The sequence below is a fragment of the Ctenopharyngodon idella genome, chromosome 19, assembly GCF_019924925.1.
Source record: "Ctenopharyngodon idella isolate HZGC_01 chromosome 19, HZGC01, whole genome shotgun sequence".
NCBI lineage: Eukaryota > Metazoa > Chordata > Actinopteri > Cypriniformes > Xenocyprididae > Ctenopharyngodon > Ctenopharyngodon idella.
The window spans coordinates 24,074,631-24,126,234 of record NC_067238.1 but is presented as its reverse complement, the minus strand read 5'-3'; the positions used below and the strand labels follow the sequence as shown (position 1 = coordinate 24,126,234).

The 51,604-nt window shown below is 37.2% G+C and overlaps 4 protein-coding genes across 8 annotated transcripts in view; 3 read left to right on the top strand and 1 right to left on the bottom strand.

Moving 5' to 3' along the window:
• The first annotated feature begins 1,211 nt into the window (after nt 1-1,211).
• zgc:91944 (uncharacterized protein LOC436941 homolog) lies at nt 1,212-13,564 on the top strand. 2 transcript variants are annotated; one of them, XM_051872583.1, is made up of 11 exons: nt 1,212-1,714; nt 2,214-2,325; nt 4,665-5,076; nt 5,452-5,537; nt 6,918-7,028; nt 7,862-7,987; nt 9,521-9,671; nt 10,252-10,334; nt 10,467-10,562; nt 12,046-12,167; nt 12,250-13,564. In XM_051872583.1, the coding sequence occupies exons 2-11, from the start codon at nt 2,247-2,249 to the stop codon at nt 12,391-12,393; spliced, it is 1,410 nt and encodes a 469-aa protein (XP_051728543.1). In that variant the 5' UTR covers nt 1,212-1,714; nt 2,214-2,246; the 3' UTR covers nt 12,394-13,564. The 2 variants fall into 2 exon arrangements, with proteins under 2 accessions (XP_051728543.1, XP_051728544.1); XM_051872584.1 differs by lacking the exon at nt 7,862-7,987.
• A 10,612-nt stretch (nt 13,565-24,176) lies between these two features.
• On the bottom strand, nt 24,177-30,780 carry heyl (hes related family bHLH transcription factor with YRPW motif like). Its single transcript, XM_051872819.1, has 5 exons — nt 30,213-30,780; nt 28,359-28,425; nt 27,950-28,033; nt 27,712-27,793; nt 24,177-25,459 (listed from the first exon to the last, which is right to left on the bottom strand). Exons 1-5 carry the CDS (start codon nt 30,290-30,292, stop codon nt 24,840-24,842), a joined length of 933 nt encoding a protein of 310 aa, XP_051728779.1. The 5' UTR covers nt 30,293-30,780; the 3' UTR covers nt 24,177-24,839.
• A 15,582-nt stretch (nt 30,781-46,362) lies between these two features.
• Nucleotides 46,363-50,843, top strand: zbtb8b (zinc finger and BTB domain containing 8B). 2 transcript variants are annotated; one of them, XM_051872595.1, is made up of 4 exons: nt 46,363-46,712; nt 48,043-49,094; nt 49,175-49,332; nt 50,192-50,843. In XM_051872595.1, the coding sequence occupies exons 2-4, from the start codon at nt 48,071-48,073 to the stop codon at nt 50,504-50,506; spliced, it is 1,497 nt and encodes a 498-aa protein (XP_051728555.1). In that variant the 5' UTR covers nt 46,363-46,712; nt 48,043-48,070; the 3' UTR covers nt 50,507-50,843. The 2 variants fall into 2 exon arrangements, with proteins under 2 accessions (XP_051728555.1, XP_051728556.1); XM_051872596.1 differs by lacking the exon at nt 46,363-46,712 and adding an exon at nt 47,410-47,911.
• A 499-nt stretch (nt 50,844-51,342) lies between these two features.
• LOC127500951 (tissue alpha-L-fucosidase-like) overlaps nt 51,343-51,604 on the top strand; it is a 9,929-nt gene continuing 9,667 nt past the window's right edge. Inside the window, exon 1 of one of the 3 annotated variants that reach the window (XM_051872598.1) lies at nt 51,343-51,604. This exon is cut by the window's right edge and continues 336 nt beyond it. In XM_051872598.1, coding sequence (XP_051728558.1) covers nt 51,588-51,604 — 17 coding nt within the window. In that variant the 5' untranslated portion in view covers nt 51,343-51,587. The other 2 variants (XM_051872600.1, XM_051872599.1) reach the window with 2 other exon arrangements.

The window sequence follows — 51,604 nt, the reverse complement described above, 5'->3', positions numbered from 1 at the left end:
ACGACAATGCAGATTGCATTCATACTACACACATGCATGCTTGATACTGCTTTATTTATACTATACACATGTATACTTTTTTTAACAGTCACAAAGTTCTCAAATGTAGAACCTACTCAGTATGATTTCAGATGCAGAAAAAGGCTACAGGAAAGGACAGCCGAAGGCCCCCAAAAAGCAAAAGGTGCAAACTCTGGCAAAAAGTTATGCTTAGAAAGGTACAAACTTATTTGAAAAGTTCTGTCTCTGTCTGCAAAGATCATTTTCACATGTTCTGTGAGAAATCTGCACTGTAAAAAATTATTGTCGGTTTAACTTTAAAAAAGTAAGTTACCTGGTTGCCTTAAAATTTTGAGTTCATTGAAATGAAAAATTTGAGTTAATACAATGGAAACTCAAAATATTATGTTATCTGAACCACATTCATTATCTAAGTTGATTTGACAAAAGAAAAAAGTTGTGATCAATCATGAAAATATTTTTTTACAGTGTGGGGAGTGAAGGCTCAGACTAGAATATACTTTACAGATCTAAATTAGTTTGTTTAGAAAAAAAAAATGCATTTTAAAAAGAATAAATGTATCTTTTATGATGCACATATATATATAAAGGAAAGTGGACAAATAAACAGGTTTGATATATTAAAACAGTTGTGTATCAATTGTTTTAATTATTTAATTAATAGGACATCTTTTTTTTTTACGAAAACCATTAATTCCAATATGGGTCATTTTGACCCTCCTTTATGCATTTGAGTAGGTTTTTTGGTTCATGCATTCTAGGGTTTAAAAAAGTATTTCAGTAAAAGAGTACTTTCAAAAAATGTTATGTTCGAGAATAGGCGGTTAGTCATTATAATGCATATTGTTTATTGTTCATGTTGGCTATTGCTTTAATTTTAACAAATGTGATTTTTTAAAATTCATTTTTTCCCCTATAGACTATAATAAAATATGACATTGTACATTAAAATATACGGTGTATAAATTATTGTGATGATAATTAAATATTTAGTAATTGTGTGGATTTTTTTTATTTAGGCTGGTTTTATTGTTTAGTCTGTCATGATTAATGTTTTTGTTTTTCAGTCCTCTTGTAGAAGCCTCAAATTGGTTGAGCTGGATGAAAGGACTAGTGACTCGTCGTGCATTAACTAAATGATATAGGATTAATATAGATAAAAACAATGGTTTATTTTGTGGTCAGCATTATGAACCTCACGTTGGCAGTGCAAGCAGCTCATTCCTAGTGAATTGTAAACTTTCACATTGCTGTGTGCGAAAAAGGATCCATACAGAATAGCAGTCCTGCGAAATCTGACAAACGTAAACAAACTTGACAAAAAGTAGGCACACACTTTATATTTCACATCTACTCCCAAATATTTGCTCATAAGGACTTGCAAAATCTTTTTACACGTCATTAAAGATAGTAAACATATGGAAGTCTCTTCTGGCATCCACTTCCTGCATCCACATGGGACTGTCGCTGCGGGTGAGAGGTCAATTGTTGACTTCCATATATCCAGTAATATTATGCTGCGGCATCCCAGGACAATGTGACCCTCCTCGGATCACCTTCATTAGCTAGTTGAAGCGCCTCGGAGTGCAAGTGAGCGCACGGGAGGGCCAGGATTACACCCAGGGTGTGCACCGACCGCTCTCCAGCCGCACCATCTCCAACTCCGGCGGCAGTTTGACGGTAGCGCGGGGAGGTAAGGCGGATAACTGCGTGTAGGGCATATAGCTATTCATGCTAGCGGCAATACAGTTACTTTAGCGCTCTGTGCATCAAAGCTGTGCTACTATGAAGGCATCTCACACCCGCAGTCATAACAAGTGATATTGCGAGACGCGAATCTGTTACAAAAACTAAAGCAGCGACTTTTTTTTGTTGTAGTGCATGACTTTTACGCGTTGTCTGCTAGAAGTAAAAGCCGTGCCCAAGTCATTGGGTTCAGCTGCAAGTGTGAAAACAAAGGCGAAGATAATTCATTCTTGTATGCAGTTGCACAGCAGCGCGTGCCCGCTGGGGCTAGCCAGTTAGCGCGAGCCTGACACAAAATAAAGTCATGATTATTACAGACGTGCATTAGCTGTTATTGAAGGTCGTTATTAAAGCAAACCGTACCCGAGTTGTTTGTATCGTTACTCTAGCATGAATAACGGACACATGCTGACTGGCTGTTAGCAGTTATTTTGATGTTTTGACAGCCCCCCTTGTCCCCTGCGGGTGACTCCTCGACCATGCGACAGTGGTGCCTTCCTGCTGTGGCTCCACGCGCCGAACCGCTCCCAACGGGCCGATTATCACCTCAAATCTCAGGTAGGACAACAAATAAGATGTGAAACATTTTTTTTATGAAGTTACTCTAGCTAGATTTGGATTCCCTGAAGGAATGTCAGTGTTTGCAAGGTAGCAAAATAATTGAATTGTAAAGTACAAGGATAGATAGAAAAGAAAAAGATCGGCAGTAATGTGAAATATAAAAGAATAACTAGATGTGTCCAGTGTAGACTGTATGACTATTTATTCTGTGGAACATAAATGGTAATTTAAAAAAAAAAAAAAAAAAAGAATCCTGCTCACTCTTTTCCATATAATGGGGCTGTTTATGTACCATAAAAGTATAATTAAAGTGGTCTGTATGATATATTCCAAGTCTTATGGAATAGCTTTGTGTAATTCAGTTCAATTCAAATTTATTTTATTTTTACAATGCGTATAGTTTCAAAGTGTAAGAAACATACTTAAACTTTAAGTAAAAAATTCCATATTTTTATGCTCTTTTTCTTGTTTTTTCTGTGCAAAAATGACCACAAGCCTCTTCTCCATTCATAATGCGCTCTGTTTGTTTGAGTGTTCCAACCAGCATGGCATGAGTTTAGGGGTGGGACATCTGTTTTGCTGACCAATAGCAGATTTTTGCTATTCTATTAGTGTCCACTCACATTTCAGCGGCTTTGGTTCCGAAAGTATTTTTCTTATTTATTTTTTTCCCATAGGGATTTTAAAACATAGTCTTCGTTTAAGACGTACACCTTCCTATCCTTAAGCCATTGTGTTGTTGTTTTGGTGGTATGTTTAGGATCATTGTCGTGTTGGAAGGTGAATGAATGTTTGTCGAAAAGCAAACACAGCACACCACCCGAAAGCTGTGGTGAGGCGTGGTGGTGGCAGCAGTATGTTGTGGGGGTGTTTCTCTTCAGCGGAGACTGGGTGATTGGTCAGGATTGAAGGGAAAATGGACGCTGCCAAGTACATCCAAATTCTTGAGGAAAACCTGCGTCCCTCTGCTAGGTGGCTGAAGATGGGAAGGTCATTCACCTTCCAACACGACAGTGATCCTAAACATACTGCCAAAAGAACAATGCAATGCCTTAAGGATAGGAAGGTGAATGTCCTTGAGCGGCCAAGCCAGAGTCCTGACTTAATGGATTAGTTCACTTCAGAATTAAAATTTGCTGATAATTTGCTCACCCCCATGTCATTCAAGATGTTTGTCTTTCTTTCTTCAGTCGAAATGAAATTATTGTTTTTGTGGAAAACATTCCAGGATTTTTCCATATACTGGACTTTACTGGTGTACAACGAGTTGAAGGTCCAAATTGCAGTTTAAATGCAGCTTCAAAGGGCTCTACACAATCCCAGCCGAGGAATAAGGGTCTTATCTAGTGAAACGATTGGTCATTTTCTTAAAAAAAAAAAAAAAAACAATTTAGACTTTTTAACCACAAATGCTCATTGTTCTGCAATGCGCAACGCATTACGTAATCACGTTGGAAAGGTCACGCGTGAAGTAGGCGGAAGTACAGATCCAGTGTTTACAAAGCGAATGTGCAAAGACTAAGCCAAACGCCCTTTACAAAAAAAAAAGAAAAAAAAGTAAAACAACGCTGTCGGACGATTTTGAAGTTGGAGGAGAAAATAAGATTGTGGTACTTTCGCCTACGTCACGCGTGACCTTTCCAATGTGATTACATAATGCGTAGCACATCGCAGAGCTAGTGCTAGACAAGCATTTGTGGTTAAAAAGTATATAAATTTTATTATGACTGATAGAAAATGACTGATCGTTTCACTAGATAAGACCCTTATTCCTCGGCTGGTATCGTGTAAACGAAATTTGCCTGAACTTGAGCAAAGAAGGATGGGCAAATATTCCCCAATCTAGGTGTGCAAAGCTAGTACAGCCATATCCAAAAAGATTAATGGCTGTAATTAAAGCAAAAGGTGGATCTACGAAGTATTAAATCAGGGGACTGAGGACTTTTCCAATCCTATTATTCTGGTTTTTCAGGTTTTTATTAATTTTCAGAACTTTTGCCTTTTTATTTTATTTTTTCTTGTTGTCAAAATTTGTAAATAAAGCTGGAAAAGTTTTTTTATTTATTATTATTTTTTTTTCCTCTCTCCTCTTTGGAATGGGGTTTGATTTCAGGCTGTACGACAAAGTAACTATTTCAAAGGGGTATGATGATTTTCTATAGGCACTGTAGTTTTTCACAGTACTTTTTACCAGAACTGTTGCTGTTTTTTGTGGTGCAGAAACTACACACTTCTCATTTAAAGAAGAATGAATAAACTTCACTAATTTCTACAGGTTAGTATAAATATCAACACAATGTAATTTGCTTTATTTTTTGCCTTTTCTTCTCCATCAGATGCCAGGATGGAGTGTTGTGATGTGGAGCCACGCTATACGATTGAACAGATCGACCTGCTCCAGCGTTTAAGGCTGTCAGGGATGACCAAACCTCAGATCATTCAAGCCCTCGAGTCTTTAGAGAGGCTTGATCCAGACCATCGTACCCCATGCTGCAACAATCACTCGGCCCCACCCAGTGCCCCTACCTCCGCAGCCCCTGCTGCCCCCTCGTCCTCCTCCTCTTCCTCCTCCTCTCTTACCTCAGCCACCACACAGACCCCCGTCATGGATGCTGCATTATCACCTAGCAACAGCTACGATGCCTCGCCTCCACCCCTGTACCCACCCAGCGGAGTTCAGAGGTCGTTTAGTTACGACTTGGCAGAAGAGGACTGGGATCTGGAGGAGAAGGTGGAGGAATACATGAGGTAACTGTTATGAGTGCACTATATCAGCTGCTTCTGTGGGATTCTCTTCTCAGGTCTACTGAGAGGTAGAGATTAATATAACAGCTGATAATGACAGTGAACGTCCCCGAGCAACAGTGTAATTTTCAGAGAACAAAAGCCCTTTCTGAATCAGGTCAGGTGGACAGTTGGTTTAGATGGTTACTTTTTGTAGCTTTCCTTTGGATCTGCCACAGAATATGTTCCCCATTTAAACATATATTATGCAAAACCCCAATTTTACACACATTTTATGAAATCGTTTAAAGCTGCTAATGTTTTTAATGCTTAATGAAATTTAAAATGTAATGTTTTGACTCTTTCTCAAAGTAATGCTTGTCTTTGTTTGGACTGTAGGAGGGACAGTAACCTTGTGAAAGAAGAGATAAAAGCTTTTCTCAATAACAGAAGAATCTCACAGGCAATTGTTGGACAAGTCACAGGTACTCTGAATGCTTTCAGTCTTGCAATGGAAAAAAAAAGTGTATGGAACAAAGTATTTTGCATACTAAAACCGTTTAACCTATATTCATTTACTGTACATTCACAAGGTATTAATTATTTCCTGTGCTGAACAGGAGAAATATATTAGTAATATTTTTATTTACTAGCACATCAAGAATGTCAGACAGAGAAAATCTAGGCCAACAACAGCTTCGATAACCAAAACGTTGACATGGTGGAAAAAAATCAGCAAGCATGTGAAACTGATAATATCTTGCTGGAAAGAGGTCACAGCTGATGAGACAAGTGCATAGAGAAATTCAAATGGATATCGAACATGACTGCACAACAAACTCGCTCAAGTCTGTGGAAGCAACTGATAGCGAGTCCAGTTTGCATGTTCATTCCTTAGTTAATAAATTTCCTATTACATTACACAGACTATTATTACACAGATTATACTATACAGTGAATGATCTACACTGCATCTCATAAAATACACAGAGTACAAAATCAAAATCAGTTTATTTTATAATAGTTAATAGTGTGTCAGAAGTTTGTTTGAAATTAAAGTTTGTTGATCACATGCAGAACTTTTATTTAACAATTTTATTTAAACAATATTTTAAAAATGGAGCCTGTATATTAATATAAAATCACACCAGTTGAATATATATTAGTTATAGTATTATGTGCTTTTGTCTTTTTTTTGTAACGTTACAATAAGATTCCATTTGTTCATTTAGTTAACTACATTAGTTAACATGAACAATTAAAAAATATTCTATTAAAGTGTTTTAATTAATGTTAATTTAATGATAAAAATTTACTAATACATTATTAAAATCAAAGTTGTATTTGTTAATATTATGTAATGGACCTGAGCAACACAATGAACAATTTTAACTAACATTAAAATATATGAATAAATACTGTAATGAATAAATTGCTCATAGTTAATGTATTAACTAACATTAACTAATGGGACCTTACATTAAAGTGTTACCTTTCTTTAAATATTACAATTTAGTAAATATTAGTATTAGTAAATATTACTATTTAGTATAATTTTTTTTTTTTTTTTTTTTAAAGTTTTAGTTCAGTTTTATTCTTTATTTATTTCCAGCTAGTAATTTTAGTGATTCAACTTAAACCTATTTCAGTTAGTTGCCAAAGCAACATAAGTTTTTCATCTGATATTTATATTTTATTTTATTTCAGCTTTATTTACAAAAATGTTTTTAATAGTTTTAGTTAACACTGGCATGAAGTTAGTGTCACTGATCACTTTTCATATTTGGTTTTATTCTGGTGTGTTATACTTTTCCTGTCATTTCTCTCACTGATTTCCTTTTTTATGACTGTGTGATATTCTGCAGGTATCAGTCAGAGCTACATCTCCCAGTGGCTTCTGCAGCAGGGGCTGGAGATGAGCGACTCCAAACGCAGGGCGTTCTATCGCTGGTACCTGCTGGAGCGCAACAGCCCAGGTGAGTTGTGGTTCCTCAGCAGGGAGATGACTTGCCAAAAACAAGGGCGTGGCCTGAATTTTAGGCTCGAGGCTGCCTAATGTTTTTATTTATTTATTTTTTTGGTCTTCACTTGCCATTCTGCCATATCTTCCCTATATAGATTGCATGGTCCTTGAGGGCTTTACATTGAAAATTCAGTGTTTGATAAAGACAATATATTGGAAGGACATGCCATGTCACTGCACCGAATTGAAATTCAATCAACTGGTGTCATTTCCCATCAGTTATGTGCTTAGGGTAATGCTGTTCTTGGCACATTTAAGAAGTGTAGGTTGTTGCAGTCAGAAATGAGCTTTAAAGCCTCTTAGGCTGTAACACCGCCAACACTCGCATCATCTCGCATTTATAATATAGAGAATGTGTTGATGCTTGAAGGAGCTAATTAAGTAATGTGGAGCCCTCCAGGACCATTTCTGCTCCCCATCTCCCAGGTTAGACCCTCTTCTGTAGCTCTCAGTCCTGATCCTGGGTTTGTCAAGTGCTGGTTTTCATGTCCTCTTTGCACTGAAGTGCAGTTAACACCCGACCCTACTAACAGAGCCCTGAGCATGACGCTTTTACATTCTCTACAGCGCTAGAGAATTGAGCATGGCTCCAAGAACCTAATCACTTTGAATGTCTATTAACGCTGCTATCTTCAATTAATTTTTACTTACTTTAACAATCTACAAGAATTTTCATTGAGCACTATGTTAATATTTGTTAACGGTCGTCACCATTAATTGCAAGTTTTCGGCCTCTCGAAGGGACCCTAGTTAACACAGTTTTCTGATTGCCCAAATGGGTTAAAGGAATCAGATGGAGTGAAAACCAGCATGCTCAGGTCCCCAGGAGCAGGACTGACACTCCCTGGAATAGGCAGAGAGAACTGCTGATGCACCTCCTCCCCTGGTACTCTGCTCACCAAGCCCAGTCAGGTAATGTCCATGCAGCAGGGAAACACAGCTTGAAGGGATAGTTCACCCAAAAATGAAAACTCTGTCATTACTCAGCCTAATGTTGTTCCAAACCTGTATGAATTTCTTTCTTCGGTTGAACACAAAAGAAGATATTTTGTCCGTCAACTGTCTGGTTACCAACATCTTCAAAATATCTTGTTTTGTGTTCAACCGAAGAATGAAATTCATACAGGTTTGGAACAACATTAGGGTGAGTAAATGATGACAGAATGTTCATTTTTTGGGTGATCTATCCCTTTAAGTTGACCAATACAAATGATTTAGGAAATTAATATTTGTTCTCTTTGAGTCTTAAATCACCTTTAACAAACAATACACAGAAGTCATTCATTTCCAATGAAGAGCAGTACAGGAGCTGTGTAGAGTTCCGATCATATGCGTATGTGCAATTTTTGGATCCAATTTGAACTTTTGAACTTTTGTAGATCTGTCCAGATGTGATGTATTTTAATTAAAACTTTTTTGAGTGCGAGGTGAGAGTTACAATACCACTACCAATATTTTTGCACTAAAATGTTATTCTTTAATAACTACATAAATAATTATGTCTGAAATAATTATTATATAATGATTATTATTTAGTTGATTCACCCTAGAAACCCTACTATGCTTCAGTGTTATTTTAGTATCATTAAGATACTATTATAGTTATTAAAATTTTGAATTATTAGTTTTTATTTTATATTTTCCGGGTTCATTTTAATTTTAGTTAATGTTTTAGTAATTCTGTTGACATTTTTATTATTATTATTTTTTAAATGTTTATATCGTTTTTATTCAATTTTATTTCAGTTGTAGCTACTATTTAGTATCTATTTTAGTAAACTAAATTAAAATAAGAAATCTTGCCTTGGCAACTAGCTGAAATAAAAGTTTTTGTTTATTTTATTTTATTTCAGTTTTTTTATGGTTTTGGTTTTAGTTTACAATAATAACCCTGCTATTTTTTTTTTTCAGACATATTGACAGTCAGTTGCTTTGTGTGGAAATAATCATATACTTTTATTCTTCATGACCAAGTTTTGTGCAAATGGCACTAAATACAACAATTGTTTGCGAATGTTGGAAATGGTGGAAAGGCGGCTTTAGAATCTTTTAGAAATGCTCTTTAGACTTAAAGGGATAGTTCATCAAAAATAACACCCTCGTGTCATTCTAAACCTTTATGATTTTCTTTCTTGCGTGGAACACAAACTGAGAAATTTAAAAGAAGATTTAACACAATGAAAATGAATGGGGACCAGGGACAGCTATGGCCATGATTCACTTTCATTGTATGGAAAGAGCAGCATGGACATCCTTCTCTAAGTATCTCATTTTGTGTTCTATGAAAGAAAAACAGTCATGCTGTTTTGGAACAACTTTAGGGTGAGTGAGTAACAGAATTTGTATTTTTTGGTGAACCATCCTTTTAATTTTTATTTAGCTACATGTGCAGTGAATTCATATTTCACTCTTATTTTGGTTTGTGTGCAATAATGTTCACAACAGGTGCCACATTGTCCATGCGTTCACTGGTTAAAGAGGAGCCCGACTGGAGGTTGGCTGGAAGTCCCGCAGACAGGGCAGCAGTTGGGCCTTTTAGACTGCGTAGAGGTAGTCGCTTCACTTGGAGAAAGGAGTGCCAGTCGATTATGGAGAGGTAAATGACAGAGCTTTACTCTCTTTGGCACTAGGTTCAGACAGTAATTGTTTCTCAGGGTGACATCTGTAAAAGAACATATATATATATATATATATATATATATATATATATATGGGTCCTTAGAGATAAAACTCACAAAGACACATACATGATGCAGTTAAATACGGTCCTCGCTCTTCTTAATCACGTCTTTTACACATAAGAGACTATTTACTGGAGTGATAACTGCATAGTACAATGAGTTCACTCTGAGTTTTGACATATTATCAATTAATATAAAAAAACAAAAACAATAATCATCCATCCAAACAGGGTTTTTGATTTACCATAGGAATTCTGAATTTCGTGATGGCACAATGTTGTCATTTTAATTTAATAGTGAGGTATGGTGACAGTGTACCTATAAAAGTGGAACATTTTCTCCATTCACAAGCATTTTTCCACTTAATGTCATTGTTGTGAAGAAAATAGCCTATTTTATTAGTCAGTGTTCTAAAGCCATTACTGTTTTCTATTGGTTGAACAATGATCATGATATCCCAAGTCTTGTTCTGATTCACTTTGCTTGTTCTCATAGTTTCTTTATAGAGAATCAGTATCCTGATGAGGCCAAAAGAGAAGAAATTGCCAATGCCTGTAATGCTGTCATTCAAAAACCTGGTAAGTGATTGCAATCAGTATCTAAGCCGCCTCAGAACCAGTCATAGGCATGCCATCTTTGTTGCAAATGTACCCCTGCCTCACTCAATGCACTGAATGCCAATTGAATTTCTTGTATACATGTTGTTTCAGGATGCAAACTGTCAGAGTTTGAAAGAGTCACTGCGCTCAAAGTGTACAACTGGTTTGCCAATCGGAGGAAGGAGATGAAAAGACGTGCCAACATAGGTGAGGCTGTAAGAATGATAGTCTGACACTCTCTGATTTAAGTGACACACCAGCAGAAGTTTATCTAGGATGCCTAAAGTTTTAGTTTTTCCCTCCAGTACTCCATGTAGAATATTCCTCACATTAAGCCTCCAAAAACAAAATCACATAGTGCCTGTCTGTGGGCTATCTATATTTGTGTGATTATGAAGTACCATTCAAATGTTTTCATTTAAATTTTTTTTTAAAGAGTTCATGAACTGCATTGTTTTATTGTTTTATAATGTTTCCGGGGGTGCACTTATAATGTTAGTATGCTTTTTATATCAAAAATTGTAGAAATAAAGGGCATTTTTCCTACCCTGATTTTAGCGCTTTTATTTGAACGCTCTGTTTTAAGGGCCATGTCTGCTGTGAGACTTCAGTGTAAACGCCCACTGCTGTGATTGGCTAACATCTTTCCATTTGAAATAGCCAAGTATTACTCTCTCTTTTAGCACGTTGTGAAAAGTGCTGCATTACATTTAGATCTATGGCATTATATTTAGATCGTGGCATGTAAGGTTGCAGTAATGAACAGCTGAGCAGTGATCTCGTCATTGCAACTCAATTTCTGCACCCTAACGAATGCTTTCATTATAACTAATAGTGCAACTAAGAGATTCGTTGAATAAAACGTGAGTTTTGGCGTGTGTCACTGATAAACTATCACTAAAAAAAATATCAGACCAGGCATTGGAACAGTAGAAGTAACTCAAGTTACTTACACGTTGTTGCATTATTGTCGAGTCCATATCGTAAAAGACTTACCGAAGAATCCACAGACCCCTTTAATGTTTCTGAATAACCAAGGCTGCATTTATTTGATCAAAATGCATAACAATCAAGCAATACAGTAAAAACAGTCAAACATTGTTACAATTTTAAAATAGCTTTTCTATTTGAATAGTTATTCCAGTGATGACAAACTGAATTTTCAGCATCAATACTCCAGTCTTCAGTGTCATATGATGTTTCAGAAATCATTCTAATATGCTGATTTGTTGTTCAAGAAACATTTCCTATCAGTTGTGCTGCTTAATATTTTTGTGGAAACCATGATGCATTTCTTCAGGATTCTTTGATGAATAGAAAGTTCAAAAGAACAGCATTTATTTGAAGTAGAAATCTTTTATAACATTATAAATATTTTTACCAATTGAATGCATCCTTGCTGAATAAAAGTATTCATTTCTTTAAAAAAAAAAAACCTGATCCCAAATATTTGAACGTTAGTGTATAATCACGTGACTTGTGGACAGGTAATTAGATGTTGTTGTTGTTGTTGTTGTTGTTGTTGTTGTTTTTATTTATTTTTATTGGAAGCATTCATTTTAATTTCAGACAGACATTATTTTTCTTGACAGGAAAGCCTTTGCGGGAGTCTGGATGCTACATATTAACTTTTAAACTGTCACAGTTATATCTCTTTATACTAAACACACTTTCTCTCTGTTTCACTCAGAGGCTGCCATACTAGAGAGCCATGGGATAGAGGTGCCGAGCCCCAGCTGCCACTCCAACAGCGAAGAGGTCGAGACTCAGGAGTTTGGAGATCAAGTCATGAGTCAGCGGTTCTCTGAGCAGGTTAGAGGTTGTTGTAAATGCACTACTTGGACTGCTTTGATAGTCAGGATTGTTTGCTTAAATGTGATGGGTTTGTTTCCAGGAGGATCTCTCCCAGAGAAAAGACATTGAGCCAGAAGGTGTCATGCTACCTCCTGTGGAAGTGGTGTCTCTTCCAAGCCCGGCCTCTCAACTCATGGAGCGGAAGCTGGATGAATCGAAAAGAGAGGCTAATGATGACGATTAACCAATGAGCCGAGTCATACTTTTGTTCCAAAGTGGCTTGACATGGTTGTTTTCAGCCAAGCCTGACACTCTAAATTCTCTGGTGCCTCTAGTGTTAGGGAGGCCACTCTATGTATCTACAGTAATCACGCTTGTAGTAACGGCAATATTTACTCTATATAGTATATTGTGCATTCCAAGACCGTCTTAACGCTTCCCGTGAGAGGGAAAGATGCATAAGGTGCAAACTAGTAACTTTCTCATCACGCCAAAACTGTTTTCTTTCATTTCTCATATACAACAGTTTCACTTGGTATTATCTCGAGCGAGCAGTCTAGAGAAAACCTGCAGGACAGGTGTTAGATTAGACAGAAGGGGCGCACTGAACACAGTTTGGAGTCTGTGTGAATTTTAGGAGCTTAACAGTCTCTTAATTGTCATATGCAATAGTTAAAGGACAAGATGGGACATATACACCCCTGATAGACACAAACTCAGGTAGATCCAAACTTGGCAGTTGAACGAGATCACAGTTTTCACCATCATGGAAATCAGTGTTTCTCACAATAATGGTTAATTGTGTAGAAATGTGACTTATCATGCATACCAAACTGTATATATTGTTTTTCACTTTTTTTTCAGGTGTAATCTGAAAGTAATATTCAGATTATCATGGCTCTGTTTTTGTATACACAACGATTGTAAGCTCTTTGTATCCAGCTACTTAAGCTATACTGACCCTGACTAGTGTGAGGGGTCTAAAATGCTTCAAAAGTTTCCCCCCTAAGGTATTATTTGCTATAAGCGTTATTTACTTACCTCTTTAATAAGGTAATGCAGTATGTAAAACTACAAGTATAATATCAGCATCTAATGCAACAAGCTGCTTTTCAATGGATTGATTGATTTACACAGTTTGATTTTCTGTGTCGTAACGAAAGCCAAAGCTCGGCCAAGTTGTAAAACAATGCATTTTACATGAACCAAGTCAAATGGATTAAACGATTGCTTACGGCACATCAACGTGCCTCGGTGAGAAATGCTTTGAGCGCGTAAAGGCTTTAAGCTGCACAGTATGATTATTCTGGCCTATCAGCTCTGTACACAAAGAGGAAACAATGCTGCACGCTGTCAAGGCCCCCTACTCTGTGCTTTTTTTCCTAATGATAAAATAAAATGAATAGACAAATGTAGTGTTGAGTTTGAGTTCAATTTGTGTTTGGGAAGGTATGCTCATTTTTACAACTTTTTTTTAAGGTAAAACTTACATTACATATGTAGCGCATAAAGAAGTTGCATTTATTTGACCTTAAAAACAGTAATATTGTGGAATATTATTACAATTTAAAAGAACTGTTTTCTATTTTAATATTTTAAAATGTAATTTATTCTTGTGATGGCAAAGCTGAATGTTCAGCAGCCATTACTCCAGTTGAAATAGAAAGTTTTTTTTAAACATACTGTCACTTTTCATCGATTTAAAGCATCCTTACTAAATAAAAGTATTAAAAAAAAATGAAATTATTTGTTAAAAAAACAAAAAAACAATCCAAGGTATGAATACTCTATCTCCTACTGACTTTTCCACTTTCTTCAAAATGTAATCAAAAGTAAAAATGTGTGATGTATTCTTTGCTGACCTACATAATCCTGTCAAATAAATTGCGCTTAGTCTGTTTTAAATGTTTTTTTTATCATGACTGCAGCCTTTTACAGTGATATTTACTGTTTACCTTGTTTTAAAGGTATATTTGATTTTGCTTTTCAGTTTAGGCTCAAATGTGATTGGCTTTTGAGAATCTTATATAGCAGTAATACAGCTTGTTTCTGTGTGTGTGTGTGTGTGTGTGTGTGTGTGTGTGTGTGTGTGGTTGACGACAAATCCAGCTCTGCAGTGGGATGATGATTGTGTTACTTACTTTTTTGATGGTTTTCATACCAGACGCCTTTACTAAAGGCACTATTTCATGCGGAGTACCACTTCTTTCTCTTCAGACTTATTTTCCAAACAATACGCTAGATGGGTGGTCGGTGGTGGTTCAGCTATGTTATAAACTGTGTTTTATACCGTTAAAAGCTACATCCTGTTGATCCAAGACTGCGGGTTCACTGGTTAATGCTAGTTTCACTGTCATCTTGCTTCACTCAGCAGCACCATCCTGTTTTCCCTTCACATTTCTTCTCAGCTAACAGGGAACGTTGCCACAAGTTTTGTCAAGGTTATGTAAATGTTAAGTTAAAGCGTTCTTTAAATAATAATACTATTCTTTAAATATAATAATACTTGAATTTGATTGGTCGTGTTGCTGCTGTCCATGGTGCTGCAGGTGCACGCGCGTCGGAACAACACCGTATAATAGACACTGTCTTTCATACACTTGAAGGGAGTTATAAATCCTGTCAAATATTCCAGGAACTTGATCTCGAAAAATGAACAGAAAACTGTCTAACAGAATCTCTAAAAATATAATCATTCTGAATGGTTGTTTGTCGCAGGGAAGATGGATTGTGGAAAATTACACAACTTCACAATCAAGGCGTTAGGGCTGTTTACACTAGAACGGCTAAATTGCCTTGGCAAGCGTTATTGTGGCGGATCCATCATCGCAAACAAGTGGCAAGTAGTCTCTGCAGCTCACTGTCTCTCCCTGTAAATACACTCACAAATATAAATATCTAAAAATTAAAGTATTTTGCTAGCTAGTCAACGTGGTCATCATCATTTTCACATTATTGTATACATAATAAAAATGAACAAAGACATTTCCAGCACTGTATGTCTCCGCTTCTACATGATAAATAGGTTACTGTCACTTTAAGTAATATTCTGTTATTTTCAACCTAATGTACTGCATATGTGGAATGCTTATGCGTGTCGGTAGTCAACTATAATAATTATTATTAACATTTACAAAAATGAATTGTTGTAAATGTTTACTACTTGTACTTTTTTTCTAATGTGTCTGTAAGGTCTGGGTGTCTCTAGAGAGCAGCATCTGCTGATGGTCACAGTTGCTTCATTTTCTTGTTATTCTGGACTGGCAGGGTGATTCTAGAGGTCTACTTGTGTGTGAGGCTGATAACACTTGGTATCCGCTAGGGATCACTAGCTGGGGATTGGGCTGAGAAGAACCTTTACAGGCACATTTCTCAGTATCTTGACTGGATTAAGAGCTCCATGGCCAGTGGTGAGTGTATTAATCAGCAGTATTATATTCTTGGACATTAAAAGCTATTAAGGTATTAAATTAACTTTTTTATTGATCAGACTTAATATTATCCTAATTTGTCATGACAAAAAACCTCAAGTCTCAGTTTTTGAGTTAAAGTGATTTTTGTGAACAGCCATTGTTTGCCATTGTAATATCTGATAAATCTCTTACTAAAGGTAAAATTATAATTCAAGTTCCACTTCGATCTTAATTAGCCATTTATGTAGTCCATGGGTGATTTTAGCAACAAATACATTTTAACTACTGAAACATGAAATGACTTGGATTATACTAAAAAACATCAGTAGGCCTATAAAGCAGTATGTCTCAGCTGATTTATTTGTACAGCAGTTTGGTCAGCAGTTGTTGTTTTTAAATGTGCTTTATAAATAATGATTTATATAAAGACTGCATGATTTCACTCTTGATTTGTTTTTGTTTTTTTTTAAATATAGATTAGAGTTATATTATAACTATAGAATATTATAGTATATTAATAATAATTTATTCATTTAAATAGGCCTACCTTTAAGTCATCCTGCGGGCCCCTTGGAAGTTAGCTGAGGCCCCTGGTTGAGAACCACTGGTATTTATGAGATGATTTTCTCAGAACATGACCAGTAGAGGGCAATGACGTTTATAATGTATCTGTTGATAGCCAATTCAGAGAGTATGAGACACTCCCTGCGTTCCATTCGGAAGGGCTCATCCCTATGCCCTAATCCCTTCAAAGGGTTCACCCTCCAGAGTGAGAGCTTCGAAAGGATGAAGGGAGTAGGGTTTTTTTTTTTTGGAACGCACTTCTGCGTTATCAAGAGAATCAAGGAGGCGCCTTTGTCTTTTCCCCCCTGGTGTGCTCTTTGTATTAATACGCATTCATTTGCTGTAGTAACAATTATAAGCTACTGCCGGTCTTTTTTTACGTTAAATATAATGTATATTGTGTACTATGTATTTGAAACATTTGAATGGACTGATAAAGGTAGCTGTAAAGTATTTTTGTTGAAGTACAATGTCATTTTGACCATAATAATGTACCAAATCTAATTCATATAAATATTACAGTAGTAGGCTATAGAAAAATACTATACAGGTAAAATCGAACTTTTTTTTTTATTGCAAGAAAAGAAACAGCACTGCATTAAATACATTAATATAAATGAAAGAAGAAAAAAAGAGCATACAGACAAATAACAATGGCACCTCAACCAGTAAGAAAAATATGGTCATAGTTCTTAAGAAACTTGTTGTTCTTGTTGTTATCAATGAGTTTAAGAGATTTAACAACAAGGGAAATCTCAGCAATGTAGACGTCAAATCTAGGCAAAGTCTTGAGAAAGTTGTTTTTGTGAATAAAAAATTTACAATGCAACACAAAGAAATTAACAAGATAAATAGCATAGTCACTCCTAGAAAAATAAAGGAATATATCCTTCAAAAATAAAATTTAAATCACATTTGATAAAAGGAGAAAGATAACAACTTAAGTTCTCCCAAAGAGATTTAACATGATTGCAATGGTAGAATAAGTGAAGCAAAGTTTCTTCCTCAACTTTGCAAAATACACACAAGTCAGAGAGATCAACAAAAGAGGCAATTTGGGAGTTGGTTGGGTAAACATTATGTAAAATTTTGAAGTGTACCTCTCTTATTTTATTGGACATACAATATTTTTTCAATATTGCTCTCTTCCAGTGAATACTGTCAAAAAAAATTGTTCCAGAAAAATTTACATCTAGGGGATGTATTAACTTTGTAATGTAACAATTGCTTTATATGTTTACTGTTACATTTTTTATCAAGAAGGGAAACTCCATTCAATAAAAGTTTAGGCATAATTGTTTTTCTCTCATTAAAGAAAAGGTGTGTTTTAAATAAGTGCACATAGCTTGGAGATAAAGCTTTGATGACAGAATTGAAAGTTCTAGCAGGCAAAGGGAAATTATACAAAGACATAAATTCTTCATATTCCAGTATACTGCCATCATTATTAAATAAATCCAAAACAAAAACAATACCTCTATCATACCACTTGTCCATAAAAAAGGATTTGTTTCAGATTAAAATATTCAAGTTATTCCACAGAATTTCTTTGTGGGGAGAAAAGTTGTGCACGTAACACAATTTCCAAGCAAGTAAAACTTGTTGGTGAAATTTAGAGAGAGAAACTGGTAATTTAGAAGGGGTAAAATTACACTTTAAAAGAAATTCTAAGCCACCTAATTTATGAAATATGGCGTTGGGGATACAGTACCAAATTGAGTCAGTACTACAAAGACATTTTTTTAACCAACTAATTCTAAAAGAGCTGACAAGATCCTTAAAATGTAAAACTTCTAGTCCACCCTCAGAATGTCTATTAGACAGAACAGATTTCCTAACTTTGTGAGATCTGTTCTTCCAAATAAAATTCAATAACATTTTGTCAATATCATCACAAATTTTGTCGCTAACAAATAAAGATAAAGAGGGATAAACACAACGAGACAAACCCTATGCTTTGATAAGAACTCTGCCATAGATTGACAAGTCTCATGGTAACCAACAATTAAAGATTGTTCTAGTTTTCGTTATTTTAGGTGAAAAATTATGTTGTTGGCGGAGCAATCTATCTTTATTAAGGAAAATCCCCAGGTACTTGATACAGTCTTTTACGGGTATATGGTGTATCAATGGTTGTTGAGTGTCATAAAGACAAAATAGTTCACACTTTAATAAATTTAAACATAAGCCTGAGGCTTCAGGAAAAGTATTTAATAATATTGATACTCAGTGGAATTTGACTTTGGTCTTTAAGAAATACAGTAGTATCATCAGCTAGTTGAGATATTTTAAATTCTTAACCAAATATAGAGATACCTTTTAAAATAGGATTTTGTAAAATATCAATTGATAACAATTCAACAGCTAGAAGAAAAAGAAATGGGGAAATGGGGCAACCTTGACGGACTTCTCTATCACAATTAAAGCGTTTAGTAGTTTGAAAGCCAACCAAAACTGAGGAGTTAATGTCATTATAAAGCATTTTCACCATGTTAATGAAAGTACATCCAAAACCAAAAACGCTAAGAGATTTAAACAAAAATTGGTGTTCTAAAGAGTCAAACGCTTTATAAAAATCCAAAAACATTATAATAGCATCTGAATCAATATTCTTTGAATAATCAATGAGATCGAGAACTAATCTTATGTTGGAACTAATATGTCTATTTTTCATAAATCCATTTTGTGTTTCGGCAATTATACAGTTAAGGCCAGATTTTAAACAAACTGCCAAAATTAAAGCAAATAATTTATAATCAACATTTAACAGTGATATTGGTCTCCAGTTCTCAATTAAAAGCAGTTTTAGGGATCAGAGAAATAAGATCCTGCTTCATTGTGGGAGTCATCTCTCCTTTTTTAATACAGTCTTTAAACAAATTATGTAAAGGTTGTTTTAAGACGTCCCAAAAATGTAAATAAAATTCAACAGACAAGCCATCAGTACCTGGAGATTTTCCCCTCTTCATAGAATTCAGTGCAGGTAAAATCGAACTCCGAGCCTCCTGTACCTATTCTATGACGTCAAACAACTTCCCTGTGCAAAGGATCATGGGGGCCCGAAGTGTCCATCAGTTGTACCCTTCGAAATCCTTCATTCCGAAGGGACCTTTGAAGTGGCCAGTTTTGAGCACTTTGGTTTGGAACGACCCTTCAATATGGCGGCCACGATTGTTTTCAGTCTGAAGTGAGAAGTGGAGAGCGATATATCCCGTTTGGAACGCACCGACTATCATCAGTGTATCATGTAGGCTACAGTAGGGCAGTTTGATAGACATATTTTTCTATACATAACATTTTAGTGCATATCACTCAGGCCGTCTTCACTAATTGTAAGTCATCATCAATGCTGCATTAACTGATTATATGTAATCTGGATTACGTAACCAGTTTCCAAAAAATATACATACTTGTAATTAGATCATTCACATTTTAAAATACTCATAATCAGACTACAGTTACGTTTTTGTTGATTACATAGTTACTTAATATTCATAATTTAATGATTCTCATTTATTCTTTTTTTACCTTTCAAGTTGTCCTTTCTAAAACAGACGATTGCTCATGTGTTCAGAAAATCTTCTTAGATTATATTACTAAATACAGTTTTCATCATGTAATTTAAAAAAAGTAATCTACCCAACAGTTATGTAATCAGATTACTTTTTTCAAGTAACAAGTAATGCATTACTTTTCAATTTACAAAAAAATATCTCACTTACTTAATGTAAAGTAATGTAAAATTATTTTATTTTTTACATTTATTGAGTGACGCCTCTCCTGTCCCCATGTTGAAACATGAGTAATGGGTGGAGGAGTTGTGTGTGCTGTATAAACATGATATACAAATAAGCAGCAATGACTTTGGATAAACATATTTGTGTTTCATTTTTTTTTCGCCCTCTACTGTACAGGTGTGAATTTGCATTTTCTTTAGCCTACGGCTTATTCATTTCTCTTTTGGTGTGAAAGGGACTTTAAATTTGCCAAAAATAGAAGTTTTTGTTTTTGTTGTTATTAAAAAACAAAGAAACATGCCTAGCCCAGTTGAGAAAAAGTAACACAAAAGTAATAACACATTACTTTCCATAAAAAGTAACTAAGCAAAGCAATTACTTTTTTTAGGGAGTAACTCAATATTGTAACACATTACTTTTAAAAGTAGCTTTCCCCAAAACTGCTCCCCAACTCTGGTCATTATAATGATTAACTTTGCAGTGAAAATACTGATACTATTCTACTGTAATGGAGGCCAGCTAGTGAGAGCTGTGCAGGTAAAACTCACTCCCCTGATCTCAAGAGGCACACTAGCGACTGACGCTAGGCTGCAGTCTTTAGTGTCCTTGTTAGCGTGCCTGCCTCCCATGCTGGAAACGCTGGTTAGAGTCCTGCTCGGAGTGGGGCGAGTAGGATCGGAGGGGTTATGCTAGACTAGCTTTCCTAGTTTGCAAGTTTGTTACACATCAAAAAAAATAGTTAAATTAGCCACAGTCCGTGTAGTATAGTGTAAAATGGGGTGAGATGAAAGCACTGCATCAAAGCAACAATACAATTATGCTAAAGATTTCCCAGTTCCATACTCAAGGAACAAGCTCAGATTTCCTGAACAGGAGAAGCTTTAATCTATACAGGCTACCTTATTTTCATGTTGACAGGAAAATATCTACAGTGCCTGTTCCTCTGTGTGGGTTATATTCCTTCTTTAGTGTTCTTTCTCTCCGTGGCCCCTCCCCGTGGGAAAGCTGGCCTTGTGTGATTGTGGTGGCCCATACTGGAAGCTGTGGTTACAGCACTGACTCTACTGGTGCCAAAAAATGAGGACTAGACCCACACGTCCACACACACATTCATGCCTAAACATTCACCAACATAAACACACTACGCTCACACGCGAGTCTCTCTACACACAATCACACAAGCTACTCGCTTGAGAATCTGCCCCATGTTTCCTCGTTGTGCCACATCCCTCACAGACACACAGTCCCGCCACAGTCTAGCACACGCATACACACATTCCATGCCCATTTTAAAGTTCAAACTGGGGAAAACGCACAACCAAACAACAACCCAAGAATCAAAAAAAGATAAAAAGGAGAAAAAAAAAAGGCATCACTTCTCCATCACATCATCATCGACCAACACTTTGATGTGTTGTTTTAATTGCCCTTTTGGTGGTAAAACACATGATTATTCAGTTTTCATGGTCAACACAAATCTTAATTTGAGACCGTCTTTTAAATGATGCATACCATCTTTCCGGTGGTGTTATTGGAAAGCTGTTTCTTATGAATCAGACATAATGAATGCCCTCTGTCATAGAATTTGTTCATTTGTACTTTTGTCTAACTGCACAGCACTGACACGTTTTTTATTATTATTTTATATCTGTGTTCCCACCATGTTTCAAGTCAACATGCCCCTTCCAACATCACTTGAAGTCACTACAGTCACTGAACTGTATGGGTCATTGTCGAATAAGGTTTTTAAAAGTGTAAAAAAACATAATGGAGATATAATATATTTTATTGAGTGTTAACAATGAGATTATGTTGTTTTTATAATCAATTACACTGCTTTTGTCATTTTTTACAAGTTGGACAAAATTTGTCACCAAAAAAGTCATTCGGTTTAACCAAAAATTAGGTTTTACCGAATGACACTTTCGGTTATACCGAATGACAATATTTTCAAACAGTGCTAACAGGCTGATATCTAGCTAGTTAGCGAGCTAGCAAAAGGACAATCAAACATTTTATATTTAGTACAAGTTTTTGAAATATTACAACATTTTCCATGTTTTATAGCAGTTGTACCGAATTACCTGATGTTTCGGGACATGCGTATGAGCAAGTGAAAACTTACTTTGCTTCATGACCATGTGGTCCTTTGCAGGTGTCTGAATGATGTCACATCCTGTCACATGATATTGACCGCATGACTTGATCCAAAATGGTGCCTTTATATCGGTTACTCCGAATGACATCAATGAAATTAATTTTTCCGGACATTCTTTCTCATAACAAAGCAACGACTTCTACACATTTTTTTTTTTTAATACCATTTTGCACTATGTTGATATATGATGTTATAAAATCATGCCAGAATAAAAAAATATATACATTTATTACATTTTAAGATATTTTAATCACAAATGAAATGGCTGTATTGGCCTTTGGATGGTTAAACCGGTTAAATACCTTTATATGTAGCAAAATATAATTAAAACATTTTGGATTCAATAAAAGAGATCTAGTTGTACTACCTTACATACTTTGGATGTCTTATCTTTGTTTTTTTTTATTATTATTAAGGCCTTTGGACAAAAAATTACCCGTCACGTCAATGACCCGTATCTAGAATTCTGAGTTTCGTTGTCTCTTCCGGTTTATTTCCACAGCAAGTAAATCGACTTCACCAACGAATTACTTAGACAGCGATGCTATAGAAATATACAGAGCTACTGCAAAAACGGAAGTTCAAACACAAAATTCTAAAGATGGCTGCGTGCTTGTTTCTCTGGCGCATAAGGTCCATAATAAACACTAAAATGGTAAAAGTTTCAACAGTAAAATTCCGTAATATTTTTGTTTACTTTCTAGAATTGTTAATGTCTAAGTCATGAAAGAAAAATCTGAAAATAAACTAAAGACATAGAAGCTAGCAAAGTTAAATGTGTAATAATGTACCGCTAAGGTATTTCCAATAATAACTTTTTGTATTGTGGTTTTGTCTATTGATTACTCAAATTACACATTAATTTTGGCGTTAGTTAGTTGGCCTAGTGTTTTCCGAGGCGTGGCGGAATCGCTCTCTCGTTTCATTCAAATGCAGCTGCGCCATCTTCCGTCTTTGTTCTCGTTTAGAGAAATTGACCTCAGATGACTTCAGTAGACCTATTAATTTTACTGTTGTGTTGCAGTATTCGTCTTTGTTGCTAGGCAGATTTGTCTGTACATATAATTGACTATACTTAGCATACATATATATACAACAAATCAATATTTCATGTCCACTTATTTGGTGGGTAGCCATGCAATGTAGGAAATAGTTTACAGTCAGTTGGTTATTATAGACCCTTTCAGGGTGAATCAAGACCCCTCCGTACCGCGGCGGTTCCTGATCAACCTGTCAGGGTTTATTTTACGATAATAACTGATATTATTCCTTACATAATATTCTGTTTCTTCAATGTAAGTGTGAGGATATGTGCAGAAGAGATTTTTATTTCCTGTTGTTTTGAAGTTAGTTTGGTTTCACTCTAATTACAGCCTGCATGTATGGAAAGTGGTTGGCAGAGGCACTGAGAGGGCACACAGTGTGCCTGGTTTCCTGTTGCTGTTGCAGGATCAAAGCCAGCAGCCACCGTGTTTTCACTGAGTGGCCGCCGTACCGCAGTGTTCTCATCAACCTCTCTGGAGACAGCTAAAGAAACCATATGCTCTAAATGGCAGCTTGCTCTATAGCACCCAGAGGAGTCTTTCAGATAAGAGTCAATGTGTGTACTTGGTGAGTAGGCTACATCCCTGCTTTAAATTTGGTAGGCACTTTCTTTTATATTTTACACCTTTACCCTTTTTAATTGCCTTTCTAATAAAAGAACTCAGTTGGTGTCCAGTATAGAATGAAAAAAAAAAAAAAAACATAACATTACTAATAGTTTTCCATTGATTTTGTGATTCAGGAAAAGGGAACTGTCACAAAGTTATACATTCAGAATGTCCCTGAGAGAGTTGATAAGCACATTTTGCTCCCGTGCTGCCATCTTCTGGAAGCTCTGTGTCACATGAATAAATTACATTTAAAAATATATTAAAAAAGAAATTAGTTATTTTTATAATAATAATATTTCACAACATTACTGTTTTTACTCTATTACTGTATTTAAAACATTAAAAAAATCTTACCAACCCCAAACTTTGAAACAGTTGTAGGTATATATATATTGTAAGAAAATATTGTAGACCATGAGAAAAGCATGATACTACAAAAACAACATGTTCTTTTCTCAATTGAATAATTGTGTTTTATGTGCAGTTTAAAACAAGAAAAAAGGATTAAAATAGTATCTATAAGATTTAATACAACAGTTGTTTTTAATCTTAATGATTTGCTCTAGTGCTGCCATCTTCTGGAGGCTCCATGTACTTGCACACAGAATTAAGAGAAAAATAACACTTTTTTTTTTTGATAAGGCACGTTTCTGTTTATGTAATCTCCTCAAGCATTTCCATCTCAAAAATATGATATATCATGTCAGAATCCATTGTAAATTAATGTATAAATGGCAGAGTAAACAAATACACTAATATGAAAAAGATAAAAGATCAGAGTTCTAGAAAATTCCAGTATCTGGATATCAAAATCCAAGATCAAAGCACTGAATTGCTTTGAGCATTTCATTTATCTCATCCAGTCTTTCAGAGAGTTGCATTTACCTTTGATTTTATACTTGGATTCTACAGTCCATTTAATTTCCCTCCTATTTTTCTCTGTAAACATAATACTTTTTTGTTTTATTTTCTTATTTCTAAATGTCATTTGAGTTGGAATAGTAGATGGTACTGAATAAACATTTTAATCTGAATTGTCCAATGCTTTGTAGTTCCTTTGTAGTTCCTTATGACCATTATTTTTAATAATGGTCATAAATAAGTCCAAATGACCAAGAAAACTATTTTTCCTTTCAGACTGTCATAAACTCCAAACTTCTGATTCAGAACGCCCCAATTTCTGTGCCCCAGGCCTGTGCGGACTTACTGGAGGTACTCAAACCCCTGCGACCTGGGACTGGAGACCCCAGAGGGGCAAAGGGTCTGAAAGAAATCTGGGGAGTGGAGGAGTTGGAGGAAGATGAGGAGGATGATGGGATTGTGGATCCATCAGGTGAGTGCTGTTGAAGTCTGTGAGGATGGCCGGGGATTGAGGGCAGTCGACGCACCGGGGTCAGCGCTGGATTCATTATCGCCCCCTGGGTGCTCAAACATCCCACTCGCAGGGCCGGTGAAGGGTAGCCCAGCAAGGTGGCGGTGGCATGGGGGGCCAGATCCCGCCGGGCGTTTGGGGGAAAAGGGGTAGACGAGACTGGAGACGAGGTGGCTGCTAGCTGAGGGAAGGAAGGCCAGGGCCAGGGAGGAAAAGGCAGAGTGGCGGGGCTCTGGAGGAGAGGGTCCAGCTCACTGGCGCAGTGGCTGAGGTGGGACACAAGGCGCGCACCGATGGGGTCTGAGGATTCAACTCCCTCCAGAGAGCTGAGGTATCTCACCACCTCTCCAACACACTCCCGAAAGCCCAAAGTCCTGTAGTCCACTGCCAGAGCACGAGCATCAAAGTAGCCTAGGAGAGAGAACACTTAAACTTTCTGCTTGATAGATATATACAATAAAGCATGGATTTTCAAACTTTTTGATGCCAAGGAGGACCCACAGTTATTATGATACCTTTGTTTTGAGGAAACTTCTTCCTAAAATATAAAAGCAGCTATACATTTTCATGTATAAAGTTTATACTACCTTTCTTAAAGTTTGGGGTCAGTCAGATTTTCTTTTTTAATTTTTTGAAAGAAATTTTTATTTTTATTCAGCAAGGATGCATTAAAGGGTTAGTTCACCCAAAAATGAAAATTCTGTCATTAATTAATCCCCCTCATGTTGTTCCAAACCCGTAAGACTTTCATCTTCGGAACACAAATAAAGATCTTTTTGATGAAATCTGAGAGCTTTCTGCCCCTCCATAGACAGCTACACAACTACCACTTTGACACTTCAAAAAGTTCATAAAGAGATCGTAAAACTAATCCGTATGAATTGAGCATTTTAGTCCAAATTTTCTGAAGAGACTCGATCGCTTTATATGATGAACAGATTTAATTTAGGCTTTAATTCACATATAAACTGTCATCAACTCAAACATCAGTTGTGGTAAACAGAAGCTCAAGCATGTTCGCTTGACGTGCGAGAACCAATGAGGTTCATTCTTGTATGTTACGCAGCACATTTGAGCTTCAGGAAGAGATTTGTTCTCGCGAGTCAAGCAGGTTCGGTTGAGCTTCTGTTTATGTTTGCTGATTCATGTTTATATTAATAAAAGCCTAAATTAAATATGTTCATCATATAAAGCGATCGAGTCTCTTCAGAAAATTTGGACAAAACCGCTCGTTTTATGATCTCTTTATGAACTTTTTGAAGAGTCAAAGTAGTTGCGTAGCTCTCTATGGAGGGACAGAAAGCTCTCAGATTTCATCAAAAAGATCTTCATTTGTGTTACAAAGATAAAAAGTCTTACGGTTGTGGAATGACATGAGGGTAAGTAATTAATGACAGAATTTTCATTTTTGGGTGAACTAACCCTTTAAATTGAACAAAAGTGACAGAAAAGACTTTTCAACATTGATAATAATAAGAAATATTTCTTGAGCACCAAATCAGCATATTAGAATGATTTCTGAAGGATCATGTGACACTGAAGACTGGAGTAAAATCAGCTTTGCCATCACAGAAATAAATTAAATTAAATTTTAAACATAATTAAACAATACAATTCAGTTATTTTAAATTGTAATAACTTTTCACAATATATTTGTTTTTACTGTATTTTTGATCAAATAAATTTCAAAAAAATTACTAATTTTTACTGACCCCAAACTTTTGAATGGTATAGTCCATACTGTATATTGTGAGAAAAATATTACAAAATGATGCAAGTCATGACATTACAAAAACAACACTTTGTTTCTTCAATTAATTAATAGATTTTTATGTTGTCACTAAGACAGAAAAAAAGATTAAAATAGTATCTGTAGAATAGAATAAGACAGTTGTGATGAAACTTAATGATTTCTGACCAGTCTTTACAAAGCAGAAAAAAATCAAATTCTTTCTGAAATGTCCTAGGAACCCCCTAGCACCCCCTTTCCGACCCCCAATCCTAATTTAAAAACTCCTGCAATAAGGGATGATACCAGTACGTTTTAATACATGTAAAGACTAAATTTGAACTTTTAAGTAAATTTGAACGGCATGCTAACATGTAGATTTTGCTGTTACAAACAATGCTAGGATGATGTGGTGGTTGCTATTGCTACTACGCGGTTCATAAGGTGTTCTGCCCGTGGCACAAACATGCAGGCTGACTTACGTGCTTAAAGGGATAGTTCACCCAAAAATGAAAATTCTGTCATCAATTACTCACCCTCAATTTGTTCCAAACCTGTATGAATTTCTTTCTTCTGCTGAACACAAAAGAAGATATATTGAAAAATGTCGGTCCCAGGGCCACATTGACTTCCATAGTATGGATAAAAATACTATGTAAGTGAATGGGGCCGATCAACTGTTTGGTAACCAACATTCTTTAAAATATCTTCTTTTGTGTTCAGCAGAAGAAAGAAATTCATACAGGTTTGGAACAACTTGAGGGTGAGTAAATGATGATAGAATTTTCATTTTTTGGTGAACTATCCCTTTAAGTTGAATATTTGGAGCTTCAAATTCATAACCCAAAGTATGAGCTATAGTAATAGTAGCAAAAACACTGCATACTGTAATAAAAGCTCTTCTAAAAATTTCTTGCTCCATATATTCTCTCACCTTTGCCACCCATGGCATGAAGCAGTTTCAGATGATCCACTGTCATCTGAAGAATCTCAGCCTTCTCCAGTTTAGAGGAGCCCTGGTCAGAAGCGGAGAAGGTGCTGGTTTTAATTAAAAACTTTATACTGGTTTTAGTTTTAAAACTAGTTTTAACCAATGAGCTTGTAAATTAAACTCATTCGCCTCAGAATATAAAGCAAAACTGAGCCTGTGGCGTTCAGTCCGATCGTCTTACCTGTTTCTCGAAGGCACTGGGTACGAGTCTCCTGAGCTCTGACAGACTGTGGTTGATCCTGTCCCTGCGCCTCTTCTCAATTATCTGAGGAATTTAAAGACAGAACAACGATTCAAAGTGGAAAGCATTTGCTAACTGGATTATTTTTGTGGCCGAGGCCTAGTCGCAGCATTCTTAAGATCAGTTTTTGGAAAAAATAACAAGTCAAATAAGAAAACACAAATCAAAGTCAGACAAGAGGGCTTAAATTGTAAAAATGCATGCTGCGCAGAGGGTCATGTTGCAGGGAGTTTTGAAAATGGCAAGCATTTACAGAAGAGACCTTGTAGCGAGATCATATATGAATTATATATTTGGTCTGTTCTTGAACAAGCGGGGGAAAAACAGAGCTGGATTGACGTAAACTCACCCCTCTTCTCTTCTTGCGCGCCAGGATCTGTGAGGTACTGCCTGGAGACATGGACCCAGTGACAGGGCTGAGCAAGAGAAAGAGCGAGCGGGGAAGGGGACAGATTAAAGCTTTGATGTCAATGCATATTGTTGTCATTACTGTACTTAATACAACGCAGAAACGCTGTTGCACATCATCAAACCCAATCTAATTTGTCTTGGGGAACAGCTAGACACGGGAGCGCCGGGGTAAACAGAAAATGAGATTATTTTGGTTTAACGCGTTTTTGGACATTATTGTCAGATGCCTGATATGTTATGATTTTTGCATCGTACAAAAGCATTTTCTTTTTAAGCTCAAAAGACATGATGATTACATATCCGCAGGGCAGGCTGAAATAGTGGCTTTTGCGTGCACTTTGAGCACATCAATACTCGGTATTATCCTTCAATGTGGATCTGGTTTGCATGGGCACTCTCTGTGCTCTGCCAGCAGAATGACACTGTTTGTTTTGCTTTTACTTCGACTTCCACGCATAACTATTATTTTTATATCACATCATTGTAACTCCTTTTAACATTAATAGGCTTAATTCACAAACATTCCGCTTGTTTAGAGGAAAAGAGTCCAGTCCAAAAAGAAAATTAGTTACAGGAATAAACTGCTGTATAGACACTGTAGAGATTTTACATTCTGGTTAAGAGTTTTCAAGGCAATTAGATGAGAAATGATTGGTCATTGTAGGACACAATTCAGTTGCATGCCTCTTCAGTCTGCACTTGATTTGTGTCACAGCTTTACTGAAATATCAAAAAGACTAAATAACTGAGAGAAAAATGCAAAACAGACAGAGAAGGAAAAAGCATGCTAAGCGTTATGCTTGTCAGTGGGAATAGGAAGATACGCCTCTCAAGTAAGTCAAATAAGATCATTATGGGCCTCCATCAGCCGTCCTGCTTGATGGTGGCCCTATGTGTGATTTTGTCCGCTCACATAAACTCCTGTGTCACTGCGTTCTGGTGCACTGGTATGCGCTACAGAGTGTCCATTTAAATTAGGGAGGGACAACAACAGGGTGTTTTCTGTAGAATATTGGTTGTAATATTAGCGATTTGATGTTTTCTCATAATTCTGGGGGACGTGTCTTCACTGTCCCCTCATGCAGAATCTATGCTCCTCGTTTAAATATGCAAAAAAAAAAAAAAAAAAACCTGGCTGAATACTGATGCATCATTAAAAACATGGATGGCACAATAAAAAATAAAAAGAAGAAGTTGTGGTCACACTTTGTGTCCTTGTTACAGTGTAATTACACAAATAAGTAATATAAGTAATATTAATTACAAACAAGTACTTACTTTAAATTTAGGGTTAGAGTTTGACTTAGTGTTATTTGCTTTGTAGTTATGCATAATTTAATACTATAGTATAAATACATGTATCAGACACATTAAAACTGCCGAATTGCCAGATTAAATTTTCCACATTAAAATTGCCAAATTAACAAAATTGCTTATCCTGGCAAATGCCAACAATCTTAATAAAACATACAGCATTTGTATAGCTTGATTTATGAATGTTAAATATTTTATATTATGTTATAAACAGCAAAGTGCATGATAAACCCTGAAGGCCCATGTAGAGTCCACCATACAGCTCTCAAAAAACACCTTGCATTTTGACCATCAAAGTTGCTATTTTTGCACCGAAAAGAGATGTCGCTTAGAAATTTCAAACAAAACTTAAACTCATCATAAATATCACTTTTCCTGGTTCGTCACTTCTGAGCTGGAGTGTGAGCTCTACATGTAGAGCGACTGACAGCTACCCATGCCATTGCTACTGAGCACAATATACACGCAAAGTCCTCACCAGTAGCCGTCTTCCTGTCCGACATCGATCAATTCGTCCGTGTCCGAGTCTGGGGAACTGTAGTCATGAGGTCTCTTCATCGCCACAGGGTCCTCCTCTATCCCAGCAAGGGAAGGTTGAATTGATGGAGCGATGGAGATGTGCGGTCCTGTCGAGATGATCTCAGATGATGGATTCCTCCTCTGTCCTTCAAATGCAACAGTAAGGAAACCAGGCACCTTCTAATGTGAGCACGCCCCTCCCTATTTCCTTTTTTTCCTCTCCACCTTCTTCTCCTCTATTTCTCCCTCTATCCTCCGACCACAATACAAGCACGCTGCTTGGGAGTCTTTATTAGACCTCTCTTGCTGACTAAGTCTGTTTCTGCTTTTATGTGTAGCCGTGTTTTGACATCTCTAGACCCCCTGGACTTGAAGCTAGAGAATGACAGTCCTCCTCCTGTTCTCTCTCACTTTTCCTGGATTTTTCTACCTCTCTGTCACCCTGGCTACACTCGTCCTCTTGCGTTCTGTTGCAGCAGCACAAGTGACTGAACTTGGCACTTTGGCAAAGTTGCCAGTTTTGGCTCCCTCTTCCTTACCCTCCCACACTCCCTCCCAGCCCCTCACCAGCCCTCCCTTCTTTCTCTCTCTGTCATTTCTCTCCTTTCAATTAGCTTCTTCTCTTCACTGTCTCATCTCGCTCTATCTTTACCCCCCTCTGTTCCTCCCTCCTTCCTTCTGTCTCTGTTTCTCTCTGTCTCCTCTTTTCCACTCTTTTTAATTAGTTCCCCTCCCTCTCTCCCAGGACAATAGGAAGAACGCTGTGGGAATAGTGCCTGGGATTTCGACCCACATGCACACATACAGTGGCCCCAAAAGTATATGGGCACTTAAGCCACACTTAAAGCTCTGTTGATATCATAGTGTTAGATACAAAATATCAAACCAAGTCTGCAAATAAATGATGTTAAAACTTTTCTAGCCATTTTTGCAAAGACTTTTACCCAACTGGTGAGAAAGTGATTTTTAGTATATGTATGTAGTTCACACAGGTGTTCTGTGTTCCACTAACATTTGACAACTAGAAAGTCACAATATGTTTTGTCAGCATATCTATTGTTTCATAATTTGATTTTTTATTTTTTTTAAATGTTTTCCTTGAAAAGTGAGCTTCTGCTTTCTTTGTTTAATTTAAAATTAATGTTTTCTTTAAAATTAATACATTTGAATTAGGGCTGTCAAATCGATTAATTGCGATTAATCGCATCTAAAATAAAAGTTTGTGTTTATATAATGTGTGTGTGTGTGTGTGTGTATACACATATATATACATATACACATTCCTGTATATATATTTATTTATATATATGCATACATACACACACACACACATATATGTACACACATATATAAACACAAACTTTTATGTTAATGCGATTAATCACAATTAATCGATTTGACAGCACTGATTTGAATTTAAAGGGGACCTATTCCCCTTATGCCCCTTTTCACAAGATGTAATATAAGTCTCTGGTGTCCCCAGAATGTGTCTTTGAAGTTTCAGCTCAAAATACCCCACAGATTATTTATTATAGCTTGTCAAATTTGCCCCTATTTAGGTGTGAGCAATAATATGCTGTTTTTGTATTTGTCCCTTTAAATGCAAATGAGCTGCTGCTCCCGGCCCCCTTTCCAGAAGAGGGCGGAGCTTTAACAGCTCGCACTTCAGTTGCTCAACAACAACAAAGCTGGAGAATCTCACGCAGTCAAAATGATGATTGTCAGTAAGTTGTCAGTCAGTTGCTGTGGAGTTGATTCAACTCTTCAACTAGCATTTGCCGTCATGTTAATCTTTTGTGCAAATCCAGCGTTGAATTGACCCTCGTTTGTGAAGCAGTCCGGCGTAAAATGACGGCATGGTAACAACACTCTACTACAACAACTCTTCCTCTTCTCTAAAGCAGCCCAACATGGCCTCATCCCTTTTGTTGCATGTTTTCGGGGGCAGGGTTTATGTAGATTTTGGGGTTTGTGATGTCACCATCCCGGGAAAAGAGCTTGTTGTAGTCCTTAAAAAGCGATTTCTGTAAAAGGAAATATCTCCCTTTGCATTGAACTTTGAGTGTCGTAACTTGTTGTTTATGCTCAAACAGCAACATTACACACTAATTAAAGTTAAAAAAAGTCAAATCATAATCAAGGACCCCTTTAAAGTACTTGGACACATTCTATTTTATTTTTATTTCAACATATGTGTTTTATTCCTGAGATGGCAAAGCTGAATTTTCAGCATCATTACTCCAGTCTTCAGTGTCACATGATCCTTCAGAAATCATTCTAATATGATGATTTGTTGCTCAAGAAATATTCCTTATCATCAATGTTGAAAACAGCCGTGCTGCTTTAAACTTTTTCCCCCAGGATTCCTTGATGAATAAGTTCAAATAAATTGCATTTATTTAAAAATAGAAATCTTTTGTAACATTGTAAATGCCTTTCACTTTAGATAAATTTAATGCATCATTACTGAATAAAAGCGTCTTTCATAAAAAAAATAATAAAAATGACTGATCCCAAACTTCCGAACAGTAGTGTATATTGTTCACACTTAAGAAAAACATGTTTGGACACTCTTAGGTTGTCAAACCTTCAATGTTAATGTGATGAACTATGTGTGAACATGTGGTTACTCTGTGAATTGCCTTCATACATCACTAAAATCACTAACACCAGCTGGATTCTGAAAAGGTACTTTTTTGAGTGTGGTTGAAGTGTCCAAATTATTTTTGTATCCAAATACCATTGCATTCAGAATCTGTTTGTTGGCGCATCTACACAACATCATTGGCTTGGCTAACGGGTGTGAGTTTGAGGCGGGATTATTGGGACCAATGGCAGACAGGTTGAGTGTTTGGGAAACTGTCATTATTTTTGCATTTCTGTTTGCTAGTGCTAGTGACAGATTTACCCACTTCACCTTTAAGAATCAACTGTTGATAAACATATTATTTGACCACTAATCTTATGTCTCCCCCTGAGTCTGAGGGACAAAGCAGCTCTGATAGTGACCCTGAACTGATGCCCTGTGTCTGGAGAGAGATGAAGAGAGGTTAAGTGAGGATTTAGCCACTGAGTGTCTGAACTGAGGATCTCCTCAAGGACGACAGCATAACGGTTTCTCATGTCAGATACGCTGCATTTTCAAAAGAAACATTTCACTTCACACTATATAGTGCTAAGCACGTACATGTAAACTCGCACACACAGAGGTGTTCGCCCCCATCCACTACCGTGGGAAGCTGTAGAGTGAGAGTAGCCATGGTAATTAGAATTGCAAGCGCCTGGCAGGAGTTTGCTGTAGGAACGGTGCCTTACTGACCCAAGAGCTGCAGCAGCATGCCCTGCATCACACAATACCCGACCCACCCTTTGCCTTCCTGTTGGCCTGCTGCTTTGATTCCATGGGGCTGTATGCAATTATATAGTTTCCTAGTGTGTATATGTTCATGCCAGTGCAATTGTGTTGGACAGGCAGCCCCTCTGATGCAATTACATCTAGGTTTGGTGTCACCAAGAAGAATAAAAAAACAACAACAGATATGCTGTTCAAAATGAAGACAAAACCATGTTTAAACGCTTATGGGATGTCAGGTGTTAGTGGAACATTTTCATAGTTAATGTGATGAACTATACCAGGTAGTGTTGGGGAAGCTAATTAAAACTGTAGCTTGCAAGTTAATTATAATTCCAGTCAAGCTGCTGTTTTGAAAAAATAGTATAAGCTACAAACAAAAAGAAGCAAACTACATTGATGTTACTTAAAGGCTCTTGCAAAAAAGAAGTGTGTTTAATTGTAATGAATGTGCTTTAAAGTTCTTGCAAATAATATAATATTAATAAAATAAAAAGCCACTTAAGTGTACTTAAAGAGAGGACAGTTTCATGACTTTGTTTCTTAACTCATGCAAGTACAATGAGATATACATATATATAAATAAATATATATACAGGAATGTACAAATAAAAATATAACTGTCCAATTATATAATTTATAATTTATTCGGAACCATATTTTTGCTGATACAAAACAGTAATGTAGTCCTTAAAGGGTTAGTTCACCCAAAAATAAAATTTCTGTCATTAATTACTCACCCTCATGTCATTCCAAACCCGCAAGACCTTTGTTCATCTTCAGAACACAAATATTTTTGATATTTAAGATATTTTTGATGAAATCTGAGAGTTTTTTTTCTTATCTCCAATAGAAAGCAAGGAAAGAGGAAAAATTGTTGAATAAAGTAGTTATTTTTGTTTTGTTTTTGCGCACAAAAAGTATTCTCGTCGCTTCATAACATTACGGTTGAACCACTGTAGTCACGTTGACTGTTTTAACAATGTTTTTACTACTTCTCTGGACAATGAATGTGGTAATTTCGTTGCTTTCTATGCTTTAATCAAAAATATCTTAATTTGTGTTCCAAAGATGAACGAAGGTCTTGCATGAGGGGTGAGTAATTAATGACAGATATTTCATTTTTGGGTGAAAAAACCCTTTAATCTCTTAATTCATGAGTTTTCCCAGGGTATGAGCCGTATAAAGTGTATATGCTTGTTCAAAAGTCTCCTCTCTCCTCTTTCTTTTAGAGATGGATGGTGGCAGCAATTAGCAGCGAGTGGACGTGTGGCATTTGACCGTCACGGGAGGCTTATGGTTTGTCATGTCATGTGTGAGTCAAAACGAGTGTAAGAGATCCCTTTATCCCTCCATCCTCCCCCGACTCCATCTCCTTTCATTACCAATCCCTCTTTTATTCTGGTCTGGATCTCATTTCCAGAAAGCAAGAAGAAAGGAGCTCAAGAGAAAATCGGGCCTTTCGCCGTGTCTCTGCTGTTATTTTTGTTGTCCACCCGCTTCAAAGCCAAGCTTTCTTCTCGTTCTCCGTTCTGATTATTTTTCTTTCGCAAGATTTTCTGCATCCTTCGCTTCTCCCCCTTTCTCCTCCTCTTCCTCTGGGTTTTTGATCTTTGTCATGGCACACTTCCTCCACTGATGACAAATTAAGGGGGGGAAATCACAGTGGAAAATGGATGAGAGCAACAGAGGGGGAATTAAGTAAATAAATAAGTTGATCTGTAAAAATAGTTTGAAGGGGGAAAACTGAGAACAAGAACAAAGCGAATGCTGGTATTGAGCAAAGCGGCTTCTTACGCTCTTGGTTGGCCACTTCAGTGCTTTTGCAAAGCCCTCCCTCTTCACCACAACAAGAACAGCTCCACAATTGAAATTAACAAGCTCATATTTTTACGATTCTCTCATACAAAGAAGCGCATGCACATACAAACGATCGCCCGTTTTTCACATACATTCGGAGTCACACGCACACAAGCTAATGTGCAACTTGTATATTAAATGTAACTCCCAAATGACAGCAGCCAAAGCTCACACGCTCTTCCTCAAGCGGTAATCATGTATTAATTCATGCTGACACACACACACCCACACGCCCACATGCATTTAACCAACTCTACCACATCTTGCACGACTTTCCTCCCTTTATGTGTAAATCTCAGCGGCTGACCCCAAAATCAGCCAGTGTTTTGATGTTCCTTTTCATTTGGCTCTCTGAGTGTTGGAGAGCGGAGGCCCCACTGCGAGCGCTGGCAAATCCCACTGGGACTTATCTCTCCTCCAGCCATGAGAGGAATGCCAGACACTGAGGCCTGCCCACTTTAAAGCCCACAAATGACACAAGGTCGCATTGCATGAATCTGTGTATGTATATTCATGGACATGTGTCCTCAAGGACAAATGCACTGAATGCATGTCACAACTGATCGTGGTATTGAGGTGGAGCCTCTACTGTATGCTTGCAATCACATGAAAATTCATAAAAATTCAGTTGTCTGTAATGTAATTAAAATCTCATTGTATAATTTTATATTCATCACTTTAAAGATTTATAGTCGTCATTCTTTTTTTAAATGATATACTTATTCTTTATATAAGTAAGTAAGGGATAATTCATGGCTAGCTGTGCATTAAATGATTTTAATCACATACTTGCTTCTCTGAAAAACAATGCTACAGCCAGTTATTCTACTTTGAAATGTGCGTTCCGTGTTGGAATGTGTGTTTTTGTTTTGGTCTGTGTGATCCCGCCCACTGCCAATTTACTCTATAGTATTTCGACTCCTCGGGTTGCTAGTTGGTGGAAAACACAGAGTATTGCAGCCATGGAAGCCAGCAAATGAACTGGGTAAGAGATCACAGATTCTAACCGACCTAGCATCCATCGAAAAAACTCTATAAGCAGAAGCATATTGAAACACAGATAGCTGATCAGCTTACAGTGTAAAGGCCCGTTCACACTAAGAACAATAAAAATAACTGTAACGATAGCTATATTTGCGTCCACACCACCGAACGATAACGGTCTGTTTATTCTAAAATGCGCTGCGGTTTCAAAGTGTGTACAACGTGTTTTTGCTGTTCTTGTTGCATTTACACGGCTTTAACCAGCAGATGTCCTCAGCATGCTATGTTTCAAGTGAATAGCTAGTGTAATCGATCTAATCTAACAGCGAATTAAGCTGACAAAGTCAATGTAGTGGAATAAAAACAACGCCTAGTCTTTTTCACTGCAACTTCAAAGGAAGCCTAGACAATGTTGTTGAAACTAGCGCTGGATATCTGAGGTAATTATATGTTACACTGTTTGCTAGCCTGGCATAATGATCTCATCTTATACTTCTCATCATTTATTCTGAGGGTATATGACCGATTGTTTTCCATATATCCATTTTCTTTAAAGTATATTTGAAAAGGGGGTTTGACTTGTCAAACAGTGGTGGCTTTTTCTGGACCTAGGCTATCTCCGCAAGGTCGTCTGCCATTTTAAATGCGCGAGCCCTTAAATTAGAATGGATTCTGATTGGCTGTCAGTGTTTTATCGTTCAATAGCTGGAAAAAAAATCATTTTGAAAGTGATCCCAACGATATTGTTTCTCTATATCGTCGTCATAGGTGTGGTGTGGAAAGTGCAATTCTTTTTTTATTTATAACGATTTTTAGAACTATATTTTTATCGTTATCTTTACAGTTATCGTTCTTGGCATGAAAAGGCCTTAAGGCTCGTCGCCTTCCATTACCAATTGCGCTTGTTCCTGTTGCGTCCTTAATCTGGCAAGCCTCGTGAGCATCGAGTCTGAGGAGGAGGGGGCGGGAGAAACAACTTTCTCCAATATTTTGAATTTGGACTGCAGTACCGATTTCAATTACTAGCTGTAAATATTACATACTGCACCTTTAATGATGTTTGCTTTATTATTTGTGTGTACATATTATATATATAGACACACAAATCACAAAATCAATGATACAAATATCAATTAAATAAATAAATTACAATAAATAATTTTTAAAAATACAATAAATAATACAAAAATCAATTTGCTTTATTATTGCACTTTATTAGTGTCTTATAACACTTTGCATTATTTTGTCCTTTTTGCCTTTCTTTTTTTTAATTTTATATTTCTATTTTTATTTATAGCAATAGTTTATATTTTACTTTCTTTGTTATTTTTCTCCTGAAATCCACTATAAGCCTCCTTTATCTTCCTGACCAGCACAAGTTTATTCTTTCCATTTCCTTATATTGTTTCTTTGTAAGAAATTGACTTCTTACATTTCAGATGCATAATAAATAGATTATTCTATGAAAATATTTACCAGGAAACTAGTATTTTTTTAAAGCTTTGTAATATGGTACAAATGTTATTTTAGTTATCTATTATTTATATTTATATTTTTTATATATTCAGTTTTCATTTTAGTTTGTTTTAGTAGGCCTAATTTTGTACTAATTTGTACTTTTTTTTTTTAAAAATATATATTTTTAACATTTAAATCTTTAATTTATTTCTTTATTTTTCTTCAGTTTTATTTTTAATAATTCACTTTATCTTAAACATTTTATGTTGTTTATGTAGTTGCCACGCAAGGAAACATTTTTAATTTCCATTTTTTTAAGTTTAAGATTTTCATCTAATATTTATAATTTTATTTCAGCTGTATTTCCATTAATGGTAATGATTTTTAATAGGTTTAATTTCAGTTAACAATAACAACAATGGACAGTACACTAAGTGTGACCAATGTTATGTAACTATGCATGTATGTGCTGCGAAAAATGTAGCATTGGTCCCATCCAGTCAGTAAAAGGTCGCGTTACCATGATTTACACGTTCATGATGACAGAGGGACAGGCGGCGTCTACTGCTATCAAAAGGCCTACGATTTCAGGCAACGAGTAAGGCTGCCTCCTCCCTCCATCTCTGCCAGAGGAAGACAGCAACACTGTTTACCCACGCAGCCATGCCCGCCTCATCCGGCTCCCAAAAGATAAATAAGAAGGGCAAAAGCCAACAAGAGGAAGCAGAAAGGGCCCTTTGTGGCTAAGAGCGAGGTCCCTTTCAAGCTGTTTTCCCACAGCGCCGAGTCCCCGATAGAGGGCCTGACTGCGGTAACTCTCGCTGGTGCCGGGGCCCAGACAGGCCGGGTAGGCCTCACTAGGCCACAAGCAGCCATTGTCTGTCGCCACAGAAACCAGCGTCTTCATGTCAGACATGTTTTTCTGTTTGTTTTCTTTTTTTGTCTTTAATGTGGCCAGTGGGAATGTTTCCTCCCCTTCTCCCCCCAACCCATCCACATTTCTTTCCCTTTTTTCTTCTCCCTCCAAATGTTTTCCTCCTCCGTCTCTTTCTTGCTCCATCTCTCTTTATTCCTCCAAAAGATTGTCATTTGTAAAGCTCTTGAGCGGTAGGCAGGCCCTATCTTTGTCATGGTGTTGTGGCCTGCCTCTCTCATTTTTTTTTTTTTATCTTACTTTATGAGGTTTTGGCACAAGCTCATACTTTTTCTGACTTGAAAAAGGGGGGAAAAAACACTCAAAAACAACAAAACCTATCCCCAAAGAATTCTGTCGTTCCCACGCTAAGCCAATTTTCTCCTCAAGATTAAACAAGCTCCAACAACAGAAGGAAAAGGAGAAAGTGGAGAAAAGAGAGAAGATCTGGTTATGATTCGAGACTCTAAACTAAGAGAGGATGCCCCACAGACATCGAATGAGAAAAACAAATCTGTAAAAAAGAGAAGTGTTTCTATTTTTAAGAGTCTAAAGAATGTCACTGTGTGCCATGACTCAAAGGATTTGCAGCTCCATGGTAATCAGTTCATTCTGACTGAGATCGTCAACCACATCACACACACTACGGCATCTTTTATGAGCTGGGCAAGAGGAGGGGAAGAAACGAAAGTCAGAATAATTTATTTTGCGCTCGTAGCCAGTGCCACAGCATTGTTTTGGCAATGTTACTCTAAATTCTCTTCGGTATTTGCTTGCAACCACTGTTTATCTTAAAATGGATGTTTTATGTAGCTGAAATATCTTCTTGGTTTTGTGTTTAAATTTTCAAGTAATTTACAACTCAAGAGGTGAATTCACTAAACAGTTGCCAAACTTTTGCGCACACAGTATTTCAGCGCAAAAATCTGCATCTTATTTACTTTACTTAACCTGTATCTAAGGGTAAGTTTACACGACAACAATGTACTTAAAACGGCCTTTGCATTTTTCGTGTACAGATGACACTATTGTTTTTGTCATTGATCATTGATCCACGAAAACAACTAAAAATGTTGTATTCTGCTGCCAGGCCAGTAGTTGGCGATGTCACTTTGTAAAGAAACACTACGCGCCTATAGACTGAACATGTAATATGACGTCATGACGTCAACTTTTTCACTAATGTGCGTTTTTGTAGTTTAATAGGAGACGATAACAGTATTGTTTTCAAAAACTTGCACTTTGAAACCAGCTGTCAAAAGTTTGCGTTTTCAGGGCCCCAAAACACTGTTGTGTAAATGAGTGGCCAAAATGCATAAAAAGTTTTACGTTTTTAATTGAAAACAGTGTTGGGTAAACAGCCCCTTATTTACCACCTGCAATCCAGTCAAAACTATATGCTAAATGTGCTGAAATTCACAACATTTTGGCGAATTGGTGGCTTATTCTTATGAATTTTTTACAGTCTCATTTGTACGTTTTATACAATCTGCTTACGTCCCACTGATGGTTAGGGTTAGCGTTGGACCTTCATGCTTAATTCTTCTAAAAATAGTTTGTGTCCATACAACTCACATTGTATGAATTTAACAGCTCGCGCTTCGGTTGCTCAACAACAACAAAGCTGGAGAATCTCACGCAGCCAAAATGACGATTGTCAGCTTTACATTGTTCAAACTGGAGTCGGACACTGATGGAGAGACTCAGGAAGAAGTTACAACTTTTAGAATGCAACTGGACATTTCTGAACGGTTAGTGGATAAATTTATGTAGTTGTTGTGGAGTTGATTCAACTCATCGACTAGCGTGTGCCGTCATGTTAATCTTTTGTGCAAATCCAGCGTTGAATTGACCCGCGTTTGTGAAGCAGTCTGGAGAAATGACGACATGGCAAAAACACTCTACAACAACAACTCTTCCTCTTCTCTAAAGCAGCCCAACATGGCCTCACCCCCTTTGTTGCATGTTCTCGGGGGCAGGGTTTATGTACATTTTGGGGATCGTGATGTCAACAACCCAGGAAGAAGCTCGTTGTAGTCCCTACCAGCCGTTTGTTGTAGTCCTTATTGCTGCCTTCACATGCTATTGGAAATTTGATAATTCCTACTTCTGAAGTCATGATTACAAGCTCATTGCATTCAAGTGGGAGGGCATTCATGTGCAATTTTTACCTAGGAAACTCGTATTAACGATAACTCAGAGAGCACGTGAAGGCAGAATAAAAAGCGATTTCTGTAAAAAAAAAAAAATCTCCCTTTGCATTGAACTTCGTAGAGCGTCGTAACTTTGCAGATGTTGTTTATGCTCAAACAGCAACATTACACACTAAATAAAGTTGAAAAAAAGTGAAATCATAATCAACCACCCCTTTAAAATCACCAGAACACCTTGACATTTAACTGAAATGTATTGTCCTAATACTTTGCATTGGAAAAGCTGTCATAGCATTCCAAAGAGAGCTAATTTTAGCTTTCCAAGAAGAAGAGGATTATACAGGTGTTGTTGAAAGGATGGGCTAAAGTTATACTACGCCTGACATAATCAGGTGCTAGCACTAGTTGTTCAGTTTGGCACTGATGAACAGCCAATCACAAACCAAACAAAAACAACTTTAGGTTACCATCTTTATCTGAGTATAGTTGATTACTGTGATGTCAGAAGAAACAGACAATTTCAAATCCACTGTCAACTGAGAAAAACAGACAATTTAAAAAGCTCATGTATGCACAGTTATTATCAGAATTTTGATGTACATGTAAACTCATTAAATGGCTTTAGTCCGGCACTTAGTTTGGGATTAGCTCAGCATGTAGTTTGGTCTTAGTTTCAGTGTTTGGTGGGTGTTGGAGAGCTGTCAGTCTGTGGTCAGCCTGCATGATATTGAGGGCTGCAGGCCTCCGGCTCTGTCCACCACGCTGCTATGTTTGAACTTAATTACAGCCAGTCGGCCCTGTCATTACAGCCCAGAGCAGCCGAGCGACGGCCGGCCTGTAAGGTAGTGGCGGCAGAATCCCAAACAACAGCGTGCAGTCACACACTCTCTGCAAACACACATTGGGATGGACACAGACGTATCCAAACCACACAGACACAAACAGAAACACAGATGCAAGCAAGGCCATTGTCACGCACTCCACATTAACACAAACAAAATCCTTGCCTTGCAGCAGACAGACTATCATGCATACATAAATCATAAACTAATAACTGTGTTCTCTATCAAAGGTGTTTCATTGACTGAACTGGGGCATAGTTAACAGAATAGTTGATATTTTTTATTATATATTTTTATATATTATATATTATTATATTTTGTTCTAAATCCTGGTTTTTTTTTGGAACCCGAAATAAGAATACATTTTTAATACCATCGTTTAAATACTATGTAATCATGTAATCAATAAAAAGGTTACTATAATCTGATTATGAGCATTTTAAAACATAATCTAATTACAAGTATTCATTTTTGAAATCTGATAATCAGTTAATCAGTTACTATATATATATATATATATATATATATATATATAAATATATATATATACAGTCAAACCAAAAATTATTCAGGTATATTTGATATATTTTTACTAGTGGGTGCAGGACACTATAGTTCATTTATGTAAATGAGGATAGCAAAATAAAGTAAACTGTGACATACCCAAAAAATTTTCATACAGTGGACAACCAGTAAAAAATAACTGTTTTCTATTTTAAAATGTAATTTATTCCTGTGAATAAATATATATTTAAAATAATAGAAATAGAATAAATATACATGATGATAGTTTTTTTTTTTTTTGGTTTTGGGTGAACTGTTCCTTTAATAAGTTTAAGGCAATTAGTGCTGCAGACAGCAAAGCTCTGCTTGTGGAAGCATGTGGTTGTAGCAACAGCAATTATTATTCTCCTTTGCCTCAAATAAATGATAATAAAAAGGCTGACATGTTTATTTCTGGCAGTCGTTGGCCTGGGAGAGAAAAAGAAGACGCGCGGGGCACAATGAGACATCGTCTCTGAATGACACAAGGACATTAAGTGGTAATTACAGAGAGACGAGATTTCCTTTCTGACCACAGAGGAGAGTGGTGTCTTCAGACTGCAGAGGGGCGCCGGTCCTATTAAGGCCCCCCAAATTGGTATCATATCACCAAGACCCCCAACTACACCCCCCATCTGATGTCTAGATCCTCCAGACCCTTTGTGGTGTATTATGACCGTTCCACCTCAAACAAACACACCCACCTACCGACCACAACACGCATGCACACAAAAGAGACAGTCAAGGCTCTGTGTCAGATCTTGTGATCAGTGTGCGAGGGGTCTGCGCTGGTGCCACAAAACAAATTCCTGACATTCTGTGATAATTCAAACGTTTCACGGCGCAGTTTTTGCGCCCATGAGAGGCAGAGCTTGGGAATGGAAAATGCCACCATGTCATGGCAATCTCTCCCTATTGTCTCTCTCTTTAATCAGTGTTCTTCTGTGGCTCTAAATATCTCAGTGGTGTGCATCTACGCCTGGGAAAAAGCAGCTCTTTGCCCCGCTCGGGCCCTGAAACACGCCATTGCACCGCACTGTTTGTCTCCTCGCATGATGACAAGAAAATTTTCACTTCAATCTTAATGTGTAGGAGCACCTTAGGAGATCTGAGAATGGCAAAAAACAAAAGTCCACCATATCTATGACACATCCAAAAGCGGCGAATCAAAAGCACTTATTTTGGTTCTTTTGGGGGAGCTCTCCATCTTGAAGCAGGAGCATCAGCATTTGATTTAGGGTAGTTTTAAGCTTAAGGGACTCTGGTTTGTATATAGGAATTATAAGGATGAGTTTTAAGCCTAGCAGCAGACACAGATTATCATTCATACATATCATAATATAATAAATGTGTTTCATTGACAGAACTGAGGCGTGGTTAATGGAATAGTTGACCCTAAAATGAAAATTATGTCATTATTATATTTTACAGTAATGTATATTATTATATTGTTCCAAACCCATATGCTATTATTTTTTTAATGGAACCCAAAAGAAGAAATTTTAAGAATTTTTGTTGTCATACAACAGTAGTTCATTGTAATCACTGACCAGGAGATGTCATTCCAAAAATGACTGTATATATACAATGCCCAGCCAAAAAAACATTTTGTTGTTTAAATGTCAATAGGTGTAACAGACATAGGCTAGTAAGAGCTGTGCGTGTAAACCTCACTCCCCTGAACTCACCCCCCTAAACCTCATTCCCATCCGGGTCACGGCACCAATGTAATCCCTCCTGTTTGAACCGCCCGCTCTAAGTGGGACTCGAACCCAGGTCCGTCCACATGGGTGTCTGTGTTTGAGTCCCACTTAAAGCAGGGGGTTCAAACAGGAGAGGTTACATTGGTGCTGTGACCCGGATGGGAGTGAAGTTTAGCGGGGTTGAGTGTAACAGACATAGACTAGTAAGAGCTGTGCGCGTAACCCTCACTTCCATGACCTCAAGAGGTGCTCTAGTGACTGACACTAGAGACTGTGGTCTTTAGCCTCCTTGTTAGAGCACCTGACTCCCATGCAGACGGACCTGGGTTCAAGTCCCGCTTAGAGTGGACGGTTCAAACAGGAGGGGTTACATAGGCAAATGCTTGAGAGTCTATGATTGGATAATTATTGCAGTGATTATTATGTTTCTAGCATGTTGTTAACAGTTCTTCTAAATCTAATTGATGGAGTGTGTAGCTTTTCATTTCCATGTAGGAACCATGTAGGAAGACACATCATGGCCATATTCCAGGATGACAATGTCAAGATTCGCAGAGTCAGATTGTGAAAGAATGGCATAAAAAATCATTTTCACACATGAATTGGCACCAGACCTTAAATTCATTGAAAGTCTTTGGGTTGTGCTGGAGTAGACTTTACAGAGTGCTCACCTCTTGCATTGTCAATACAAGATCTTGACCAAAAATTGATGCACCTCTTGATGGAAATAAATGTTGTGATGTTATTTCCATCAAGAGGTGTATCAAATTTTGTATTTTAATATATTTTTAAAATTTAATTTATTTTTGTGATTGCACAGTAGATTTTTAAGCAGCCTTAATTATGGAACAACACGTCTGTCTCCTCACATATGATGTGAAGAAAATATTAAGTTGGATCCTTCAGTCTTAATGTAGGAGCAACCTAGGATATCTGAAAAAATGGCAAAAACAAAAATCCCCCGCCATATTTATGAAAAATCTAAAAGCGCCGAATCAAATGCACTAATTTTTGGTTCTTTTGGAGGAGCACTCCATTAAAAAAAAAAAGGGAGCATCAGCATTTGATTTAGGGTATAGTTTCAAGTTTACAGGATTCGGGGACAGCACTCTGGCTTGTATATAGGAATTATAAGGATGAATAGAGTTTTATGAGGTGCTATAAATTTCATTTTAAAAAGAGGGTGTATGGCGGCTTATGTCCACTCGCCTACCCTGTGGTTTAGAGGGGCCACCATGAAGCCTTTGTGTTCTGTGGGTTTACCATGGGAAAATTCTGCAAACAAATAACTCACCCGGTGACCCATCAGTGTTAAAAATCACTTTTGAGCGCTGTGGATTGTGATGCATGGGTGCGGTGCGGCCTGCAGGAACTGCATGTTTGTTTTATCTCGGTCCAAATGTTAAAAAACAGCTATTTTCAGGCTAAAGAGAGCAAATAAACACACATTCCATTGCAGACAATGGGGGTAGGCACATGGTCTGACATGAGCTGGCAGTATGGGCATGTTAGGATTTGGGCATTGTGAAGACATCAGTCCTCACTCAGAGCAGGATCTATTTCAGAGCACATGTCAGTTTGTCATCTTGTCTCACAATGGTGGTCGACCACTATGCTGAAAAATAAACTGCTTCTCATGAATGTGCTGTTCATCACCCTGTCGTCTGTGTAACAGTGCTGTAAATGTGCACTTGTTGATACTCTTGGCAGTACCAACTGTTTCAGGGATTTTGCTCCCTCATCTGGTGATAGTGGTAATTGCACTTTCTTCATTGTCGTTTTTTCATAGTATCCACCTTGTTTTTAACGTATTAGCGCGGCCATTTGTAAATGGAATGGTATATTTAGTGGTCGAGGCACTAAAATTACTACCTGGAAATAAATAAAAAAATAAGACAGGCAATAAGACAGCCTACAGGCAATTTCTGAGAGAACATTTCCTTAAAATGTTCTCTCGACGGATGACATATTCCTTGTCATCACAAACCACTCCAATCAGATATTATTAGCCCAGTAAATTGATAAGTGTCAGGTTTGAAAGTGAATGCCTTTAGGTTACAAGTTTGAGTGATTACTGCATATTTTTTTATCCATATTTCACCCACCAAATTATAATTTCTTCCTGTGAATTAGTGAAGAAAGTAACACTTGATATTAAGCTTAAGACTTGATAATTTAATTTAAATTAATTTTAAATTAAACATGGTCTCTCTATTTCAATATGTTTTAATCAAGTAATGATTCATCATGACAAAAGTAAAAAAAAAAAAAAAAAAAAAAAAAAAATCTGCATGGGATTTGTGAGGGCGGGGTGGGACCCTAACCTACTTGGGAACATAGGAATGACTCCATAACGGAGCTTCAAACTCTCTTTCAGTTCGTCAGTCCTCTCCGCGTTACCTCTATAGTGTTTAGAAGATTGTACTTCGGTTGTACACTCTAAATCAGAGTATATTGTGAGTATAAATATGTGGATGCCGCTGACACTCAAAGTAGTGCACTATATAGGGGATAGGGAGCAATTTCGGGGTCGTACACTCCGCCCGATTCTATGGCAGCGACAGGAAGTATAAAGTAGAAATCAGGAAGCAGTCAACAGGGAGACATTTTTAAAAGACCATCATGAACAACAACCAGCCATACACTTAAATGTAAGTATAAACAAATTACTGTTGTCGTCGAACAATCAGTTTTTAGCATCAAAGATAGTAGTCATGTGTTTTTCATACACTGTTGTTCCGTGTGCACTGGATCGGATTGCTTCCCATAATTCGATTATTACTTAACTTCATTGCTGTAAAACATAACATATGCTATGCATTTCTATTATTCGTGAATTATAACCACTGATGTGTAGCGCGAGCTCGATTTGGTCAGCTTTTGATATGATTGTGACAGTGATTCGATAATCTATATTCCACCTTAAATGTTTATATGGCGAATTGTGCAGTTAACTGTGAATATATACTGTATACAGTAATTACACCCTTTTTTACATCTTCAAATGTTATATTATGTTTGTGTTTTTAGAAATGGATCTTTACTATCTTTAATTGGACCTATCATTTTGTATCTTAGGCTAAACGCACAAATTATGTGCTTTTTGCAAATGTAATTGTTGCAAGTGAAATTGTTTAGGTGATTATGATTTATTTATTTATTAATTAATATCAGGGTTTACTTTCACTCAACTAGTTAAGATGTGTGACAAAAAAAACGGGGACGTCTCGTTACCCAATTTTATGTTTGTGAAGCTTATAAGAAGCTTTTAAAGGGTAGTTCACCCAAAAATGAAATTTCTGTCATTAATTACTCACCCTCATGTCGTTCCACACCCGTAATTACCTTCATTCAAGGTCCAGAAAGGTATTAAAGACATCGTTAAAACAGTCGACGTGACTGCAGTGGTTCAACCTTAATGTTATGAAGTGATGAGAATACTTTTTGTGTGCAAAAACAAATAAAAAATAACGACTTTTATTCAACAATTTCTTCTCTACCCTGTCAGACTTGTACGCAGTTGATGCAGTTCAGCACTTCTGTGTTTACATCCGAACGCCGGCTCAGTATTGTCCGGCTCCTGTGCTAGCATCACACACATGCGTCGTGCTGCTCACGTGACCAGGCGTTGGCCAATACTGAGCTGGCGTTCTGACGTAGAACCTGGAAGCGCTGCAACGAAAATAGCGTAGGAGAATGACCGGGGAGAAACTAATTTGTTGAACAAAGTCGTTATTTTTGTTTTGTTTTTGCGCACAAAAAGTATTATCGTCGCTTCATAACATTAAGGTTGAACCACTGTAGTCACGTTGGATTTTTTGAGTTCCGAAGATGAAAAAATGACATAAGGGTGAGTAATAAATTACAGAAATTTTATTTTTGGGTGAACTAACCCTTTAAGAGTTTGAGAATATGGAATTATTTCATAGGATATCTTTCGCATGATCAACGATTCATTGATTTATTCTTTAACCCTAACAGAGAAACATATGGCTCTCCTACGGTGAATATGGAGGTTCCTTCCTATCTGTCCAGGCTCTTGTCAGAGCTGAACGAACAGCGTAAGAGGGACTTCTTCTGTGACTGCAGCATCATAGTAGAGGGACGTGTTTTCAAAGCACATCGTAATATTCTCTTCGCCAGCAGTGGTTATTTTCGGGCTTTGCTGGTGCATTACCTAAAAGACAATGGTCAGCGACACAGCACGGCCTCTCTGGACATCGTCACAGCCGAGGCGTTCTCCTTCATCCTGGACTTTTTGTATTCAGGTCACCTGGACCTGCGCAGCGACAATGTCATTGAAATAATGTCAGCTGCGAGCTACCTACAGATGACCGATGTGGTGAACTTTTGTAAGGGCTACATTAAATCATCCCTGGAGATCTGTAACAGGGAGAGGGAGAGACACAAGGACAGGGAGGGCTTGGATCATAGTGCAACCCCACTTTCAGTCACTAGTGCCCCTGTGGCATCCACTTCCGAAGCCGACCAAAGGACCTGTCAGGTCACCGAAGCCCTCAGCCCTGATGATGCCCCAACGGCTGCTATCTGCACACCAGCGGCCACCAGTAGTAAAGACTCAGAGAGCGAAAACTCTCAAGGAGCATTTCCCAACCATCCTCCCATGAATGCTCCACTGAAGATCAGCCCAGGCCCAGATTTAGTCAACTCATCCACCCCAGGTCTGCTTCTGGGGTTGGTGAACCCCAAAATAGAGTATGACCCTGATGAAGAGGGCGAATCTTCACGGGAATCCAAAGAAACGACTCTTTATCAAGGTCCAAATCACGACGGGGAAAGAACAGTTAACACTAGCCCGGCTCCAAGCACTGAACACTCCTCCGTATCATTTGCTAACTGTCCTATGAAGCAGTTTCCAGACGTGCTGTACAGAGCGGGGATGAACCCAAACCGGGATGAACACTATTCCCAGAGTTTGGGGTACGTTGGATTCGGCCGTGGTGATGATGTACTTGGTCCTCCTGTCCCCTGTGGGATGGAGATTCAGAATGACTGGTATGGGGATGATCCAGGTGAGAGATGCTGGATAAAATTGCTACAGGAAAACAATCATTTTTGAGTTGTGCTGTAATTTATATGCATGTTTACACAGGGAGACTGCACAAATGTCCGTTCTGCCCATATACGGCCAAACAGAAGGGCATTTTGAAAAGACACATCCGCTGCCACACAGGAGAAAGGCCGTATCCTTGTGAGGTGTGCGGCAAACGTTTCACACGACAAGAACATCTTCGCACTCATGCAATTTCTGTAAGTCTTAAGCCCTGAGGAATATTTGAATGTGTAGCTATAGAGCTGACAAAGATTGCTTTTGAGATAAATATGTTTAATAGAATTAAACGTATTGCACAGTTAACCTATTTACTGAATTTGCTATAAATTTGTTTCATTTTGTTCTAAAGACTGGCCAGAGTAAGAACATGAGCAGGTGTCAATATTAAAGGGTTAGTTCACCTAAAAATGAAAATTCTGTCATTAATTACTCACCCTCATGTCGTTCCACACCAGTAAGACCTTCGTTCATCTTTGGAACACAAATTAAGATATTTTTGATGAAATCGGAGATATAATACTGAGCTGCCGTTCTGACGTAGAACCAGGAAGTGCTGAACATAAACAGCGTATGAGAATGACACAGAAAAGAGGATATTGTTGAATAAAGTTGATATTTTTGTTTTGTTTTTACGCACAAAAAGTATTCTCGTCGCTTCATAAAATTAAGGTTGAACCACTGCAGTCACGTCGACTTTTTTAACGATGTCTTTAGTACCTTTCTGGACCTTGAAAGTGGTGGTTAAATTGCCGTCTATTGATGAGTCATATACCTCTCGGATTTCATCAAAAAGATCTTAATTTGTGTTCCGAAGATGAACGAAGGTCTTACGGATGTGGAATGACATAAGGGTGAGTAATTAATAACAGAATTTTAATTTTTGTGTGAACTATCCCTTTAAAACAAATACACTACATTAAAAATACAGCCAAATTTCAGCCAGTTCAAATCTGAGGTAATCATGCTAAAAAATCATGAGGTGGATTGTGATTAATTATTTTAATCAACTGATTAAATTGATTTATGTCTCTGTTTAAATGTATATTTTTCTTTAAGGTCCATCGCTCCACCTGGCCCATTGTTTGCAAAGGCTGTCGTCGAGTGTTCTCAGGCATTGTGTCCCAGGGAATGAAGCGATTTGGACTTTGCGATGGCTGCACTTTTGTTACTACAACTAATGAGGATCCCTCCTCCATGAACCTCAGCATCCAGTCTGAGGCTATGGAAAGGGGCGCTAGAGACTCTGATTGGCCCATGTTTATAGTGGAAGGGGATGAAGCGGAGGCGAGTGCTAGTACTGCTGGACAGGATGATAAGCAGAATGTTGCAAAGCAGCTTGGGGAGAATGGAATGGTAGATTCATTACCATAGTTACACTTGTTTACCAAATAAATAAAGGACATGCATAAGAGGCTGAGGTAGGGTGTGACCAACGCTCTACTGGTAACAAACTACCGGTTTAGTCACTTTCTTTAATATATTTTTGTGAGTTAGAAAAGACGGTTAATTATTTGGTGGAATTAAAAGATTAATTTGTATTAGAAACATTACACAGCTGGGAAAGCTTTGAAACAATATGTTTGGGTTTAGTACAAATCTACAGTAGCTATGGATTATGAACATATTTTGCTGTATGACAATGAGGACACAACGGATTTGAATGTGTTGTGGCAGTTGTGTTAATAAATATTTTTATGCTTTAAAGTGATCTGCCTTAAATACTTTTCAGGGACTGTTTCAGTGGTCTTGTCAATTCACTTGTTTGCTTGATTAATTAACAGTGAGTATTGTTTATGTTCCAGAAGTAAAATGCTTTGTCATCATGAATTGTTACATAGTCTAAATAACCAAAACTGTATTTGTGTTATTGTTTAGCCTAAACATACCTTTGTTATTTGCCAAGAAGTTATGAAAGTAAAAATGCTTTCCCCCTCCCCCTTCATTTTGTTTTTGAGAAAGCAATTAAAAATATCTTCTTTAAAAAAAATTAAAAAATGTTAAGATAAGAAAAACATTTGCAGCTGAATCGCTTTCATTTATAAACTGGCATTTCTCCTTTTACAAAGAAAACGTTTACTGTGCATTAATCAGTACCGACGGGAACAGAAACCATATTTTCACCAGTGTAGTCCGATTCCCGAGCAAATGACTCTTAAGAGTCGGTTCATTTTTGTGAAGACTCGTAAACAATTGTTAATTGCGTTCCCAGTCCCCATCCGATTCCCTATAGTGGCGAGTTTTTTTTTTTTTTGCAGGTAAGTCATGGGTTGTCACATGCGTAATGTCATATGATTAAACCAGGAAGCAAATACAAACTGGTTGCTCGGGTTTTTGAAAATGCATTGTGTTTAATCACAAGGCACCGTAAGCCGGCAGGAATCTGTCTCTAGTGCAGAAATTCACTTTTACTGATCACAGTGCACGAGCTCGCGTCTGTAAGTTGTGATCAATCATGCAGGTGACTCTGAG

What these genes read in the sequence shown, in the direction of transcription:
- heyl (XM_051872819.1), bottom strand. Translation starts at nt 30,292, where the DNA reads ATGAAGAGACCTCATGACTACAGTTCCCCAGACTCGGACACGGACGAA. An exon ending in CCAGTGCCTTCGAGAAACAG is followed by an intron (nt 27,794 to 27,949) that starts GTAAGACGATCG and finishes GCTTCTGACCAG; the next exon opens with GGCTCCTCTAAACTGGAGAA. An exon ending in TCATGCCATGGGTGGCAAAG is followed by an intron (nt 25,460 to 27,711) that starts GTGAGAGAATAT and finishes TCTCTCTCCTAG; the next exon opens with GCTACTTTGATGCTCGTGCT.
- zbtb8b (XM_051872595.1), top strand. Translation starts at nt 48,071, where the DNA reads ATGGAGGTTCCTTCCTATCTGTCCAGGCTCTTGTCAGAGCTGAACGAA. An exon ending in CTGGTATGGGGATGATCCAG is followed by an intron (nt 49,095 to 49,174) that starts GTGAGAGATGCT and finishes ATGTTTACACAG; the next exon opens with GGAGACTGCACAAATGTCCG. An exon ending in TTCGCACTCATGCAATTTCT is followed by an intron (nt 49,333 to 50,191) that starts GTAAGTCTTAAG and finishes TTTTTCTTTAAG; the next exon opens with GTCCATCGCTCCACCTGGCC.
- zgc:91944 (XM_051872583.1), top strand. Translation starts at nt 2,247, where the DNA reads ATGCGACAGTGGTGCCTTCCTGCTGTGGCTCCACGCGCCGAACCGCTC. An exon ending in AATTGTTGGACAAGTCACAG is followed by an intron (nt 5,538 to 6,917) that starts GTACTCTGAATG and finishes GATATTCTGCAG; the next exon opens with GTATCAGTCAGAGCTACATC. An exon ending in TGCCAGTCGATTATGGAGAG is followed by an intron (nt 9,672 to 10,251) that starts GTAAATGACAGA and finishes TTGTTCTCATAG; the next exon opens with TTTCTTTATAGAGAATCAGT.